At 42.5% G+C, this 72,089-nt stretch overlaps 1 protein-coding gene across 1 annotated transcript; it reads left to right on the forward strand.

Moving 5' to 3' along the window:
• Positions 1-35,016: 35,016 nt before the first annotated feature.
• LOC126267413 (uncharacterized) lies at positions 35,017-54,363 on the forward strand. The gene is made up of 5 exons (XM_049972642.1): positions 35,017-35,094; positions 41,748-41,773; positions 45,518-45,590; positions 47,921-48,063; positions 54,077-54,363. Exons 1-5 carry the CDS (start codon positions 35,049-35,051, stop codon positions 54,221-54,223), a joined length of 435 nt encoding a protein of 144 aa, XP_049828599.1. The 5' UTR covers positions 35,017-35,048; the 3' UTR covers positions 54,224-54,363.
• The last annotated feature ends 17,726 nt before the right edge of the window (positions 54,364-72,089 follow it).

The following is a 72,089-nucleotide window of genomic DNA, read 5'->3' on the forward strand; positions in this document are numbered from 1 at the left end:
TACATTGTGGGCACCTCCACTCTCGTAACCCTCCATCAGCTTCCCTATGATTTCCTCTAAAGTCTCTTGTATCTATCGGCTGAATTTTTCTTAATCTTACCCGGCATTCCGCGTCTGTATGTCCTGGCTTGTCGCACCCGTAACAAAAATTCGTAAACTCTTTGCCCGTCATTATCCGTACTCTTCCATCTGGCCTATTCTTTCTACACTTGCTTGCCATGTGCTCTCTCAATCCACAATTGAAACATTTCAAATCTCTAATATCTCTGGTATTCTTCACCGTTTCCTTTCCCCGGCTGAAAGTTACTCTTGGGGCTAGTCCCCGCTCTTTCATTGACAGTATTGCACTTTCTTCTTGCAATGCTAGTTCCACGGCCGCTGCTAGCGTGATTTCATCGCCTCTACTTCTTACTATCGTCTGTATTCTATCATTGCTTAACCCTTGTATAAAGCATGCTCTTCCTAGTGAATCAACCAGTTCTATTGCGCCCTTTAAGTTCTCCCTAGCCGTAACTCTGCTTACTGCTTCCCTGAAATCCCTTTGCATTTCATCTATTCGGCTTGCCCATGTCGCAATTGGCTCTCCTTGTCCCTGTCTCGATTGAAATATCTTGCACGCGTAGTAGTCAATGGTACGCTTACTCGCATAATTTTCCTCTAGAACATGTTTTACTTCCTGCCATGTCCCCGTGCGTTCCCTTACTTGCAGCCTCGATCTGGCCTCTCCGGTTATTTTGGCTTTAACAGACTTCAGTAACGTTTCGTGTTCCTCCGGTTTCACAAGTTCAAATGCAGCGTCTACATTTTCAATAAACTCCCTAAGATCTCTCTTATTTCCTTCGAACACTTTTGGAACTATACACAAGGCTTCTTTCACTGATATCTTACCGCTACTGGAGGATGACGGAACTTCGTTAGTTTGGGCCATCTTACCAACTTAACTATGTTAGCATTTTACAATACAAGATACAAAATTCTTAATATAATTTTATATGTACCGCTTCTCTTGTGGTGCGCCGTCTGTTCCGCTGATCCGCGTTGTCCCGCGTTGTGCCGCGCTGCTCCGCGCTGTCTCTGTGCTCTCTATGCCCGCGCTGTTCCGCGCTGCCGCGATGCGTCGGCCGCCGCTCTGCTGGGCTGTGCCGACCCCGTCGCTCGCCTCGGCTTGCCGCTGCTACGGCTGCTGCCGCTGCTCGGCCCGGACCCCCGGTCTCGAACGCTGGCTGCTTAGGCACCTCTGTGCCTCGTCGCTCCGCGTCGTGCTGCCGCTATCCTGCGTTGCCCTGCACCCGCGAGGACTACTTCTCTGGACTCTGTCGTAGTGGGGCTACTAGTTGCGAGTCGCCACAACTTCCTGCTAATTGCCACAGTCGCTGTAGCAAAATCTACTGGCTCCTATCTCCTTTTTGCCTATATGCCTTTGTGGTACCCCACATCTGACACCAAAACTTTTATTTATGTCGCGTCCCAAGCGTGGGTTTTGCGAGGGATTGAGCGACACTGTTCGTAAACGGGAATTAGCCGGTTGACCTAATTGAGAGGGAGACTTTTGATCTGGCTAAGATGTTAAATTCCCTGGTGTGAAGGTACAAGGCTAGGATGTTGGTAGAAGTAAACTCGTATGGACGTTATAAAAGTTCTAATTTATTCATAAAGAATACAGATCACCCTAACTGCGTAGTGATTGTACCTACAGAATAGCCAAGCCCATTACAGAGACGGTGACTGACTTCCACCGTTCTGGCTGCCTGATAGAACTTTCCAGCACTTTGCTGCCCACACTAGCACCCTACGTCAGAGTCCCGCGGTCGCTGCCTAAACGCTCATCGGCGACTATCTCCAACTGTCTGCCTGCAGCCCGCCCTCAGCCCAAGTCGGCTCCTACTCACGCTGACTACCGTCGCTGCCTAAACCCGAGAGAGAGAGCGATCTCCGGAGCGGCGTGCCTCCGAGTTTTGTTAGCTCTTCCCCTTCGACCCCGCCAGCGCTTGGCATGACGTAGCGTCGAGTGCAACTTTTCCTTATTAGGGATTGTTTTAGTATTAACTTCAGTACTTTTCTTCAGAAGCTGGGTGGAGGGGTAGAGGGGCCTCTCCCTATATGGTCACGCACTGCGTCCTGAGCCCTTCATTGGCTCCTCATGACGTAGTGCGGTCCCCACCTAGGGCCCTCTTTCTTTCTCTCTCCGCTCCCAGACTTCTCCCTCTAGCCAAGAGTGTTGATACTGCAAGTTATTGTTTATTAAGGGACCTGCCCAGAGCGCCCTGTTTATCTTAATAGCTGAGTCTGCTTCCTTGCTTATCACGCGCAGCTGCCTGGCCGCTTGGACCGCCGCCTCGGCTATCTGGCTGCGTCGTTATCTTTTGTGACCCCTCTGACACGCCTGGCGTCCCCTGTTAACTCTATCTCCCCGTATGATTTCTGGTGTATCGTTTGAGAACAACTGCATTTAGACTTGGCTTTTCTGTGGTTACAACAAAATGCGAAAATATTTTGTTTACGCCGACAGAGTTCTCACGGAAAGATGTAGGTGTTCGTATTTTCCATGCGCTGTTCAAGAGTGGAAGAACAGAGAATTATTGTAAAGGTGGTTTGATGAACCCTCTGCCAAGCACTTTGTGATTTGAAGAGTTGCCATGGGCATGTAGATGTACGTGAAAGGTGCATTGGTGGTAGCAGAAACTTTCTGCAATCAACTTTAAAATGCCCGTTTTCTAAAATTTCTCGACAGTGTTTCGCCTTTCCTCGAGGAATTCCCATTTGTCTTCTCCAAGTATCACCGTAACACTCGCGTATTGATAGAACGTACCGGTAAGAAATGTAGTTGCACTTGTCTGAATTGCTTCGATGTCTTCCATTAATGATTTGCGTTTAATCCAACCTAGCTGTGATCCCAGCCACTAGAGCAGTGCTATACGGAATCTCCTTTCTTGATGAGTTATGCTTTTCTAAACCTCTCCCAATAAACCGAAGTCTGTCATTCGCCATCCGTACTACCGTGCTTGTTCCATTTTCTATCGCTTTGCATCGTAATTTCTAGATACCTAACTGACTAGGCTGTGTCAAGCTGCTCACCACTACTATTATATTAGAACACTACAGGATGGGTTTTTATTCTCATCTGCATTAACCTAGATTTTTTAGATTTAGATCAAGCAGCCATTGATTACACCTAACAGTAATCCCGTTTAAGCGATACTATATCTTTCTACAGTCACTCAATGTCAATACTTTCCCGCACACTACAAAGTCATCAGAAAATCGTTGCAGATTGCTGCTCACGCTCTCTTTCAGATTATTTATGTATACAGGAAATAATAGCGGCCCTATCACAAATTACTGGGGCACTCCTGACGATATATGGAATGCTGCCTTTCATCTACATCTACATCCGTACTCCGCAAGCCACCTGACGGTGTGTGGCGGAGGGTACCCTGAGTACCTCTATCGGTTCTCCCTTCTATTCCAGTCTCGTATTGTACGTGGAAAGAAGGATTGTCGGTATGCTTCTGTGTGGGCTCTAATCTCTCTGATTTTATCCTCATGGTCTCTTCGCGAGATATACGTAGGAGGGAGGAATATACTGCTTGACTCTTCGGTGAAGGTATGTTCTCGAAACTTTAACAAAAGCCCGTACCGAGCTACTGAGTCTTCCACTGGAGTTTATCTATCATCTCCGTAACGCTTTCGCGATTACTAAATGATCCTGTAACGAAGCGCGCTGTTCTCCGTTGGATCTTCTCTATCTCTTCTATCAACCCTACCTGGTGCGGATCCCACACTGATGAGCAGTATTCAAGCATTGGGCGAACAAGCGTACTGTAACCTACTTCCTTTGTTGTCGGATTGCATTTCCTTAGGATTCTTCCAATGAATCTCAGTCTGGCATCTGCTTTTTCACCCATGGTTCGCAAAATATCATGTGAGAAAAGGACAAGTTGAGTTTCGCACGAGAGATGCTTTTTATATTCGTTCTGAATTTTGATCCAAAGATTTTTTCTCTCAAGGAAATTTAATTATTCGGATTAGACCATGCTCATGAATTCCGCAACAAACCGGTGTTAAGAACTTGGTCTTTAATTTTGAGGGCCCGTTCTTCTACTGTTCTTGTATACAGGAGTCACCTGTGCTTTTTTCCAATGGGCAGGGACCTTGCGCTGTTTTCAGGCGGTTACACTCCTTAAGGTTTGGTGCCGGCGTGGCCACTAAACAGTCCCACTCTACCAGTCCACTGATTTGTGGCGTACAGGTGGTGTTGCTCATTTCTATTAAAGTGAACTGCAGCTCCATCGTTTTACAGCAACATTGCCTGGCAGCAGCACACCTATTAGGATAGGATGAACCTCTTGGAGAATAACGAGGTAGATCGTACCTGTTAGTCGGGTTCATGTTTATGGTCCGTTCACATCTCTGCCCATATGCTCACAGTAAACCTATGTTGGATACTTCCACCCAGTTGCCCACGAGGATTAGTGTTAAACAAGTTTACAGTGCTACCTTGAATGAATATACTTTCGTTGGAAAATAGCGTCCAAGTGAATCAGGTCCGTAATATTACCTCGATGAAATATGCGCTTAGTTGACAGATAGAGGCAAAGTCAGGAATTGTGATTGAAGAATGGAGCACTGTAAATATCATTGGATAAACTGTACTCGTTGCGGCTCGTTATTCGTTAATATTGTCTCTGTTTTATGTAGATGGTAAGAAAACAGACGCAGACATAACCACAGACACAGACAACACACTTGATATTAGGTGGATATGCACTCTACACTTCTGCCACTTGGCAAGTACTGGTGGACACTTCCCTTTCAAAGTGATGCAAGAAGTCCTGTTCAAAGGTAACTGACCGAACCACTGGCACACGTTTTCAATACCTAATTGTGGGCAGAAATGCAGAATAACTAATACATAATTCAGAAGGGCGACCATATGACCAGTAAAGTTCTCAAAACCACATTCTACCACTGTACCTACAGGAAAATGGAAAAGAATATAAATCTGTGTTCAGTCACAAAACATTATTTACTTCATTACACACTTCTCTGGTTAACAAACATCATCTTATATATGACACTATAGTTAAATTTTTACAGGTATATACACTATGTGATCAAAAGTATCCGGACACCCCCAAAAACATATGTTTTTCATATTAGGTTCATTGTGCTGCCACCCACCGCGAGGTACTCTATATCAGCGCCTTAGCAGGCATTAGACATCGTGAGAGAGCAGAATGGGGCGCTCCGCGGAACTCACGGACTAAAAACGTGGTCGTATGACTGGTGTCACTGGTGCCATACGTCTGTACGCGAGATTTCCACACTCCTAAACATCCCTAGGTCCACTATTTCCGGTGTGACAATGAAGTGGAAACGTGAAGGGACACGTACAGTACAAATGCGTGCAGGCCGACCTCGTCTGTTGGCTGACAGACCGCCGACAGCTGAAGAGGGTCGTAATGTGTACTAGGCAGACATCTATCCAGACCAGCACACAGGAATTCCAAACTGCATCAGGATTCACTGCAAGTACTATGACAGTTAGGCGGGATGTGAGAAAACTTGTATTTCATGGTCGAGCAGCTGCTCATAAGCCACACATCACGCCTGTAAATGCTAAACGACGCCTCCTTTGGTGTAAGGTGCCTAAACATCGGATGACTAAACAGTGGAAAAACGTTGTGTGGAGTGACGAATCATGGTACACAATGTGGCGATACGATGACAGGTTGTGGGTGTGGCGAATGCCCGCTGAACATCATCTGCCAACGTGTGTAGTGCCAACAGTAAATTTCGAAGGCGGTGGTGTTCTGGCGTGGTCGCGTTTTTTATGGAGGGGGCTTGCATCCCTTGTTGTTTTGCGTGGCACTATCACAGCACAGGCCTACATTGATGTTTTAAGCGCCTTCTTGCTTCCCACTGTTGAAGAGCAATTAGGGAGTGGCGATTGCATCTTTCGATTGATCACTTGTTCATAATGCACGGCCTGTAGCGGAGTGCTTACACGGCAATAACATCCCTGTAATGGAATTGCCTGCACAGAGTCCTGACCTGAATCCTATAGAACACCTTTTGGATGTTTTGGAACGCCAACTTTGTGCCAGGACTCACCAACCGACGTTGATACCTCTCCTCAGTGCAGCACTCCGTGAAGAATGGGCTGCCATTCCTTAAGAAACCTTCCAGCATTTGATTGAACATATGTCTGCGAGGCTAAGGGTGGGCCAACACAACACTAAATAGCAGCTTTATCGATGGAGGACGCCACGAACTCGCTAGTCATATTCAGTAAGCTGTCCGGATACTGTTGATCACATAGTGTATTTCTTGCTGTGGCAAGGCTGAACACCTGCAGTGTCGGCAACCAATATTACTCTAGTGTTTCGGAGATGCCTGACTCACAGGGGCAACCGTCCACCAGCAGGCATCCTAAGCGTTGCTAGAGGCCGTGGGCCACACGGACCTATTCTCTTCTGCAAGACAAGTGATCGCAAATAGGCCCAGCTGTATCCTAGCGCCAAGCAGTATTTAGGGCAGCTCTCAGGCCAAACCAGACTGCCAGCTGCAGACTGAGGAGAGTTCGTGGCTTCCTCCTATGTCGTCATTGCAGACTCGTGGAGCTGTAAATTTATTCTTGTTTAACTTTCAAATGGCTAGACGCCCGATTTAGAAAATCTTACTTCCTGTGGGACTTAAGCTTTGTTCATTCAGTTCGTATTTTAATAGTGAACTTCCTGCTATCTGGTAAAACTTTGTGTCGGTGTTGGCAGACATATCATTTGGCGACAAGGTTTTGTGTACACAACAGTCTCATGCATGTTCTTTGATTTAGGTATTCGGTGCTTGCGTGTGTTTTCCCCTTGACAGTACGCTCATTGTAATGTTGTTTACAACGTGATGGAACCGATGGATCCCTCGGCTCAGATATTGTTACTACTCCAGCAGATGCAGTGCACCCTTGGATTCCTGATCGAGCATCATCTCCAGAAATATCTCCGAGATCTACTCCACTGTCAGGGGTTTCCAGACGATGCCATCAGCTTTCCAACTGTCCGAAAAGAAGGTTGAACAGTGGTAAAACTAGATTACATGCATTTAGCGACATTTCCTGGCTCACACCCCTCACGTGATGACCAGCGGCTCGCTTTCCTTTTGGCATACGTTGATCTGGATATTTTTCACTTATTACGACAACTAAATCAGGAGGCGAAACCCAATGCTTGTCTATATGACAAGATGAAGACCAGTTTACGTCACTACTTTGACTCTCAAGTGCACGTGGCGGGAGTCCACCACTAGTAATTTAGTTGTCATAAACTCCAAGGACAGTCATGCAGGAATGGATTGTCTACCTACAGGGTTTATCTTACAGCTACCGTTTTCAGAATAGTAGTCCGCAAGTGCAAGTAATCATATGACGCTTCGTTCATTAGAGACATGCTCTTCATGCATGCTCCGGATGATAGACTTAGAACTGATTTCTTGAAACTCAAGGACTCATCTGTAGAAACTTATTGAACATTTGAACAATCCATTCTGTCCTCGCCTCCATACAGAGTCCAAGTGTTTGCGACTCGGACAACACGTCGTCCTCAAACCCAATCACAGACACTGGCCTGATAAGACTTCAGGTAGATAAGATTTCAGGTAGAGGCACGGCAGTCCATCGCTGTTTCCAGCAACTTCCTTTCTGCAGTCAGTGTTCTATCAGTCGTCAGCGACACCAATGCCATTATGGGGAAGCAGAGAGCATCTCTTGTGGGAAGTCTGGACATATGGTCAACCAGCTATGAAGGTGTCGGTGGACGGATCCCACACTGACTCTTCTGATTGTAAGCAAGACAACGTGGATGAACTGTGGCAGACATAGCATATATTCAGTCAGCGTTACCACATTCTACAGAAAGTCTTCAATTAACCGCTAAAATCAGTAATGTACTCATATCCTTGCAGATACAGAGTCTGCCATGACCATTATCGATTACAGTGTCATCCCTGTCCATTCCTTTTGTACCCCCAATAAAAAGCTATAGCAATGACCTTGTTAAAGTTAACGGACAATTCATAGCCCAAGTACTGTACCGGTCACACATCGTGGCCAGGTTTTTAATGGTATATACCCCAAGAGCTGTCAGTTTCTTAGGCAGGGATCTTTGTAATGGACTTGGATTAGAAATTCACGAAGATTTTTCAAAATTCAGCTCCATATTTTTGCAGTCCTCTCTGGGTGTTAGAGACTTTGAAGCCCACGTGGCCTTCCTTCCATCAGCAATGCCGAAGTTTTTAAAAGCTATAAAATGTTCCTTCTGTGGTCAGGGATAAGCTTCAGGGAGAATTACATCGCCTAAAAGATGAGCGCATCCTTGCTACAGCGCCAAACAGTCAATAGGCCGTACACATTGTCATTGTTCGAAAAACAAAGGGTACCTTACGCGTTTGCGGAGATTTCAAGATGGCCATCAACGCCAAATTAGTCTTTTATGCCTACTTGATACCTAAGGTAGTAGACATCATGGCCCTTGTAGTGGGCAGGAAAGTCTTTCGAAAAATTGACCTGGGGGATACATGCCTCCAGATACCTTTGGACGAAGAACCCCTATGTATCCTGCTCATCAACATTCCCTTCAGGTTGTTTCAGTGCAACACAGTTCTCTTTCGTAGGCCCCTGGCGATATTTCAGTGATGTAATAAGGGTAGAAAATTACAGATATCTTTGGACGAAGAATCCCGATGTACCCTGGTCATCAACATTCTCTTTGGGTTGTTTCAGTGCAACAGATTTCTCTTTGGTAGGCCCCTGGCTATATTTCAGTGATGTAAAAAGGATAGCAAATTACTTAGACAACGTTCTCATTGCAGGCATATATGACCAGGACATGGTCAACAACAGGCTTCCAACCCCGCCTGCCTTTTCAGTGTTTCCGGCATCTGCCCCACACCTCAGTGAACCGAGGCAGTACACTAACGTCCGGCTCCTATCAATGCCAGTTTGATGAAATCAGCAGTGGTACAATTTAAATACCACCGAAAGTTTGTTCTCCATATGGCTGCCATTGCTGAACGACTACACCGCCTACTGCGGAGAAAACTTCCATTGGCAATGGACTCTGGCATGTGACAAAGATTTCGGAGAATTAAGCAGGCCAATCTCCACCCTTCGTTTCTCACAGCATGCAACCCTTCCACAGCTCTCATCTTAGCAGGAGATACATCAGATTGTGGGGTGAAAGCAGTCCTGTCTCAAATGATTGATGGGGTGGAAAGCCGAATCGATTTTGTGTCCAAAACCCTCACCGATGCTAAGCGGAATTGTAACCATATTTTGCATCACCTCGGTTCCGAGAGTTCCAGAACGTCTACAGAAAATTGATCAACATGAACATCATTTCTGCCCTTTTTATGGCTCATGAAAACCACACACTGCATGTTGTACCACCATACAGCGAGACATTCAGTGGTGGTGGTCCAGACTGCTGTACACACCGGTACCTCTAATACCCAGTAGCTCGTTATCTTGCGTTGATGCATGCCTGTATTCATCGTGGCGTACTATCCACAAGTTCATCAAGGCACTGTTGGTCCATATTGTCCCACTCCTCAATGGCGATTCGGCATAGATCCCTTAGAGTGGTTGGTGGGTCACGTCGTCAATAAATAGCCCTCTTCAATCTATCCCAGTCATGTTCGATAGGGGTCATGTCTGGAGAACATGCTGGCCACTCTAGTCGAGCGATATCGTTATCTTGAAGGAAGTGATCCACAAAATGTGCACAATGGGGACGCGAATTGTCGTGCATGAAGACGAATGCCTAGCAATATGCTGATAATACGGTTGCACTACGGTCGGAGGATGGCATTCACGAATCGTACAGCCGCTACGGCGCCTTCCATGACCGCCAGCAGCGTACGTTGGGCCCACATAATGCCACCCCAAAACCACAGGGAACTTCCACCTTGCTGCACTCGCTGGACAGCGTGTCTAAGGCGTTCAGCCTGACCGGGTTGCCTCCGAATACATCTCCGACGAAAGTCTAGTTGAAGGCATATGTAACACTCATTGGTGAAGAGAACGTGAAGCCAATCCTGAGCTCTCCATTCGGCATGTTGTTGGGCCCATCTGTATCATGCTGCAGTGTGGATCCATGTGGAGAGGGGACTGCTGCAAGAAGATGGATTTCAGTACTATTTAACTTGGCATTGGAGGGAGTAATTCGGTGAATGTCGACAAACTCAGAGGGGACAATGTTTAACTAAGGGTCGAGGTAGTGGCATACGCTGATGACGTAGCATTAATTCCAAGGAATATCAGAGCTTTAAAAGATAACTGTGCTGCAATAGAAGGAGCAGTGCCGAAGTTAGCACTGGAAGTGACTGTAGATGAAACAGAATGTAAATGGGAGATCCTGGTGAGGATAAGGTATAAACCTACACAAAAATAAATGGGAAAGAGTACCAAAGATGGGAAAAGTTTAAATACCTATGTTCGATAGTAGCGGAAGACGATAGCAGCATAAATTCAACGAAGGATAGCAAGTGGAAGCCAATAATATTATTCCTTGCATAATATATTAATGTCCAGAAATATTAGTAGGAATACAAAAACTCAAACATGCTTGACAACTTAAGACCTAAAGCAATGGATTAGAAGACTGGTTGAAGACTACAAAGGTAGAAGGCTGTTACTGAGGTGGGGAAGAAAGATTTTGAGAAAGATATCTGGGGCAGTGAGAGAGAAAGGAAGCTGGGGAATAAGAACAAATGTAGAACAACAGCTACTTTTTTGACAGAAGAATATTTTAGTGAAAATCAAGCAAGTAAGAATAAGAAAGGCTCGTCACATATATAGAATGTCAGAAACTCGAAGTGTTGAGAGAATGTTTATAGGAAAGTCCGAACGCAGAAGGAAAAGAGGAAGACGCAGGTAGGAGTGGCTTGAAGATATGGAGGAGGATCTCAAAGCAATGGGAGACAGGGATTGTAGAAGGAAATCGAAGGACAGAGAAGAATGGAAGCAGGTTAGAAAGGAAGTCGAGACTATAGCGCTAATCAAAGGTAAGTACAGGGTGCTGCGGCGTTCATAGTAGGATGTTAAAAACACACCATCAGGCAGTAACTGTAATTTATTTATTACCTCATATGTCAATAAATAGTTAATGGTATGCCATTTCCTAATGTGTAAGTCATTGTCTATTGCTTGGATTACTTTTTGAATATGACTCCTGCCAAATGATGCCCCCTCTGCACAACAAATTCATCTAGGTGGCCTTTCATAACTCGGCGTAACGTATTCCCTGGCACACTGCCGACAGCAGTTCTGAAGCGATCCTTCAACTCAGGAATGGAGACAACGTGTTCGAAACACTTCTTGCTTCAGGTAGCCCCAAAGGCAAAATTCTGCTAATGAAATGTCAGGTGAGTGAGGCTGGTAGGAAATGTCACCAAAATGGGAAATTACTGTACCGGGAAATATATGTCGCAAGAAATCCATGCAAATTCTGACTGTATGCGAGATCGCTCCGTCTTGTTGAAACCATAATTGTTGCACATCACATCGACCATACATAGTTGGGGAAGAACGAAGTCTTGCAGCATCATCTTTAGGTAGCATTCACTGGTGACAGTTACAGCCACACCGCTGTCATCCTCAAAGAAATAAGGGCCAATAATCCCAAAGGAAGCAACTCCACACCACACTGCGACACGAGAACTGTGCAAGGGCTTGATGTGCAGTTCATGCGGGCTTACATCATCGAATAACGCATATTCTGTTTATTCACTGAACCACATAACTCGAAATGAGCTTCGCCTGACTTCAGGATGGTGTGCAACATTTGTGGATTTTGGCGAAGGAGGTCACGCATGGTTAAGCAGAATGTTTCGCGTGAAACCCAATCGGGAGGCCTAATTTTCTGAACAATCTGCAGGTTAAATGGGTGAAAATGAAGATCTTCGTGCAATATTCTCCTGAATGAGCGATCGGACATATGCACAGTTTGCGCATGACGACAAGCAGATCTTTTTGGGCTACGCGATAGTGCAGCACAAACATTTTCCACGTCTTCTGGTGTCCGCACAGTTCTTTCACTTCTTCCCGGTTTGCCATTGCAAACAGAACCTGTTGTCTGAAATGCACGTACCCACTACACAATGATCCGTCCATCTGAAACTTTCCCATGACGTCACAAGTTGAAATGTTGCCGAAATAGACGCTGGGTAGCAGTAACAGGGTCGTTATTCTTGAAATAATTTTCAACAGCAAAGGCATGATGCTGTGCTCTCCATCGCTTCATATCACTCTCACACTCGAAATAGCAGCTTATTAGTACACGAACGCGGCACGAGAAAGCGCGCATTCCTGCAGTATGCCACTGTACTACGCAAGTCAAATTACGCTATGAACGCTGCCGTACCCTGCACTAATTCAAGTAACTAATAAGGGTGTTTGTATGTACTTCATTTACGAAGTTTTATCATCCACTACACGTTTCAATTATTAACCATCATCATCAGGTAGAAGCTGTCTTTGAGGTGGCTGTTCTTATCGACAACCAATGGCAGCTTTATACAGCAGCCTAGAGGTGAGTCCGCAGCTCGTGGTCGTGCAGTAGCGTTCTCGTTCCCGCTACCGGGTTCCCGGGTTCGATTCCCGGCGGGGTCAGGGATTTTCTCTGCCTCGTGATGACTGCGTGTTGTGTGATGTCCTTAGGTTAGTTAGGTTTAAGTAGTTCTAAGTTCTAGGGGACTGATGAGCCATTTGAACCTAGAGATGACTGAAAGTTCACTTTGCACTTGCACTGTTAATAATTAAACGAATTAGCCACAGAACACAATAAGAAAAGGTAAGTAGCATCGAGCACACACTGCGCCGTGTGTACGCGTTAGAATTTTTTGAAACACCTTAGACAGCAAATAAAGTACCTCGTAGGCTCCTCGCGATTGTTGTGAACGTCGAATGATGCGGAATTTTCTATACAATCTTGCAGCAGCTCTATCATTGGCATTAATTTTTTTGCACGCAAAGTAGCAGATTGGTCATTTCGTTACTTGTGTACCGAAACATGTTCCAAGGCTGTCAGGAGTGTTACACTGGTACAGAACCTGACAGCTCAATTGCGTGGAGAACAAACGACAATAGGAAGATGAAGCACATCTCCCGGAAAGGTTTAAGCACAGTCCATGAGTCCACTTTACACTGTCGGCCAGTCAATTGCGTAACTCAAAGGGTATCAAACATAGTTCTAACACACATTGACGGTACCGTTCTCAAAATTCTAAGCCCCACGTGCAAAAAGTGCATATTACTGGACGGGAGTTCTCCCTTTAAAAATGATCTATACCATACAACAAACTAAGTGTAGTCCATGTACTTTTTAAACATCCTCTAGATCTTTAGAAGATACTGTTAAAAAGCTGTAATGGCAAAATTCCACCTATTTGCCATTGCAATTGCAGCCTTGTGCTTAGCACCACTGATTACTAATTCAGATTTCTCAGTGATTGGCTTCCAGTTTTACTAATACAGTTTCTTAAGTTAGCATTCAATTTGTCTTTCATCCGTCGAACTTAACGGGTAATCAATTCTCTTCACATCGGCAAAGACATTCTTGTTGGATAACTTCGGATGGGATTTATTCCTATACAACAGGGAGGGTAGGCCCATGGCGGCATAGATGTTGGAAGTGGAAAGCTTGGGATAGTGTGTCTCTGCCAAAAACGTTGTCTCCTTACACCGTAAACATGTCAAAAGTAAAAGCAAGAGAGTGTACGGAAGTGGAAAGCTAGTGTCTCAAAGGGATCTCAGGGTGCAGATTTATCCGGAATGGGTTAATGAGAGTGAATAAAACTGATGTGCGAATAGGGACGTGAGTGGTTAACATACTGCCAGAAAGCTGGATAATCTAACGGTCAGCCAAGAAAATTACAACCTTTAGTACCTTCATGTACCATTTGCATAATTCTCTAAACTTTATAAACGTTTGTGAGTTCCGTTACTGTTTCAAGGAATAAAATAGGATTAGAGCTTCATACCTCAACAGTAATTAACAATCACATACCTTTCATTACCACGTAAAGATACTCTCAAATGACTTAAATTTAAGGCAGGAAAGCCTAAGTGACTCAAATTACACAAGGAAAGAGAACTAACTGGACTTTCAAACAACATTGATTGGTTGAAACTGTAAATCTTATCTATGTCTTGTTTTGCGAAGTCCTATTACCACTGACACTAACTGCCTCCATGGTCAAGCGTCGTGGCCTAATGTCGTGGATATCCTAGTTTCTACTCCCTTACTTCTCTGCCATTCTGCGGAGGAATAACTGGAAAAATGATTATTCAAGCTTATGGGGCTAAATAAAAAGCTATCTTAACAAAATAAACATTAAGACAGAAGTTACTGAAGTGCTTATGGGATTCTGTTTCAGTCACGAACTATTTATTACTTCTTTACTTTCGGCATGTTTCACAGAGTATTTATCATCCATTCTGTGAGAGGTTACTTTCGTACTCTTCGATAGTACGAAACAGCGAGAATGTTGCAGGAGACTCGGGTAAAGACTAACTGCTTGGCATTCTGGATGCTTAGCTATGAGCTTACCGTCTATTGGTGGGAAAGAATGGTTATCCTAGTTCTTCCTCCTAGCGGTGGACAAATATGCTAAGAAAACACCACAGTAAATATAAAATATTATTTCTTAACGGTTAACATGTTAATGAAGTGCTTTTAATACAACAATTTTCGGATGAGAGAATAACGATGTTGATTCGGGCTTTTCGACGTTCTGTGAGAGTAGCGTATTGTATGGCGTTTGGCGTTAACAATCTTATACAGTCATCAGTAGGGAGCGGTTGCCGTAACATTTTTAACTGGCCACTAACGGAAAGTAGGCGTTTTGGGCAGTATGTGTTTCTTTTAGTTTGTGGTTTTAATTTGGTGAATGAAAACAGCTGAAGTTAATTTATGAAGTCATGTTTTCCTGTTAGCAGAAATTCTGACCTTTACATACATTTTATTCTGTTTTTAACGGGCTCGACTGTCACTGAAGTTAGGGAAGCAGACTCAGACAGTGAACACTCGGGAAGCTTGGTCAACGTGACCCGAGCACTTTATAGCAGTTCTGAGGGGTACTCGACACTCACTGTGTCATATCAAATGACTAAAACTAGGCTGGGACTTCTAGTATGGTAATCTAATAGTTGAATTGGGAGTGTGATGAAAGGGCGTATTATTACCCCAACTTAATCAGGAAGTGAACCTGAATATAGGTACCGGAATGGTTTGTCACAAAATGTGTATATGGGTATTGAGAAAAGTGGATAAAATTACGCTGAAGTTATTCGAAATAGGATGCTACAAAAGCAAGTTAAAAATTAAATTGATGGAAATAGAATTAAGTCGAGAAGTATTAGATAGAACAGCCGAGGAAGAAGTCTACACCAACGCTGACGAGAAGAATGTATGGTAAATTCTACGTATTTCTGACATCTCTTTATCTCTGCAGCATAATAATGTTTGTTGTATGACTTTTCTTTTGCTTATCGTACACGATGCGTAGTGAAAGCAAGGAAATTGTAAACATATTTGAAGTGCCCATTTTTACTCTTCAAAGCAAGGAAATTGTAATCATATTTGAAGTGCCTATTTTTACTCTTCAAAGTAAGAACTCATGGTGCTTATATTTTGTCTAAAATAAACCAGTCATAAATTATTTTGTTTTCTATTGTCACCACTGGCCACTAGCAAGAAGTGTAGTCCATGGCAAGATAACACAACATGCACAGTAAACTCTTTGAAGAACCTTGATAAGGTAAGCTTTTATTACCTACGCTACTAACATGAACAATAGTAAAAACTATGGACAAAAGATATGTTCAAAAGCTTGCAAATGGTGACATAGAAGTAGTCTAGTTAAAATATTCTCTGATCCCCTCTTATGAAAGCAGTAAAATCCAATATTCATTGAGCGCTATGTATCCACAATGAAGATCTCTTATAATAAATCTGCATACGAGATTAATCCTGGAAACCTTATGGCTGTCTTTTTTATTTCTAATGTCCATTTGAGATATCTACTATTTTTCGCAAAATTTCATAGCGTTTTCTGATTGAAGAGTCACATTTAATGAAAACCTTTATGATTGCCAATGCGTGTTATAGTTTAGTCTGTAAATCGTAAACACGAGAATAATAATAAAAAATGCACAGAGAACGAGGGTTCGTAGTGAAGTATCACATTTCCTGTACTACTCATAATAGTTTTCATCCAGTAGTGACTCATATCATGTATATTCATTGGCACTCGTACCTATTTTAACACATTCAATGTTTCGTAGATTTCAGAATCGATGGAAACTTTGTTATGGGTCAAATTAACAAAATAGTAGTAAATTAACAAAAGGCCTTTTGGTAAATATACATTTATACATAGTGGAGCTCTATAAGGAGTAGCCACATTAATAGAACAAAAGTGAAAGAAAGCATTAGAAAGTAATTCCAACATAAATGAGAGAATGGTAACAGCACGGCCTAAAGAAGGGAAAAACACGAAACAAAACAGACCTATAAAATATAGCAATCCATAATAGATAAATGAATCAAGAGTAACCGAGTGGTTGTCAGTGGAAATTTAAATGCTAGAGTAGGCAAAATACCTGTTCCAATTGTTGTGGGAATTTCCGGAGAGAGTGAATGAAAATAGATAGGGGCTTTGGCAATTTGCAACCTTCAACCAGTTGAAGTTAACAAATACCTACTTTCGCGAGAAAGATATTTTTAAGCTTACATGAAGTAGTCGAAATCAGAACGGTTGGTTGTAATTAAACTTTCGCTATTTCAGCCAGCGTAGACAGAAAACTATTTGCCGTATGGGTATCCTATCTTACACGAACGACCAGACCTTGCGCGTTGTTGTAGTATTAGTGTCACGACTTGCCTTAAGATGCCGGTACTGGCGCAGCGATGTAGGGGAGAACTCTTGAATCCAAAGACAAAGGACATGCAGCGTCAACAGCACACGTTACTATGATCTGCTCCTCCAACTTGTGATCCATGCTCTATGGAGAGAAGTGCTTTGGACTCAACTCTTTTGACGCGCAATGGAGCTCCACCTCACATTGCTCGAGGTCACTCGGCTACTTCGTAACATATTTGGAGGAAAACGCACCATTGTCCAATCGCTCCAAACAGCGTGGCAACCAAAATCATCGGATTTGAACCCATGTGATTAGGAGAGGTTTTATCAACGGGGCATCAACGCACATTGGAGGTTGGAGACGAGCGTAGTGAGAGAGACTGCCAACATTCCACCTTACATATTTCGGGCAGCTGTAGAGCAATCTCCATTACAGTTCTGGCATGTTGTCGATGCAGATTGTCATCAACCTGAGCTACGTTTGTAATTTGACACGTAAAGATGGCACGTAATTAACAAATGTTACCCGTTTATGTACATATTAAAAGCTGTTTTACGTTTGTGTGGCCATCTTCCGCAGCAGCTGTTAACATCTGTTTGTATTTGTTATCTGTCTAGAGCTGATCGCAATCTAATTAAAAAGAATTACAGCAGACGCGTTTCGCTTTTACACTCCTGGAAATGGAAAAAAGAACACATTGACACCGGTGTGTCAGACCCACCATACTTGCTCCGGACACTGCGAGAGGGCTGTACGAGCAATGATCACAAGCACGGCACAGCGGACACACCAGGAACCGCGGTGTTGGCCGTCGAATGGCGCTAGCTGCGCAGCATTTGTGCACCGCCGCCGTCAGTGTCAGCCAGTTTGCCGTGGAATACGGAGCTCCATCGCAGTCTTTAACACTGGTAGCATGCCGCGACAGCGTGGACGTGAACCGTATGTGCAGTTGACGGACTTTGAGCGAGGGCGTATAGTGAGCATGCAGGAGGCCGGATGGACGTACTCCCGAATTGCTCAACACGTGGGGCGTGAGGTCTCCACAGTACATCGATGTTGTCGCCAGTGGTCGGCGGAAGGTGCACGTGTCCGTCGACCTGGGACCAGACCGCAGCGACGCACGGATGGACGCCAAGACCGTAGGATCCTACGCAGTGCCGTAGGGGACTGCACCGGCACTTCCCAGCAAATTAGGGACACTGTCGCTCCTGGGGTATCGGCGAGGACCATTCGCAACCGTCTCCATGAAGCTGGGCTACGGTCCCGCACACCGTTAGGCCGTCTTCCGCTCACGCCCCAACATCGTGCAGCCCGCCTCCAGTGGTGTCGCGACAGGCGTGAATGGAGGGACGAATGGAGACGTGTCGTCTTCAGCGATGAGAGTCGCTTCTGCCTTGGTGCCAATGACGGTCGTATGCGTGTTTGGCGCCGTGCAGGTGAGCGCCACAATCAGGACTGCATACGACCGAGGCACACAGAGCCAACACCCGGCATCATGGTGTGGGTAGCGCTCTCCTACACTGGCCGTACACCTCTGGTGATCGTCGAGGGGACACTGAATAGTGCACGGTACATCCAAACCGTCATCGAACCCATCGTTCTACCATTCCTAGACCGGCAAGGGAACTTGCTGTTCCAACAGGACAATGCACGTCCGCATGTATCCCGTGCCACCCAACGTGCTCTAGAGGGTGTAAGTCAATTACCCTGGCCAGCAAGATCTCCGGATCTGTCCCCCATTGAGCATGTTTGGGACTGGATGAAGCGTCGTCTCACGCGGTCTGCACGTCCAGCACGAACGCTGGTCCAACTGAGGCGCCAGGTGGAAATGGCATGGCAAGCCGTTCCACAGAACTACATACAGCATCTCTACGATCGTCTCCATGGGAGAATAACATCCCGCATTGCTGCGAAAGGTGGATATACACTGTACTAGTGCCGACATTGTGCATGCTCTGTTGCCTGTGTCTATGTGCCTGTGGTTCTGTCAGTGTGATCATGTGATGTATCTGACCCCAGGAATGTGTCAATAAAGTTTCCCCTTCCTGGGACAATGAATTCACGGTGTTCTTATTTCAATTTCCAGGAGTGTATTTACAAAGCATCTTGTGTGGTATTGATGTTCCTTTTCAAAGTCTGCTCCTTCCCTTCTTGCTAGCAATGGTTAGTGTCGACAGGCTTCACTTCACATCTCCACTGGCAGTTTTTGGCATTTTACCTCATTTCCTGCGGTGCACTATATACAAAGGACTTTATTAACTGTTTTTCATTCATCACTGCCAAAGTGTTTATGCGACAACGTGAACTAAAACAAAAGAATATGCATACACACTGCTAGCAAAAATGGAAGGAGCAGGTTATGTAAAGAAACACCAATGCCACACAAGATGCTTTGTAAATAAAAGGAGAAACGCGCCTGCTGTAATTCTTTTTAATTAGACTGCAGTCAACCGAAGACAGATAACCTATAATAACAGATAAAATCTGTTTGTTTCATGGTCCTACGTTCACTCGCTTTTCATGTGGGTCGTCTCAAGTAGCTAAAGTTTACATATAACTGCCCTGTAGATCATTGGTCGATTATGTAATAATCAATAATAAGTTCCGTGGTACAAGATGTTACAGTACATAAAGACAATGACATGTCCTATATTCGGAACACTATCTCATAATTTAAAAATCTTGTTGTTGTTGTGGTCTTCAGTCCAGAGACTGGTTTGATGCAGCTCTCCATGCTACTCTATCCTGTGCAAGCTTCTTCATCTCCCAGTACCTACTGCAACCTACATCCTTTTGAATCTGTTTAGTGTATTCATCTCTTGGTCTCCCTCTACGATTTTTACTCTCCACGCTGCCCTCCAATACTAAACTAGCGATCCCTTGATGCCTGAGAATATGCCCTACCAGCCAATCCCTTCTTCTGGTCAAGTTGTGGCACAAACTTCTCTTCTCCCCAATCCTATTTAATACCTCCTCATTAGTTATGTGATGTATCCATCTAAGCTTCAGCATTCTTCTGTAGCACCACATTTAGAAAGCTTTTATTCTCTTCTTGTTCAAACTATTTATCGTCCATGTTTCACTTCCATACATGGCTACACTCGATACAAATACTTTCAGAAACGACTTCCTGACACTTAAATCAACACTCGATGTTAACAAATTTGTCTTCTTCAGAAACGCTTTCCTTGCCATTGCCAGTCAAGATTTTATATCCTCTCTACTTCGACTACTCCTATGAATCGCAAAATAGGGGAAAAATAATCCCAAATACAAACAAGGAAATAAATAAATGTGTAAAGCGTACGTCCTAGAAACAGGAAGTTTAAGTACTCTGTATCCATAAAGAATTACAAAACATCTAAAGAAAAGTAACTGATAAAGATCCAAGTTAAGAGTGGGAAAATACAGCATAATGTAGGCAATCTATGAAACTCCAACTGAAGGTCGGTAGCCGCGTGGTCTAGGGCGCTTGCCCCCCCCCCCCCCCCCTCCCCATTACCGGAGACGCGGCGACTCCTGCCCCGGGCATGGATGTTAAGGACCGATGAACTTACCATTTTGGCCCTATAAGACCTTCCCACAAATTCCAAATTCTATTGCAGATTGTCTGTTAAGATAAGGGGAGAGTGGATTCAGAAAAGAGAAATCATGCGTCGATTATGTCGTCATCATTATAGTAATAGAACAAAGAAAAGAAAATAATTTAGAAACACCTCCCTCTTTTATAGATTTTGATAAGGCGTTTGAGAGGGCAAATCGAATAAAATAGTGGCAAATGCTAGAAAATGAGGGCTATGCAACGTACCTAGTTTTGGTAAAGGCGTCTGTACAGAAATATGAATTTCATCATAGACATGGGAAGAAAACTGAGATTCCAGTAAATACAGGGCTGAGACAATGGTGTAGCTCGCCATCCACTTTTTTTTATGTAGGAGTATACCTATTGAAGACAGTTTTAAAAATGTAAATTGCTAGCACATCTAAATACTCTTCTAGTGCAGACATCAAATAATGGTTCAAGTGAATGAGACACAGAAACCCATGTATCTACTAAATAATGTGTGTGAACACTAAAATCTTAGTTAATAAAACGAAAACTATTTCTTTTAGAGGAAAGAGCCCAGTCAGATCAAAGATTGTGTTGGAAAACAACATTTTAGAACAAATATTGAATTTTAAATATGCTGGCTATAGTGTACGCTTACATAATGACAAGGACAAGCTGCATATGTGGTCCTTCCAGGAAATCTAAAAATAAAATAATAAAGTTAGGGAAGAAACGAAAATGAAATTTTATAAAGTAAAATCTGTACCCGAAATGATTTGTGGCAGCGAAGCCTGGTTTCCCACCCAAAAGCGGCTGAATAAAATACGACCGGAAGAAACGGGATTTAAAAAAAATGTACTAATGGATGCACAGTTATGGATAGGATACGAACTTATGATGTCAAGTACAGAAGCAGTTCATAATAAAATATTAAATAATAGAAGTGGACCAATCACTTAAAAGGAACCGAAAAGACATCACAAGGCAGAACTGGGTTACATACCGAAGGGAAGAAGAAATCGAGGACGATCCGAGAAACGCTGGGGATAGGCAAATCTTAAGCCGGAATGGGCAAAATCGTAGTGCAAAACAGAGGAAGAATTGTGTAATGGCCAAGGATAAAAGTGTGTGCCTATTTATGCTGACGATCCTCAATGAAGATTGTTCTTTTTATCTTTTTATGTGTTTTTTGTCAAAAAATATTTCTCTTTTTCAGGGAATGTGAAGAATATGAAGCGAACAAGCGTGTTAAGTAATTATTACTTGAATATCTTTGGCCTTGTCATTGTCTCTGATTCTCTCTTCATATGTCTTGAATGCTCATTTAACGTGTTCCTTTTGAGTGACGAACTTTAATCGTCACATAACTTAGGGAAAGCGGAAATTCTCTGCACCAAGCACGCTAAACGAAAGACATTTCTCTGCACTCTCACATATTCTGCCCTATATGGGACGGAAAACGAATTTATTTTACGTTGATAAAGATACTTGGAATGTTGAAAATTAGGTGGACTGATAAGGTAAGGAATGAGGAGATTCTACGCAGAATCGGAGAGGAAAGGAATATGTGGAAAACATAAGGAGAAGGGACAGGATGATAGGACATCTGCTATGACATGAGGGAATGACTTTCATGGTACTAGACGGAGCTGTAGAGGGCAAAAACTGTAGAGGAAGACAGAGATTGGAAATTGGAATACGTCAAGCAAATAATTGAGGACGTAGGTTGCAAGTGCTACTCTGAAATGAAGAGGTTAGCACAGGAAAGGAATTCGTGGCGGGACGCATCAAACCAGTCAGTAGACTGATGACCAAAAAAAAAAAAAAAAGGGTACTTGTATTGTAAGTTTATTTCGACGCGTCGGAAGCACTTATTTACAAGGTTAACGATATTTATAGCATCTGCTCGATAACGCTGTATTCGAAATTCTATGTTAAGATTGATTCTTCGATTAGTGCCTTAAATTTGTGTTAATAGTCATAGTGTCTTTATTTGTTACAAGCCTTTAAATAAACTACAGCAACGAAAGTGTCTTCTTTTCCTTTTTCGTGGCCCTACCCAGTTTCTTCACGTGGTCGGTATGTTTCTTCTGAATTGAATAACATCAGTGGTAGGGGCTGGTCATCACTCTTTACACTTCCCTCACGGATTTTGTATGCCGAGTCTGTCTGCACCTAGTGTTATCATATGTGAAAGTGTGCGAAAGTTTTTTGCAATGTTTGTGAATCGTGTAACTGAGACTGGGCTTGGGCACCATCTCGATATTCACTTGGTCGGATATGGGAAACAGCCTAAGAACCACATCCACTGCACTGTGGGCCAACTCGCTTCGAAACCTGGACATGATAGAAAAACGGATATAAAATCCAACAAAATAGTGTTCGTTTTAGATTATTTGGGTCGCTGATTAGGAATCTAATGTCAGAAATAATAAATTCAAAATGGTAGATCAAGTATGGCGGATGAAAAATTATAAATGAAGCGGATTCGAGTAAAAACTCGGATATAAAGTATTCTATATTTTACAGTTTTCAGTCAATATCAGAGTCACATTTGTCGCTTATATCATTATTTCTTTCAGAAGGGTCGCTGTCAGGTTGCTCACTGGAAGTGGTTCGAAAAGCAGATCTTGTACCTCAGGTGGTATCTTCTTCGATTGTCATTTTCTTGACTGTCCAGATGAATAGATCCACAGATGGAAAGCGACATGCAGCATTTCCTCACGGGAATATTTGCGTGTAAAATCTTCTCGGTAACGCCGGGTATCCGTATTTGGAGCTTCCTGCGCATCTTCAGATAACAGACCAATCGGTAACAGAGTAGCTTCGATTATGGGACATCCGTGCATCAAAACTATGTAGACTGATGTTGGCATCGGGGATCATTGCGGAATGTTCTAAGTTCGATGAAACTGGCACCGGATTTTCTAGAAATATTAATTTTTCTGAGTTATTGATGGATATGTTTTAGTTCTAGAGTTCTCTGTACAAAATTTGAATATTTCTGCAGAATTTCGTAGGGGAAAAAACAAATCAGTATTATTCGGGGAAATTATAGTTTTGTAAAATAATTATTTGCGTTTGTGAAAAAGAATTTGATCACAATCACCCCAAGAATTCTGCAGAAACTCTAATGACATTTTTTGAGCAGATAATAGTTTATGGAATAATTGCAATTATGAGGGACCGATCTCTACCGTGTGGCACTGACGCACGGTACAAAAATGATCGTACATAAAAAAGTGCCTATATGTCCCCACAGATATATTTGGACTCGTTAACTATACTATTAATGTAATAGGAGGGCTATTTACAAAAGAGAAGCCACGCAGAGGAAATTTTGTAGCCAACTATTTCGGATAAAGTCCATAAACGCCATTACACCGGTTAAAAATGCCATAAAAGTGCCTTTTGGAGTGTTATCCATCCTGTGTTATCTTAACAACTGAGGGGGATCAATGTCCTACATTAAACAGACCACACAAACAATACCTAAAACTGTGTCATTGTCCTATTCAGTGTTTACCGTCAACTGTCACGACACGTGTGACGTCGACTTGAGATTGAAATGATACCGCAGCGCTGGACACGCATGCACCAGTGTAATCTATGCAAGATTCCGCGGTACTTGAGTAGGAACACGCACCCCCCCCCCCCCCCCCCCCCTCTTCGGTCCAGAATTTGAAGCGAGTTGGTTCACTGTGCACTGGGAGGATCCGATACGGAGGCGCCGCATGTCCACATTTCCCGGCAGCGCAGCGCTAGCGCTAGCTGTTAACCGAGTGGATGTTCGTATGTTCGTTCTATTTCTGACACGTCTCACAGAACTTGTGAAAAATATCCTGTAGTCAGAGAGAAAAAATGGTTCAAATGGCTCTAAGCACTATGGGACTTAACATCTGAGGTCATCAGTCCCCTAGACTTAGAACTACTTACACCTAACTAACCTAAAGTCATAACACACACCCATGCCTGAGGCAGGGTTCGAACCTGCGACCGTAGCAGCAGCGCGGTTCCGGACTGAAGCGCCTAGAACCGCTTAGTTAAAGAGAGAGAGAGAGAGAGAGAGAGAGAGAGAGAGAGAGAGAGAGGGAGAGAGAGAGGGAGAGAGAGGGGGGGGGGGGTCAGGGGAGAGGTACGCAATAACTGTAACATTTTTTGTCATTTTCTTCAAATAGGGATAACAATATCAGTGAGAAATAGAAAAGAAACAAACGGGATGCAAAGACCATCAAATATGTGCCGTCAACAGTCGTAGGCAAATGCACTGATCATTTTTATTTCCTTGTTCATAACAACATATTCTCTGTGGACACCCCATATATCTGTGGGGATTTGAAATCTTTATTTATTCGCATTTTATGAAAGTGTTCGGCTGGTATCTAAAAATTGTGAGACAGTTTTCTGTGGACACCCCATATATCTGTGGGGATTTGAAATCTTTATTTATTCGCATTTTATGAAAGTGTTCGGCTGGTATCTCAAAATTGTGAGAAAGTTTCCTTTATTTTTGATTCCTCCTTGTGATTTCTTGTTCCTAGAGGGCTTTGACCTTGAACTTTTCGAAAACAGGAGTATAGTGGCGTAAACCCTTACACAGGAGTTACTCTCTAGTGGCGGGTAAGCCGAAGCTTGTCGAATTCAATATGCAGCTGAGTCTGGCCTGTCTTTGTAAGCCTTAAACGACCGTTCGAGGCATCTTGACAATTGGGCAGTGAACGTAGGCCTCAGTGTCCCATTAACGATTGGAGACAGTTCGCTATACTGAATCCCACTGAGAATGCAGGTTTGCTTTTGTTTCCATTATACAGTTGGCTGTACGTAGCGTAGCACAAATTATGTAGGTCACGAAGGTGGTGCAAGATTTTTATTCAGCATAACACTGTTAAAATTTGCAGCCATTTTTCTTCTGTTTCTATTTCAATATTGCTTTATCAAATATGTAAGAAACAATCCTGTCTTTTGCAACTGAATATTTTATTTATGTGTACCAAAAGAGAGCCGTGCGGCATGGCTGCGCGGTTTGAGGCGCCACGCCACCTAACGGACTGCGCTGCCTCTCCCGCCTGAGATTCGAGTCCTCCCTCGGGCACGGGTGTGTGTGTGTTGTCCTTAGCATAAGTTAGTTTAAGTAGTGTATAAGTCTAGGGACCGATGACCTCAGCAGTTTGGTCCCTTAGGAATTCACACACATTTGACCGTTTTGAACATTTCGCCTATTCATGGTAGTTACGTTCAGCGGTCTGCCATATAAAGGAAATTATATAACTACACTTATTTTGGTAGGAGATCTGTTGAGATTCTTCGCAGCTCAGTTACATTACCTGACTATTCATCGCACCCGTGGTCTATGGCAATCATTGGTGTTCTTTGTACTTCTATTCCACGTTCCTCACAATTTTCTTGGTCCCTGGGCGGAGGAAACGGCACTAGGTGACAGGCCTTGGACTGCGATAACTGCCCAGTTTGCCCCCAGTCCTCGCTTTGGGCGTCAGAGAGATTCATTTAAAAAAATGTAGCGTGTTTGACAACCTGGGTCACAGGTTCCAACCTCGCCATTCCTTAAATTTTGAATATAAACCATCAGGAATGGCGACCGGAGACTTCCGACATAACAAGTCACCCTCGCTATGCCCTCGGTCTTGTCAAAGAGGGCGGAGTTGCGGACAGAGGTTTAGGGCACTCCTGCCCCTTGGGGTGGGAAACTGCCCTTAAAGGCAGAAGAATCAGCAATAAACAACATCATGATGCAAAAGGTAATGGAAACTACTGTGTTAAAGATACATGATATGTATCCACAGGACATGCAGCGTTTGATTGAAAAAAGTAAGGTGTCATGGTGTTCTTCCCATTGGTGAAAGATTCTAGGCTAGTTCCCCATTTTGGTCTCTAGGAGGGGACTGCAAAGGGGGAGACGACATTGAGAAAAAGACTGAATAATCGATGAAAAGATAAAGTTCTATGAGTCGGGACGTGAAATGGCAGAAATTTCAACTTGTTAGGGAAGCTAGAAAATCAGAGAAGCAAAATGCTGAGACATAGTCTAAATACAGTAGAGTGGTCAGTGAAGTGAAATGGAAGGAAGACAAGGATTTCATGTTATACGAGTATAGTGTAATATCAACAGGAGCAGAAAATGGTGTAACGGGAATACGATTTGTTATCAATAGGAATGTAAGACAGACAGTAATTTACTGTGAATAGTTCAGTGATAGGGTTGTTCTCATCAGAATCGACAGCAGACCAACACCAACAACAATAGTTTGGGTATGTACGCCAAAGTCGAAAGGAGAAGTTGAAGAGATGGAGAAGCTGTATGAGGATACGGAACGGGTAATTCAGTACGTGTCATGAGGGGAGATGAAAATCTAAAAGTCATAGGGGACTGGAATGCGATACCTAGGGAAGAAGAAAAGGTTACAGGAGAACAAGGGCTTGGGACAAGGAATGAGAGAGGAGGAAGAGAATCGAAGCATCTGAGGTGTGGTGCTTCAGAATAATGTTGAAAATTAAGTGTAATGATAAGATAAGAAATAAGGAGGCTCTCCACAGAATTGGTGAGGAAAGGAATATATGGAAAACACTGACCAGAGAAGGTTCAGGCTAACAGGACATTAGTTAACACATCAGGGAATAAATTGCATGTAGAGGGTGACAACTGTAGAGGAAGACAGAGATTGCAATACATCTAGCAGATATTAGGGAACATAAATTGCAACTGCTAGTCTGAAATGTAGGGGTGGCCACAGGAGAAGGAACGGTGCAGTTCGCAAAAAGGAAAAAAAAGGGTAATACCTTATCACACTGGACATTGTCTTTATGGTCTGCTCACATGCATTGGGGCTGACTGAGGTATCATGGGAGCCGTAGAGGATGAGAATGGATAGCCCTGAATGAATTTTTCAGCGAAGTGGTTCCTGTTTCGAATTTTCCAAGCGGTTTAAAATTATGTGCCAGACCGGGACACGAAGTCTGGACCTTCCTTTTCGCTTGTGAAGCTTGTAAGCGGCGTATTGTGTGGTAAAAATGAACTACTATCGCGAGCAGTTAAGTAAAGTCCTGAACTATTAAGCTATACTATAATATGTTAATGCCCCAGAAAACAAATTGGAAATACGATCTGATCAAAAACGCTTAACGAAATGGCCAGATATTCACTCACTTACTCAATGTAGGTGCAAAGGACATTAATTTTGCATTGCTAGATGGTTCAAATGGCTCTGAGCACTATGGGACTTAACATCTGAGGTCATCAGGCCCCTAGAACTTAGAACTACTTAAACCTAACTATCCTAATTACATCACACACATCCATGCCCGAGGCAGGATTCGAACCTTCGACCGTAGCGGTCGCGCGGTTCCAGGCTGAAACGCCTAGAACTGCTCGGCCATAGCGGCTGGTCAGTGCTAGATATTCAAGGATCGAGTAATAGGTAAGGATTCATTAACGACATACCAAAAAGTGATAATGTGTATGTTTCCAGCTTACAGCCAATGTCATGCTACGATGATGATGACTGAATTCAGACTTGAGAAGAATGATTACTCAACAATTTCACTAAACCGTGTAGATCACTTATGATTTAAGAATAAAATTTCGACGTACTATTGCAAATAGGAAGCCCCTCACTATCATTTGCCTCATAAAATATCTCACTAGTACACGGCAACGCTCTGTATTGTATTCACAAATCATCAGTCTTCCAGAATAGCAACCAGAGACTTCTTTCTCCACGTGTTACACGAGCCCATGCAAATAATGGGATACTACTAAAGATTCGCAGTGGTAGCACATGATTAATTCACTTAACTGTTTGTCCTACAAGTGAACTGCAGTAACAGCTGTGAACAAGATGGCAGCATGGCAGACTCTAACACCTATTTTCGATCTATTTCGTATCTGTATCGACATTTGTATGTCAATTTGTAGTGTTGCTTATGTAGAGTGTTGTATGTGTCATAGAAATTCTTCTGCTATGTATAAACATTTAAGTTACGTGTACTTTCTGAACGATGATGTCTAAATTGTGCCTGTGGATTTAAATAACTACTGGAATGATTGTTATATAATGCACTGCAAATGGCCTGGTCTGTGGTTAGGGAACGTAGATTTGAATGTAGAAGATGTGGGAAAGGACCGCAGCTACGGAAGTAGCCTGGAGGAGTGGAAAAGGTATGGTTCGCGCTAGTGGCAACTCGTCGTTTGTGACGGGTAAGGAGTCTGGGCTGAGCAGTGGTGCGGTTAACATCTCGCCAGCTGAAGCGGATCATTGTGGCTCATATTCTTGGAGTTTTGAGGCCAGAGGAGCTTAACAGCAGTATTTATGTGCCTCAGATGCTGCATTTGGTGATACTATTACCATGGCATGGTTTTTGGCCCTTTAAAAATATAATTACGACGCCAAGAAGATCTGTAGCAGGACGACGGCAACACTACTGCCATGACTAAATCGCCGCCCGTGTTATCAACCGCTGCAAATTATGCCATCAGTGCCACCAGCCTTCCACTAAATTGTTTATATTTGGCACTCTGTAAATGGACCAGTGAAATATGGTTGATTTTAATAATAATCGTGGTGTTACTAAAAACTGTATCTTACACCCATTATTATTCCAAATCACAAAACCGGACAGGAATCCTATCCTAGTGAATTTAATTCCTAGTTTCCTAATTTTTTATGGAAAGACTTATTCGGCAGCTGTAAAAATAGTTGGGATTGCTTTCTGATGTGTTGAGTTATAGTGTTCAAAGTTCAGTTTCATAGTTTGAGAAATCCATCTGCATTCATTTTCTTAAATAATTTGCCTTACTTGAAAATCTGCCTGAAAATAGTAAAGTTCTTCGTTAAAAGAACAATAACACTGATTTGAAACGAAAAAGATTATTAAATGTCGCATTTATGTTTTATCAGTGTTCATTTCATAGGAAAGTGTTTGAACTTGAATTTAATGTTGTGTTGGCATTTGTACAGCCAACTGTATTTTGGGTAGGTTAAAAGACTGCTTATCAAAGCACATTTGTTATCTAAAGAGTTATAGTTTGTTGTGCTTTACTTAATTAGTATTTATTGACGAGAGTATTACTATTTCTCATACATACTTGTGTAGTTTTATTAATGAGCATAGTTCTTCAAGCCATTAAAGTTTAAGGGCCCCCATGTGCTAGGCTAGTTAGTCAATGAAGGAAAGCAAAGGCTCCTTCAGAGCCAGTGTAATTATATTTGCGTTCTGTTTACTTGCTTCAAACTGAGCTTAAGACAGAAATATTTACTGTGTTAGCTATTCTACTGCAAGTTGGTTAATACACAATCATAGAAGCCCTGTACTAAGCAGTATGATCATTAATAGACTCCCTGATGTAAGTCGGAATCATTTCATACTCTTCTTTGTTTAGCTATTAGTTTATGGGTGTTGGTGGTTGGTTCTATGAACTGCTGCATCCAGTTCATTTAAGGTACCTGTTGTTTGTTATCTCAATGGCCATTTTTGTCTGATTCCCAAATTAGTTGTACATTTATCTGCAAGGTTAGTTTACAGTTTTTTTAGTGAGAACAGATATAAAGAAATAGTTTAGTGTGTGAATGTTAAGGAAGGTTAGCTTAGCCTTAGCACTGGCATCTGTTTTATTATATTGCTTGACACAAGAATGCCTAATTAGGCTCGCGAACAATATTACGTAATATTACAACCTGCTATTGCGCTGGGAGAAAGTCTGTTACTAACCCATCTGCTTAGTACTGGTTATGCTCAGCTGGAGTGTTTCGGAAACGAATCCCAGTCTGATTATTGTGTTCCGATTAGATTATCTCATTGTCACAACGTTCTCAAAAATTCCTCACAGAAATTTAACGTTAGCATCGATCACAGTTTAAGGTGGTCGGTGTTATCATTACATGCATATAATTAAATTACATGAGAAAAAAAAAAAGAAAATGGCTTGGGCTGAACGAAATAATTCAGGGATGTGTAGGATATATCTCAAAACAGTGCTGAGGTTCACAAAGCCCACATGGGTTCTCAGCATAGCTAACACAAAGCAAGTTTCTCAAAAACGACGAAATTACATATTCTCAGTACACGACTTCTAGCAAAACAATGAACCATTTATAATGCAGGAGAGGATGAGAAATTTGAATCGATAACATAATGGATTAAAAAGATATTACTTGATCCTATAATCAGCTTCCACGCCGAAGTATAACAGTGCAAGTTCGGAACGCCGAGTGGTTCCTAGATAGCTGTGCGATTTATTACACTACTGGCCATTAAAATTGCTACATCAAGAATAAATGCAGATGATAAACGGGTATTAATTGGACAAATATATTATACTAGAACTGACATGTGAATACATTTTCACGCAATTTGGGTGCATAGATCCTGAGAAATCAGTACCCATAACAACCGCCTTTGGCCATAGTAACGGCCTTGATACGCCTGGGCATTGAGTCAAACAGAGCTTGGATGGCTGTCCACGCAGCTTCAACACGATACCACAGTTCATCAAGAGTAGTGACTGGCGTACTGTGACGAGCTAGTTGCTCGGGCACCATTGACCAGTCGTTTTCAATTGGTGAGAGATCTGGAGAATGTGCTGGCCAGGGCAGCAGTCGAACATTTTCTGTATCCAGAAAAGCCCGTACAGGACTTGCAACAAATGCGGTCGTGCATTATCCTGCTGAAATGTAGGGTTTCGCAGGGATCGAATTAAGGGTAGAGCCACGGGTCGTAACACATCTGAAATGTAACGTCCACTGATCAAAGTGCCGTCAATGCAAATAAGAGGTGTCCGAGACTTGTAACCAGTGACACCCCATACCATCACGCTGGGTGATACGCCAGTATGGCGATGACGAATACACGCTTCCATTGTGCGTTCACCGAGATATCGCCAAACACGGAGGCGACCATCATGTTTCTGTAAACAGAACCTCGATTCACCCGAAAAAATGACATTTTGCCATTCGTGCACCCAGGTTCGCCGTTGAGTACACCATCACAGGTGCTCCTGTCTGTGATGCAGCGTCAAGGGCAACCGCAGCTGTGGTCTCCGACCTGATAGTCCATGCTGCTGCAAACGTCGTCGAACTGTTCGCGCAGCTGATTGTTGTCTTGCGAACGTCGCCATCTGCTGACTCAGGGATCGAGACGTGGCTGAACGATCCGTTACAGTCATGCGGATAAGATGCCTGTCATCTCGACTGCTAGTGATACGAGGCCGTTGGGATCCAGCACGGCGTTCCGTATTACCCTCCTGAACTCACCGATTCCATATTCTGCTAACAGTCATAGGATCTCAACCAACGCTAGCAGCAATGTCGCGATTCGATAAACATACATTGCGATAGGCTACAATCCGACCTTTATCAAAGTCGGAAGCGCGATGGTACGAATTTCTCCTCCTTACACGAGGCATCACAACAACGTTTCACCAGGCAACGCCGGTCAACTGCTGTTTGTGTATGAGAAATCGGTTGGAAACTTTCGTCATGTCAGCACGTTGTAGGTGTCGCCACCGGCACTAACCTTGTGTGAATGCTCTGAAAAGCTAATCATTTGCATATCACAGCATCTTCTTCCTGTCGGTTGAATTTCGCGTCTGTAGCACGTCATCTTCGTGGTGTAGAAATTTTAATGGCCAGTAGTGTAGAATGCATTCTGAAATAACCTTTGCGTCGCCTATCAGGCAGCATGACAAGCAACTGGAAAGATCTCATCCATAATCATCATTGTAGAAAACCTGAACCAACTCGCATTGACACCAGACAAAGTAAAAAGCAGAATAGACTAGACTGCTTCCCAAACAGAAAACCAGAGCAGAACTGCGTAAACACATTCAAAATTATGTCACCTTGTGGTTCTGGATCCTTGAATGTTTCGCTTTGGCCGATGGTTCAGAGACCTCCAAAAATACGAAACATAACAGTGAAGAGGAAACTCAAAGAGCTTGTTTCGACTGATCTTTGCTGACCGTAGCAAAGATAAACTCGCAATATAAGAAAAGGAAAAATATTGCATCCAAAATCTGATAGATCAAATCGACCGTATCTTTAATCATCGCCTTCCCTGTTAACTGGAACGAATTTTCACTGTGGTCTGTAGGAGAGCACAAGACGATCTTTCACGTTGGTACAAAATATTCAACGATATTTATAAAATAAAAGGACTACATAATAATGACAAAACTAAAAATTAATTGAATTTTCCATCAGTGCTTGACAGAATATAATTATATGACTAAATTACATGAAGGCAGCATTCCAGTGCACCCGGTAGTGTCAGCCTTTTCTGCTCCCTCTTGCATACTAGCAAAAGATTTAGATTACATCATTAAAAAGAAAAGAAATTTTAAACTTAAGTTTAGTATGAAAAATTCTGTTGCTCTGGTTAATAATTTAAAAGATATGCAAGTATGCCAGTTTCTAGAGTGGTATCGTTTGATGTCACTAGCTTATTCATTAATGTTCCCACTGATGAGTGTATAAACATACTAACAAATCTTTTGCACAAATCAAAGTAAATGCTGTTGAATTACGTGACGTAACTTTTGATATTACAAAGTGTGTAAAACAAAAATATTTTTAGTCGAAGGACACATATTAAAGTCAGTTTGTGACATAGGTAATGAGTTCTGCTCCCAGTCCTGTCTGAAACTTTCATGGCCAGTTTTGAACAAAACTTCCTGCAGAAAGAGCCACTGAATCGCAAGTAAGGTATTGATTCAGATATGTGGACAAAGTGCTGTTTTTATGGTCTGGTACCACTGGACAGTTAGGCAAATACCACTCGCCTTCTGTTTACTTATTGTGTCCTTCAGACATCGCCGAAAGAAGAGACACCACGTGTTCATATAATTGCTATGCCTGTATGGGCAATCAACCCACAACCTTAAATATAAATGTATATTTACGTTTGACCTCCGGCAGGAATCTAAAATTTGCGAACTTGGAGAACTTGGTCAGGAAATGCGTATAGGTGTCGATAGGTGAAAAAAAAAAAAGGTTCAAATGGCTGTAAGCACTATGGGACTTAACATCTGAGGTCACCAGTCCCCTAGACTTAGAACTACTTAAACCTAACTAACGTAAAGACATCACACACATCCATGCCCGAGGCAGGATTCGAACCTGCGACGGTAGCAGCAGCATGGTTCCGGTCTCAAACGCCTAGAACCGCTCGGCCACAGCGGCCGGCAAGGCGATAGGTGAGAATAGCAGTCGGCCGGGAAGCATGCCTTGATAGTGCACGCATTTGCGACAACCGTTGTGTCTGCGTGGTGACTTGTTTACCGCAACTGCCTGGTAAGTAGGAGATCCTGGGTTCGAGTCCCAGTCCGGCACATGTTTTCACTCGTCTCGTCTGAATCCACACAAAGTCTCAGTGCAGATAGTATCATTAGTTCCTTCCCTTTCCCTTTATTTCTTCCCCGCTCCTTACAACTAACATATTACGTATCTCAGCTGCCTGATCCCTTCCGGCGTCAGTGATTCACCTCGATGGACAATGAATCGACAACCTACAGTGCGGATGTACATGTACATTCGACGTCAGTGGAAATCTAAAATTAGTGAGCGTGGAGGATATGGAAGGCGACTGCGGACAGGCGGTGAAGGTGGAAAGGTGAGTCGGCCAGGGAACTTTCCGAAATATCTCACGCGTTTGTAATAAACCCTGTGACCTGGTGGCAGAGTGATTAACACAACTGCCTAATAAGCAGGAGATCCTGGGTTCGAGTCCCAGTCTGGCATATATTTTCATTCGACGCTGCTGATTTCCCACAAAACCATATTGTCGCTGATACCACTAGTTTCTTCTCTTTCCTTTCATTTCTCCCCCTCCCCTCTTTAATTTACATACTATGAACCACAACTGCTTATCTCGCGTGGTGTATATTTTCTCGGACTTTTCGGAAAGAACGGACACCACGTATTCATGTAAGCAGTTGTTTTGACCACGTTCTCATTCGCTATTGAATGCGATTTGCGAGTAAATTTGCAACAAATATACGACTGTCTCTTAGTTTAAACACTCGTATAATGAACGTATTATTTTACGTGAAGTATTATACATTTTGGTGTAATAGAGGTTTTTATGTAGGAGTATGTGTGGTTTGATTGGGAGTCGGTTTTTAATGGCAAAATCGGGTCAGTCCCCCCAGACAGGGATACCTGACAACTCTGCACACGGCCCGCATTCACGGCTTTAAACGCCATGCCACACAATTTTAATCTTACTTGAAAGCTCAATAGATACACTTTTCACTTATTTAACTGTGTATTGTTCCATTCCTTATCGGATGATAAATGTCTGCAGTGATCAACAGCCCTGAAGAAGTGCAACATTAACCTGTAGTTCGTTAAATAGCTCATGAAAAAAAACACATAAATTTTCGTAGTTCGCTTTTTTCTATGTCAACACAAGTGGGCAATAATGATAACACTAAGTGCTGCTATCGGTGTTTTTATTGTGGTACTGCACTGTCCGAAACCCACGAATGAATTAGAGTATGCGCCAGCTCACTATGCCCTGGGACTATTTAAGCAAGAGAAAGAGCTGCGACACACCACTCTGCTGTCATTCGCGATGGAGTTCACATCCTCTTTACTTCTTCTGATCATCGCTGGATGCGGTAAGTAGGTGGGCTTTGATGTGGTATTTACGGTAAAGTACAGCATAGTTCAGAATTAACATGGCAATGGCGGTTGGTTACAACCGTTTCGTACATAGCGATACATCGATAAGAACTACAGATAATTTAAAAGGAAGTTCAATTTTTTTGCAAGTATTACTGGTGTTCTATATGACTCCCCTAGGTTATACGGACAACATCTAAGCACTAAAACATTTCACGAAACTCATTATCAAGCGCATGTGAAGTAATAGACGAAACCACTCTACAAACGAACATTCCGAGATCTGAAAGACACTCGAACGCCTTGAGTTTGGAGATTAGTAACATTTAAACCAACTTCTTACCCTCAACGAGACGACGCTATGCTCTGGCAGAGACTGATGGACTATTGTTGTTGGGCTTTGAGAAAGATCTTACGTATGCTTCCATTGCTGGACAGAATTTCAGAATTCAGAATGCGTATTTCTTATGCGCTCGTGTCGGCTACTCCCCATATGGTTCAGAATATGTGACATAAGATGGATTATCGGTTAGATGTTTTCAGTGTGGAGTCATATAAATCACCTATGAAGCATGTAAAAAATGAAACTTTCTTTTACATTATCTGTAATTCTTATCGATGTGTTGGTGTACATTAAATATTTTTGAATATCGTGAAATTCTGTTTCTATTAGCCCAGCATTACTTGATACTCGTATTCAAATACTCGGTTTCTGAAAAACATTGAGAATCAGTCAGCTCTAGTATAAGGAGAAATTACACTTCATTTTACGAGAAATATCCTCTATAATTATGACTTATATTAGGAAGAGAAAGCTCTTCATCCTCGTTAAGAAGAAACGTTCAACATCGTTTTATTGCTGTAAGGACAGTAGAGTCTATATATTATTCCGCTGGCTAATAATGCATTCAAACCTCCGTGTGAGGACTCTTCAGAAGGACGTTGTCATCAGGAAAGATGAAACTGGCATTCTACTGGTCGGAACTTGGAATGTTAGATTCCGTAAGGGTATAGGTGGGTTAGGGAATTTAAGGAGGGAAATGGATAGGTTGAAAATAGATATACTGGGAATGAGTGAAGTGCGGTGGTAGAAAGAACAGGACTTCTGGGCAAGTGCGTACAGTGATGAAAATACGAAATCAAACAGAAGTGATGCAAGACTAGGTCTAATAATGAATAAGAAATAGGAAGGCGTGTAAGCGACCATGAACAGCATAGTAAACGCATCATCGTAGCCAAGAGAGACACGAAGCCAACACTCACCACAGTAGGACCAATTTATATGTTAACTTGCTACGCAGATGATGAAGAGATTGAAAGAATGTATAATGAGATAAAAGAATTTATTCTCACAGTTAAGGGCGAAGAAAATTTAACTGTAGTCGGAAACTGACATTCGATAATAGGGAAAAGAAGAAAGGGAGAATAATTGGGGGAAGGTAGACTTTGGAAAACGAATAAAACAGGGAACCGCTTGGTAGAAATTTGTATAGAGAATAATTTTATAATCGATAACCTGATGTAGGAAGATGTATACATAGAAGAGACCTGTAGACGCTGAAAGATTTAGGATCGATTACATAATGGTAAGACAGAGATTTTGAAATCAGATTCTAAACAGTAAGATATTTCCAGAGAGGCAGATGTGGACTCTGACGCTAATTTATTGGTTATGCACTGCAGATTAAAACTGAAGAAACTGATAAAAGAGGAAACACCGGGGATGGGATTGCGTGATTACTCCTCAGTTGGTGGTTATAAAATTTTAATTTTTCAGACATGCAGTAAAAGCTTGTATCTTCATTGGATGATTCTAATGCTCTTTAACTATGGTACTGTGCTACCAAGTGCCTCTCGTATACAGAGATTGCGGGTGCAAGACAGTCCATATAAACTCCAAATGAATCTGATAAATTTTAAAGGAAACAGTGGGAGGCGGTAACAGCGTACTGTAAGCATGCTTCAGCTAGGGATATAACTACTGTCTGAGCCTGATGAGAATACTGCCTGTGACAATTACTACCAGTGAACATCTTTTATGCGGGCAGTAACTATTTTTAATTGCTTATTGTTGGTTATTTAGTGGATCTGGTTAAATGTGGGGTATCATTTTCGGTTACAACTTTATAATTTTGACTGTGATAGATTTGACATTCATTCTTTAAACAAAACAGTCGTTCATTTGATTCTACACACGTTTGACTCTACACACAAATCGAAATGATCTATGCAAATAGTCTCTCTCTAACCAGCCCGATAACTTAATTTAATACTTCCCCCCCCCCCCCCCCCACACACACACACAGATTTACTCACAGCATCCACATTCTATTGGCTACTCAAAGTGCAAATGCGAGAAACCATATAGGCTACGCAATAGCTGCAAGTTGAGAGTTCCACAAACAAAATCGAAGAACAGACCAAAGGAATTAGTTATCCAACTTATTAGTTAGTAAACCGAATTAACGTGCTTTTCTAGAGCAATTTCCGTGATCTGTGCCGTGGCTGCTCAGCTGATTCCAGCGCAAGTTGGTAGAAGCAAGCAAAGACGCGTCTCTCATCGGAAATATTACAGCAAAAGCTCTGGTTTTAACACGTCAGGAATGACTGAAGGCCTTGCTCATTCGAAATAGCCGGACGCGGTGGTCTCGCGGTCTCCGGAACTGTGCGGCTGCTACGGTCGCAGGTTCGAATCCTGCCTCGGGCATGGATGTGTCTGATGTCCTTAGGTTAGTTAGGTTTATGTAGTTCTAAGTTCTAGGGGACTGATGACCACAGCAGTTGAGTCCCATAGTGCTCAGAGCCATTTGAATCATTCGAAATAATTATGTACTGAGTATTTATCCAAATTGAGCACCAACTGAACACAAGGTCTGACCGTTCATTGCTGGGCTGGGACACAAAAATATCACAAAATTACCAAAAATTACGAGAGACTATAAAATAGTTACACCAAGAATTGCACTGATGATATCTCGGTGTGGTTAAGTATAGTGCCCATGTCTCTACTAAGTCAGTAGCCATCCTCACAAGCCACGTGGTGTGAGCAATAACCGGCAATATTCACACAAAGGAAACTACCTGGAAATTTACAAAATTTGCAGAAAACGCGCCGCTACCATTCCAGAAAATTTTTCTCAATGTTTTAACACGAAAGAACATTACAAAATCTAAATACTGTTACTACTGCTGCGCTCATTCCCTGTCTGCACGACACGTGGCGCGAACACAACACATAAAAAAACACATCAAAATACGCAAAATAATTAAGTAAAAGTTACGGCGAAACAATTCCTATCCTTAGTCTACACCACTTCCCATCCTTTTTTGCTCACAGAATGCATTCCTCTGGACACTGAGGTATCATGTGGAAAAGGGTGCCAACATGCGCACTGATGCACATCACACAGAAAATATCGTAAAATATTAATTTTTCCACACAAAATTTATACAACGAATTGAAATCATTTGCTGCTGTCTGCTACACGTTTTAATGACATAAGAGCTACTTGACTAGTACAAAGCCGTTATGACAATGAACTGGAAAAGCGCGCAGTCTGCCAAAATTAGAGCAGTTTGCTTCGTTCAGTATTTCTACATCTAGACTGCGACTAACTGCAAAGCCAAGAAACGTATTAAGTAGAATACCGCATTTTTACCACACCTTCCGACACCGCAGCCGCAGCGCCTCCTCGGCCTGTCCTCTCTCCAGTGCGTTCCCACTAACAGTCCTCCAAAGGGCCCCTGGCCGGACCCAACGTCCTTTGTTCGAATCTCTCGCTCTAGTTGGTTGAGGGCCGACCTGTGCCTTCTCTACTCTAACCAAACCGACCTATTTCCAGCAACGCGGGCCATTCCTGCTTTGAGCCTCGCTAGTTTTTGCATTGATAAGCCTACTGCCCTATTACGTATCTTTGGAGCTAAATACACCATTCTAGTTCTTATTTCTTTCACACGTCTTTACTCTCTCACACATTGTACGAGGGTCATGGAAAGGATCAGGAAGTGTGACGCTTACGGAAATCAAACACTGGTTTGTTCCATTCCTATGTCCAAGAGTTGGGGTACGCAAATAAAAATAATAAAAATAAATACTGATGTTATGTTAATAGTTATTTCTAATTAAGTAGATAATTCATTGTCTATCTGCAACTGTAATTCATCTTGCTCACAGTGAATTTCGTCAAAGAAGCGTACAACTAATACCGCTTCAGGATCGGAATCAGTTGAAAGAACCAGAAATAGCTAAGGCAAGTTTTAACTGAAACAGGAGAAAGCTATACAATAGAAGACGAATGAGAAGTTTTGTGAGATGAAATAGTGAAGGCAGCATAAGGTCGAATAGATAAAAAGACATGATCTAGTAAGAATCCTTGAATAACACAGAAAACATTGAAATTAATTGACGGACGGAAAAAATATAAAATGCATCAAATGTAGCAGGCGAGAGGGTTACGGATATCTAAAAGTGAAACTGAAAGGAAGTGCGAAATGGCTAAGCAGGAATAGTCAGTTGACAAATAGAAGGCTGTAGAAGAGTAGTGAGGAATGATGTCCAGTTTAGGTATGTAACAATTGATAATTATTCTAATATTTTTGTTCAATTGATGGTCGCGTTTGTCTTAATAATGATCACCCGTTTCTTTCGAATTTCGAAAATTTTCCGGATCTGTTAAAACGAAAAAGCTAACTATTTTTTTTTAGAGATTTGAAGGTGTTCAATCTTTGAATGAAACCGGTCATTATTTTTAATAAAAATTGCACAATACATCGCAATAAAAATATTAGCAATGAGAGAAAGATATATGCCGCCTACAGGAAAATTAAAAAGACCTGGAGTATAGAGAAACAACTGTATGCATATCAAGAACTCGGATGGCAAGACAATGCTAAGCAAAGAAGGGAAGTCTGAAAGATGGAAGGAATGTATAGAAGAGTTATACAAGGGAAATGAACTTGACGGCAATATTGAAGAAAGGGAACAGGAAGTAAATGAATATGAGATGGGAGGAACGACACTGCTAGAAATTTTGACGTATTAGGGAAAAACCTCGATGGAAACAAAGTCCCTAGAACAACTTGTACAGAAACTGAACTCCAGTAGAAAGGTATGAAAAGGAAGCAATAGCTGAGAAAGTTGTAGCCTTCCAATGATGTTATACAGTCTGTACATTGGCCAAGCTGTAAAGAAAACCAAAGAAGTATTCTGATAAGAATTGAAGTTTAAGAAGAAGAAGTAGAAACTTTGAGGTTTGCCGATGACTTCGTAATTCTATCAAAGACGTCAAAGGTACTGGAGGAACCGTTGAATGGAATGGATAGTGTCTTGAAAAGGGGTTATAAGATCAGCCCCAACAAAACTAAAACAAGGGTAATGCAGATGAATTAATCAGGAGATTAAAAGTAAAATATAATTTTTGTTACTAGGGGAAGAAAATAACTTGAGTATTGCCGGAACAGCGAGAAACGCTTTCGAAAAAAAAAAGAAATTTGTTAATATCCAATTTAAATTTAAGTGTTAGAAGTCTTAGTTCAGACAAGAAGAGGACAGACGCTTTTGGAATGTAGTCATATAGGATAATGCTGAAAATTAGATGAATAGATCGAATAATGAGTGAAGAGGTAATAAATCGAACTGAAGAAAAAAGAAATGTATGGTACAACTTGACTAAAAAGTGGGATGTGTTGATGGGAAACACCCTGTTGTATTAAGGAATAGTCGATTTGGTAATGGAGTGAAGTGTGGAGAGCAAAAAATTTGATAAGGAAACTTAAGCACAAATGCAGTAAGCAGGTTCAGACGGGTGTAGGTTGGAGTAGTTATTCAGAAAAAAAAGACTTGCCCAGGTCAGACTGGCATGGAGAGACGCATCAAACCAGTCTTCAGATTGAAGACCACGGCAACAACATAGATTCAAGAGAGCTAGGTAAGGATGAAATACGAGTATTTCGTGTAGTACATTGTTGAGTTGCAGAACCATCTTCCAGTTCGGTTAAAATATTCTGAAGCGTCCGGGAGAAGAATCTCGCCAGAGTGTATCTGCTCTGTGGAAGCCTTCTATGAAACATTAATTTATAAAGAAGAAAGTTACTGGGGAGCGTATCGACATAGGGACGCGAGACGTACAAGATCGTTAATGACAGGCTGTATACAAATGAGAGACTCGTATTAATTAACTAAAATATCTAACTAAGGTCTACCACTATTATTTCCACCTACTAAGCATTTTTTGTTAGTGACATATTTGTTGATGTTTCCAAAAATATGGTCTTCAGGCATCATCCATGCACCCATCCATCATCAACTGGAGTTCAATTTGAATTTAATCTATGAATTGTCAGCTAATGTGTTTAGAGGACACAGCCAATGAATTTCGAATCAACTGTATTCTATGAATTACTCTTAACGTACTTAGATTAAATGCACAGCAAACGAAACATTTAAAGTCACACCGACGATCGAGGGAAAGCTATAACACACGACGTCTCCATTTGTGATTTTGCCCGTCCTGAGAGCTAACAAAAACAATGAAACAGATTTGAACAATTCTGTATTTTGAAGGATACTGACTAAACAGCTGTTTTAGCCATTTAAATTAAATTTCATTCTCAGAGAGAAACTAATATTCTGATAAATCTTTCCTTTCAGGAGTCATCAATGCTGCAGATAACAAGGTGGGTACTCACTATTTGCAGTATTTCACTGTAATATATGCAGCTTAGGAAAGCCTTCTTCAGTCTACTGCTAAGAGTTTCCGTACTGTAATATTTTCATTTAGGAAACAAATAATTATCACTTGCCTCGTTTTTATTTTGTTTCTGCCTTTATATGGTACAGGATGCTTTTCTACATGTTTTCAAGATATTTCATTTTTCTTCATTTTTTATGTACTACTGTTTATTAGAAAATTTATGACAAACTTCCTCGAGCTTTAAAATATTTGTACAATATAAAACTTAGATTTGTTTAGAATCCTTGTTCTGGCTACCCATAAAGATGCACACCTTTTTCGAAATAATGTTGCGGTAATCAGAGGAGCATTTAAAGGCAGAACAAGTATTATCCAAAAAAGTTGCATTGAAGTCTGCCTGTCTACTCAGGGCATCATTACTGTTTGTTACCTCTTTGACATACATCTCCAACTTAGAAATTACAGGTTCACAAGACGAGTGAACAGGCACAGGTAAACATAGAGGGCCGTGACAATCACGAGAACTGGAAATTTTCTAGTCAGTGAAGTTAGACACGAAGCAACGAACCACCATGGTATGCAAAGATATGAAGAGGGTGAAAGAAATTTATGGTACATCATAAGAAATTATTCTGTATATTAAAACACATGAAAATTTAATTATGGTGGGGGTCTCGAATTCGATAGCAGGAAAAGGAAGGGAAGGGAAATAGCAGGAGAAAGTGTTCTTGGTTGAGGGGGGGGGGGGGTGGGGGGAGAAGTGAAAGGGAAGGAAACATGTTAAAATTTTACACAGGACACAGTTTAACCACTTCTGACACTTGGTTTAAGAATCAGGACAGAAGAGACACCAGATGGTTTCAAATACTTTTTGTGTAGGAAGGCCAGATATCAAACTACAAAATATTTACAGATGTACACGAGAACTCTAACCGTATTTTTTGGTTATGAATGCAGATTAAAATTGAAGAAATCACACATATGTATGAAATTAAGAAGACGAGACCTGGGTACGTTGAAATAACCAGACACTGCCGACAGCTTCAGAAAGAGCTGTAGGCAACGACTGACTAAAACAGAGGAAGCGGATAAAAAAGAAATAAAATGGAAAATGAATGGGTAGCTTCGAGAGGTGAAACAGTGAACGCAGAAGTGAAAGAACTGGGTTAAGAGGCAACCCCAGCGAAAAGTCTTAGATAACGCACAAGATGTGAAATGAAACTGATGAAGCCGGCCGGTGTGGCCGAGCGGTTCTAGGCACTTCAGTCTAGAACCGCGTGACCGCTACGGTCGCAGGTTCGAATCCTGCCTCGGCATGGATGTGTGTGATGTTCTTAGGTTAGTTAGGTTTAAGTAGTTCTAAGTTCTAGGGGACTGATGTTCTCGGATGTTAAGTCCCATAATGCTCAGAGCCATTTGAACCATTTTTTTGAAACTGATGAAATGAGAAAATACAAAAGTGCAGGAAAAAAATAGGCGAAAGATAGGCAGAAAGTGAAACTCTGAGATGAAAGGAATCAGGGAGCAGACATACGAAACTAAAAAGTATGCATGACTATAGGAAATATAGGTGTCGCTTCTAGAAGAATAAAAGAAACTTTTGGACAAAAGGGAAGCAACTGCGTCAACGTTAAGAGTTAGTGTAGTATATCACAGAAGAGGTATATTAGGAAAAGAAACATAATGACAATGTTATGAATCAGAGATTCGATTTTAAGACGAAAATTTGAAAGATTAGTAAAAGAGCGATTAGTAAAAGTCTAATAAGTCTCTTCAGAATTATTTAGATTTTTGGGGGAACCAACAATGGCGAAACTGTTCCATCTGGTATACACGATATATGTACTATGTGATCAAAAGTATCCGAACACCTGGCTGAAAATGACTTACAGCTACATGGCGCCCTCCATCGGTAATGCTAGAGTTCACTAAGGTGTTGGCCCAACCTTAGCCTTGAAGACAGCTTCCAGTCTTGCAGGGATACGTTCAACCAAGTGCTGGATGGTTTCTTGGGGAATGGCAGCCCATTATTCACGGAGTGGTTCACTGAGGAGAGGTATCGACGTCGGTCGGTGAGGCCCGGCACGAAGTCGGCGTTCCAAAATATCCCAAAGGTGTTCTATAGGGTTCAGGTCAGGACTCTGTGCAGGCCAGTCCATTACAGGGATGGTATTGTCATTTCACCATTCCGCCACAGGCAGTGCGTTATGAACAGGTGCTCGCTCGTGATGAAAGATGCAATTTACCATCCCCGAATTGCTCTTCAACAGTGGGAAGCAAGGAGGGGTTTAAAACATGAATGTAGGCCTCTGCTGTGATAGTGTCACGCAAAACAACAAGGGGTGCAAGCCCCCTCCACTAAAAACGCGACCGCACCATAACACCACCGCCTCCGAATTTTACTGTTGGCACTACACACGCTGACATGTGACGTTCACCGGGCATTCACCATACCCGCACCCTGCCATCGGATCGCCACATTGTGTACAGTGATTCGTCACTCTACACAATGTTTTTCCACTGTTCAACCGTCCAACGTTTACGCTCCTTGCACCAAGCGAGGCGTCGTTTGGCATTTACCGGTGTGATGTGTGGCTTATGAGCAGCTGCTCGACCATGAATTCCAAGTTTTCTCACCTTCCGCCTAACTGTCATAGTACTTGCTGTGGATGCTGATGCAGTTTGGAATTCTTGTGTGCTGGTCTGGATAGATGTATGCCTATTACACATTACGACCTTCTTCAACTGTCGGCGGTCTCTGTCAGTCAACAGATGAGGTCGGTCTGTATGCTTTTGTGCTGTACGTGTCCCTTCACGTTTCCACTTCACTATCACATCGGAAACAGTGGACCTAAGGATGTTTAGGAGTGTGGAAATCTCGCGTACAGACGTATGACACAAGTGACACCCAATCAGCTGACCACATTAGAAGTTCTGCGGAGCGCCCCATTCTGCTCTCTCACGATGTCCAATGACTACTGAGGTGGCTGACATGGAGTACCTGGCAGTAGGTGGCAGCACAATGCACCTAATATGAAAAACGTACGTTTTTGGGGTGTCCGGATACTTTTGATCATATAGTGTATCAGACTGATAGAAGACGTCAAGATGTCAAGAAAAATGTAAGAATCTTAATACCAAACAAGGTAATAAACTTTCAAAACTGTGTACTAGTCATTTAGGGTTCCAGTTATTCCATACATCTATTGTTCTCCAACTTGAACATAATTATCCAAGTATAAAGATGAATGTTAAAAATTAACCATTATTACGACAGCGTTGTTTGGGATTGTGTGCTGTAGTGCGAAGAGCTATTCACAAAGAGTATTTTCTTCTACAAGATTAACTGGCATATGAAAACCAAAAATCTGACTCAACGAATCTTAGCTGCAGTATTTCGTTTGGATTGTTTTGCTGTTTTCTTATCTAAAGTGTAGAACCGATGGAAGGCATACACTACATTTATGTTAATATATTTCCATGCACTAGTATATCCGTAGGTCGTTCGCCCTAACTTCTATTCTCTCAGGTTATAGTCTCAAAATCTGTCTTAAAAACAATTAACTTTACACTTCTTCTACTCATTTCGTGAATGCACAGCAGTCTAAGGAGAAAGAACTCCCTGATTATTATCGGATCTACAAACATAGAACATTCAATATATCTGATGTAAAAAGAATATTAATTACCTTCTTCAGACGGTTGACGTTTAACTTTCTTTGTGCAGGTGGATTCGTGCCTCCTGAAATGTCAAACAACCTTTAGATGGATACTGTCCCACGAGAAAACAACTACTACAGGTAATGACAATGAAACTGGTACTTTTTAATAATTAAAGTACGAGGGTTGGAACTTAAATAATGGCAATTATTTATTCATAACCGATACAAAACAGTTACATGTTTGCATCTTTTACTGTCGTTCAAAGTAGTCACCAGCGTTATGTAGAACTCGTTGCCAGCAATGTGGAAGGCGTAGTGTACCGTTAGCAGAGCCTGTTCTGTTGATGGTGTGAATGGAGCGATTTTAGTGCCTGTCCAATCTCTGGAACTGTTCTGAAGCGAATGCCACGAAGTGGTTTCTTCGTCTTCGGAATCAAATCAGAGTCACAAGGATTTAAGTCCGGGGTGTATGGTGGATGGTACAGTACTTCCCAGTCCCATCGACCGAACAGAGCAGCCACAGGTTGCGCTGTATGCGCCCGCGTATTGTCTTGCAAAATGAATGATGGGTTGCGCAGAAAGTGTCGCCGGTTCTTTCGCAGAGCTGTCGCAGGTGATGCTACAACAACGAAGAGTAATACGACTTAAGTCCTTGTGACTCTGATTTGATTCCGAAGATGAAGGAACCACTTCGTGGCATTCGCTTTAGAACTGTTCCAGAGATTCGACAGGCAGTAGACCGCTCCATTCGCACCAATAACAGAACAGGCTCTACTAATGGTATACTACACCTTCCACATCTTTGCAACGGGTACTACACAAAGCTGGTGGCTACTTTGCAGGACAGTAACAGGTGCAAACATGTAACTCTTTTGTATCGGTTGTGAACAAATAGTTGCCACTATTTAAGTTCCAACCCTCGTTGAACAAGGCGAGGACACATGAATCCAGTGTTCCTGCTAATTGTGGTGATGATAACATTAATTTTGTAATTGATTTAGTGTTTATGTAAAAAATAGATAGAATATCGGAGATCTTGGAAGGAGGGAAGGTTGAAGCTTAACTTCTTGTCCGCATCGTTGTAATTATAGATGATGGACGAGTCAAGAATTCTGTGTGTGTTTATTAAGGTATTTATATTTCCATTCGCCTGAAGTGCTGTACAGAAGATAGAGAAAACCCAAGTCGGGATGTACAAGTCCTTCAAAAATAAGATCGGAGCATCCAAAACCGAATTAAAAGATTCTCCGATGTATTACCGTGTTTTGCAAGGTTTTCTCAACAGGGTAAAGTTGCCTGTCAAGAGAGGTAGTAAGACTGGTGTAATGAGACCGATGACGAAGACTCAATAATTGGTGAAAGTTAATATGAGCCTTGATTTATGCAGTTCTATTGGAAAGTGTCCACTCAGTGAAAAGATGGATAGGATAACTATATGTAGTGATAACCGTATCATAGCCGAAAACCAATTTGTAAAAGTAATAAACAGTGTAGAATATTACACCATTTTCGTTCATAACGTAAAATTAGAAACATTTTATGATAGGACAAAGTGGCATGGTGATCCCAAGCCTAACGAGAAAAGATGAAAAACTGCTGACTCTAATAGTTCGGTTTGTACGGATAAATCCCCCACATAAGAATGGGAGATGTGGACAAATAACTGAACACCGAGAAACAAATTACTTATCTTCCTTAATTTAATGGTTGATATAATGCGAAAGAAATAAAGGAAAACTTTTCTGTGTCTAGACGGGTAATAAAGGATAGAATTAAATGTCTACTCGCTATCGCATATGAAGATATCACACGCCAAATGATATCAAACCTGTCCGCATCTTATAAATAGTTGACTTTTCTAGTTCTTAAAAGTTTCACAGGAATTCATATCATATTCTGTGTTGTGAGTCATTTTTTGGCGACTGGATTGTTTAGAATTGCGTTGAAAACTCGCGGCAACTACTATCTAGCAGTAGCAGGAATAGAGAAGGATTCATACTGAACACTATGACACTGTTTCCTACGTTATCAATTTACTGAAACTAAGTTTTTGCACATTAGTGTACGTAACATAGCTGCGACATGAAGTCACGAAGGAGACATAAGATCATTTTGACAAATATGTGAAGTCTGCAAACTGCTGAATAATCATTGACTGGAGTTGAGCTGCAATCTGCTTACGTCGTTACTACTACCACATGTACCGTTTGTATCTATGAGCAACACGTTGTTCCAAGGTATCTGATGATGGCAATGTCCAAAACACCTAGTACTGGAGTAATAAACGTAACTTGTGTCCAGTCAATGACATTTTCCTCAGCGACCCATACAGCATTTTGCAGATGCACATCCTTGTGTATGTTCTTTACTAATGAAAGATTTTTTCTAGTGAATCATTATTAGTGAGTCTCTAAAGATTCTGCAAATCACGTACAACAACGTAATCATTAACTCCTCTGATTTTTCAGCGACGACGACTACTGAGGAAACAGACGACGCTATCAGAATAACTAATCCTAGGGCCCAAGCCAACAGCAGCAAAGAACCAGTGAAAAGTATCAATTTTCAACTTTTCTGTGGAGGATTCTGCAACGAAATGTATGGCCAGAAGGTAAGTGTTGATGTTTAAAGTGCGACATTTCTACCATTGAAGGTCTAAAAGTCATTGGATGTAGATGTTTTGCATTTACATGCCACTAAAGAAATTACTTTGTTGATAACAGGAGGCACAATATTGTACTTGGAAAATATATCTTTTCTGTTACATCAGTTCCGCTCTGCTCGCGAACACTAACCTTATACAGATCTGTCGATTAGAGGAATCACTGTGTGTGTGTGTTAGAGAAAGACAGAGAGAGAGAGAGAGAGAGAGAGAGAGAGAGAGAGAGAGAGAGAGTTTGTGTGTGTGTGTGTGTGTGTGTGTGTGTGTGTGTGTGTTATGTGTTAGAGAAAGACAGAGAGAGCGAGAGCGAGAGAGAGAGAGAGAGAGAGAGAGAGAGAGAGAGAGTGTGTGTGTGTGTGTGTGTGTGTGTGTTACAGAAAGACAGAGAGAGAGAGAGCGAGAGCGAGAGAGAGAGAGAGAGAGAGAGAGAGAGACAGCGATGTAGACGATGAAAGAATCATTTTTGCTTAAAATTACCTGATACATTCTTAGCTGTCTTCTTATATACTTGCTCGTCGATTTTTTTTTACCGAAAGGCCAATGTGAACTATTTTTTGGTAAAAACTTTCATTTCCATTTAAAGGGTCGTCGACAGAGTATTTGACAACTGACGAGAAAGGATTCAGTTGTGCCTATGTTCAGGTGTTGATCTTCTTCAGAGGATCCAGGTGAAATATGAGCCAGCATCATCAAACACTGTCATACATTTTGTTTTTCCATCACGACTTCGAAGTCTGTGTCACAGAAAGCTGGACTTCACATGGTGCTCTCACAACACACAGGACGGTTGGAATAAAAGACAGAGGTGAGGTGCTGTTTCTTATTGACAAAAGTGTGGAGGACATCGCAACAAATGGAAACTGGAAGAGTTTGCAGCATTGTCGAGCGTTTGCAAACAGGTTCCTGAAGGCAATGACTTGTACATTTAATATCATATTTCACAGGGACGGGGTATCAGATGTCTAGGTGTTCCTTTTCGAAGAGATCAAAAGCACTGATTCCTTACATTGCAGCCATCCCACGCGATCACTGTTTTGGTGCTGGCCATACCTGAAAGATGTTTCTCCCTTCAAGAATGTCTCCATCTTGAACAATTCCGAAGTTATCTCGAGACGACAGGTGGGTGAATTATCGCACAATCAGCCTAACAGTTCACGCATACAATTTGCAGACAGAATAACATACAGAAGAATGGGAAAGAGAACAGATGATCTGTTAGTTGACGATCATTTTGGCTTAAGGAAATATAAAGGCACCAGAGAGGCAATTCTGACTTTGTGTTTGATAATGGAAACAAGACTGAAGGAAACTCAAGACACGTTCATATGACTTGTCGATCTGGAAAAGTGTTTGCCAATGTAAAATGGTGCAAGGTGTTCTAAATTATGAGAAAAACAGGGGTAAGCTATAGGGAGAGACGTGTAATATACAATATGTACAAGAACCAAGAGGGAACAATAAGAGTAGAAGGCTAAGAACGTACTGCTTGGAATAAAAAGGGTGTAAGACAGGGATGTAGTCTTTCGAACCCTACTTTTCAATCTGTACATAGATGCAGTTAGGAAACTAAAAGAAAGGTTCAGGACTGGAATTAAAAATCAATGTGAAAAGATATCAGTGATAAGACTTGTTGACGACGTTACTACCCTCAGTGAAAAAGAATTGAGCGATGAACAGTCTAATGAGTACAAAATGTGGATGGTCGGCAAATCGAAGAAAGAAGTAAGTAATGAGAAGTAGCAGAAATGAGAACAGAGAGAAACTTAACGTCATAGATGAAATTAGGGTATTCTGCTACCTAGGCAGCAAAATAACACATGACGAACGGAGCAAGGATAACATAAAAAGCAGACCAGCACTGGCAAATATGGCATTCCTCGTCAAGAAAAGTCTAGTAGGATTAAACATAGGCCATAATTTGAGGAAGAAATTTCTCACAATGTGCGTATGGAGCACAGCATTCTATGGTAGTGAGACATGGACTGTGGGAAAATCAGCATTTGTGATGTGGTGTTACAGCAGAATTTTGAAACGTGGGTGTACTGACAAGGTGAAGAATGAGGAGGTTCTCCTGTGAATCGGCTAGGAAAGGAAGATATGGAAAGCCCTGAAAAGATGGAGAGGATGGTAACAATTGTGTTAAGACATCAGGGAATAACTTATATGGTACTAGAAGGGGCTGTAGGGGATAAAAACTGTAGAGAAAAGAGAGCCTGGAATACATTCAGAAAATAACTGAGGACCTATGTTGCGCATGCTACTCTGAGATGAAGAGGTTGACACAGGAGAGGAATTCGTAGCGGGCCGCATCAAACCAGTCAGAAGACTCACGACTCAAAAAAAAGTGAGCCCTTAATGAGAAATGCCTGACTCATACGAATTAAATTGCAACACCAGGAAGGATAAAAAAAATCTAAATTTTACTCGTTGTCCGTGTACAGTTTAATTGGGAGAGCACACGATTGAATTGGTAGACGATTTAGGTGCAGAAAATTGCCACCTGTAACAGCAACAACGGCTCTAACACAATTGGGCATCAAATCAAAGTAAACTTCGATGACGGATTCCATGCTGCTTTTGCTGTGCGGAAGAGTTCATCAATGACAGTGGAATGGCTGTGGCTGGCAAGTGATGGCATGCTACTGTCTGGATAACGGATAATCAGATCTTTCCAGTGGGTGAGAAACAGAAGAACGTGCTGCATGTGGTTTTTTCAAAAAGTGTACTGTCGTCTTGAATTCAGCGTTGTACTCTGAGGACAACATTCTAGATTGCTTGACTTAGAGCATCTCTTTCTTGTTGTGGGCATCAGTGTCCACGAAGCGACTTGGACTGTCCGTCTTCGTTCTGTATACATTAGACTTCCTCCCAATATACAAACATCTAACGGAGTTAGAAGCTGGCAGCCAAACTGTAATACCAGGATCTGTGCACTGATTAGGAAAAATACTTTTGTGATGATGCCTCTCGCAGACGACAGGCAGTAGAGAGGTACTGTTGAACAAGGTTGATGAGTGCATTCTACACTCCTGGAAATTGAAATAAGAACACCGTGAATTCATTGTCCCAGGAAGGGGAAACTTTATTGACACATTCCTGGGGTCAGATACATCACATGATCACACTGACAGAACCACAGGCACATAGACACAGGCAACAGAGCATGCACAATGTCGGCACTAGTACAGTGTATATCCACCTTTCGCAGCAATGCAGGCTGCTATTCTCCCATGGAGACGATCGTAGAGATGCTGGATGTAGTCCTGTGGAACGGCTTGCCATGCCATTTCCAACTGGCGCCTCAGTTGGACCAGCGTTCGTGCTGGACGTGCAGACCGCGTGAGACGACGCTTCATCCAGTCCAGAACATGCTCAATGGGGGACAGATCCGGAGATCTTGCTGGCCAGGGTAGTTGACTTACACCTTCTAGAGCACCTTGGGTGGCACGGGATACATGCGGACGTGCATTGTCCTGTTGGAACAGCAAGTTCCCTTGCCGGTCTAGGAATGGTAGAACGATGGGTTCGATGACGGTTTGGATATACCGTGCACTATTCAGTGTCCCCTCGACGATCACCAGAGGTGTACGGCCAGTGTAGGAGATCGCTCCCCACACCATGATGCCGGGTGTTGGCCCTGTGTGCCTCGGTCGTATGCAGTCCTGATTGTGGCGCTCACCTGCACGGCGCCAAACACGCATACGACCATCATTGGCACCAAGGCAGAAGCGACTCTCATTGCTGAAGACGACACGTCTCCATTCGTCCCTCCATTCACGCCTGTCGCGTCACCACTGGAGGTGGGCTGCACGATGTTGGGGCGTGAGCGGAAGACGGCCTAACGGTTTGCGGGACCGTATCCCAGCTTCATGGAGACGGTTGCGAATGGTCCTCGCCGATACCCCAGGAGCAACAGTGTCCCTAATTTGCTGGGAAGTGGCGGTGCGGTCCCCTACGGCACTGCGTAGGATCCTACGGTCATGGCGACAACATCGATGTACTGTGGAGACCTCATGCCCCACGTGTTGAGCAATTCGGCGGTACGTCCAGCCGGCCTCCCGCATACCCACTATACGCCCTCGCTCAAAGTCCGTCAACTGCACATACGGTTCACGTCCACGCTGTCGCGGCATGCTACCAGTGTTAAAGACTGCGATGGAGCTCCGTATGCCACGGCAAACTGGCTGACACTGACGGCGGCGGTGCACAAATGCTGCGCAGCTAGAGCCATTCGACGGCCAACACCGCGGTTCCTGGTGTGTCCGCTGTGCCGTGCGTGTGATCATTGCTTGTACAGCCCTCTCGCACTGTCCGGAGCAAGTATGGTGGGTCTGACACACCGGTGTCAATGTGTTCTTCTTTCCATTTCCAGGAGTGTAAAATCAAAGAAGCGTCTCCGACAACGGGAAATAGATACAGTCACAAAATATTTGAAACTGTCGCCTTACAAAGGATCAGTTTTCAGTGACATTTCAATATAAAAATGTATTCAACATGGCGAAAGAAATGAGAGCTTTTTTTCAGATAATGCATTTTCAATAAACTGCAAATAATTTTGTTTCATCTATCGTTCATTCCAAATACCAACGGAAAATGTAATAATATACGTGAAATGCGTCGTATCTTGGAAACCATTCGTTACGAGGCATATATTCATAGGACCTTTCTCCCAATACAATTTTTGTCACTTGCACTGAATATCGATCTCTGATGAAACTGTATACGTACATGACGCAATTCACAATTAAGTGCCTGGCAGAGGGTTCATCGTACCATATTTAACTACTTCTCTGAAGTTACACTCTCGAAGGGCCCGCGGGAAACATGAACACTTAAATTTTTCCATGCGATTTCTGATTTCTCTGTCTATTAGCGATCTCTGATTTCTCTTATTTCATTATGATGATCGTTTCTCCCTATGTATGATGGCGCCAATAAAACATTTTCATTCTCAGAGGAGAAATTTTCGATTGAAATTTCGTGAGAAGTTCCTTCCACATCGAAAAACGCTTTGTCTTAATTACTGTACCCCTAATTCGTGTATCATATCCCGTATTTCACGGTAATACAAAACCAGTTGTCCTTATTTGAACTTTTTCTATGTTATCCTTCAGTTCTACGTGATGCGGATCTCACACCGCACAGCAATATTGCAGGAGAGGGCGGACAAACGTAGTGTAGGCAATGTCTTTAGTAGACCTGTTACATTTTAAAAGTGTTCTCCCAATAAATAGCAGAACTCCCACAACATTATCTACGTGATCGTTCCAATTTAAGTTATTCGTAATCGTAATCCCTATGTATACAGTCGAGTTTACAGCCTTTACATTTTTGCGGTTTATCGTTTCACTGAAATTTAGCGGGTTCATTTTAGTGCTCATGTGAAAAACTTTACACTTCTCATGATTTAAGAGTCAATTTCCACTTTTTGCACCGTACAGATGTCTTGTCTAATCCATTTTGCAATTCGTTTTTATCATCAGATGACTTGACATGACGGTAAATGACAGTATTATCTGCGAACAATCTAAGAGGTCCGTTCATATTGTCTCCTAAACCATTTATGTAGATCAGGAACAGCAGAGGGGCCTAAACGCCTCCTTGGGGAACGCCAGTTATTACTTCTGTTTTATTCTATGACTTTCCATCAGTTATTATGAAATGTGACCTTTCTCACCGGAAATCACGAATCCATTCACACAACTGAGACAATACTCCAAAGGCACGCAGTTCGATTAGAAGTCGCTTTTGAGGAACGATGTCATGTGTTTCACAAGGACGATATTTTCTTAATCCGTGTTGGCTATTTGTCTAAATCGTTTTCTTCATAATTTTCCTCTACTACTACTGCAAACATCTCTGGAATGTAGTGTGACTTGCAAAAGCTTTCAGGATGATAAAAGTTCGTCTCTCTGTTCATTGGATGTTCCTTTTCTATACTTTGTGTTCCTTATTTTCGCAGGCGGACTCGACCCACTCATTCATTCCGGGAGGCCCACTCGTCCCGCCGTTCTTTGCGCCAGGACAGGCCGCGGCAGGGGCCCAAGGGGCGGCGGCTGGAGACGCGGTGTCCTCGCGTGGGGGGCGCGTCCAGCGACAAGCTCGCTGAAGCGCCACAGCCGGCCGAGCTGTACTGTGCGCTCACATGCATTTTCACTGTAGATGAACTCCTGCTCGATCTAAGACAAATCACAGATGTTTGTAACTGACACTGATCAGAAATAAATTTGGTTTTGTTTGGTACCTTAATCGTCGTATCTGTGTGACCAGATTAATACCTTTTGAATTAACACAAATAAAGGCAATGAGCGTCCTGTCCATGGTCTTTATTGTTAATCTGTATATTCAATGGAGAGAGAGAGAGAGAGAGAGAGAGAGAGAGAGAGAGAGAGAGAGAGAGGTGCGCGGAAGTAGTAAACACAATGGACGTAAAATTAGTCAGCGCCGAGAGACATCACACAAACACCCGGTATAACACCGCCTGCAGCCCTTGGTGAAGGCATACATTCGACTAGGAAGAGAGTCCATAGGTATCTTCATGTATCCTATATCCAACTAAAGCGTCTTTTTTTGGTTGTTTCGATGAAGGAGACCAGACAGCGAGGTCATCGATCTCATCGGATTAAGGAAGAACAGGGAAGGAAGTCGGCCGTGCCCTTTGAAAGGAACCATCCAGGCATTTCTCTGGAGCGATTTAGGGAAATCACGGAAAACCTAAATCAGGATGGCCGGACGCAGGATTGAACCGTCGTCCTCACGAATACGAGTCCAGTGTCAAACCACTGCGCCACCTCGCTCGGTTAAAGCGTCTTAACGATAATCACATCCCGTGAAGCTACCAGATTGCAGTGATGATGATTTCACGTTTCACCTGCTATTCAGAATAATCTCAGACATTTTATATGAGACTAGCAGAGAAACCAGGCATTGATTAGCTATTTATTTATAGCTTGCCTTGGGCTTAACGTTTGTGGCGTCACATTTCCTGAACTATGTGTCGTACAACGACATAATTTTGTAGGTACATTCAGTGGCATATTTAAATACTTCCCGCAAAAGGCTTCGGGAATGAAGTTGGTGACAACGAAGTAATAAACTTAAACGTCATGCATAACGTGGCAGTTTTTCACATATCTTACTGTTTATGAGGTCGTATCTCTTGACCTACGTATGGTACAATGACATAATTTTGCAGTTACATTCAGTGTTATATGTGCATACTGTCTGCAAAATGTGTCGCGAGTACAGTTAACAATAAAGAAGTATTAAATTTAAATGTCATTCCTCATGAGGTACTTTTTGGCTGTATAAACAACGGAAAACTAGTAAGCTGTAAAGTGTTTTTTCCCTTCATTATTTTGTAGGGCTTGTCAGCGATGAAAAAGTTTTGAAGGTTTGAAATTACATGTAAAGTTTGTTGTAAGTCGTTAAGTGATCTTATTCTCAAATATTGGGTGAATAAAGTCTGGGAATTCACGCATAGAAGGTACGCTTCTGTTTCACACCTACCGCCACCAACCTCTTTGATAGGTAGGTAGTTCCTAACCTCCCCCCCCCCCCCCCTCCTCGCCTCTCCCGAAGCAAATGTTGCCTGACGGTAAGGTGTATGTGACCAAATTTGACTGAAACAGGTCCATAGTTTGGAAGGAGATGCGGAACATACATACTCACCAGCAAGCACACATACGTACGTTCATTTTTTATAACATGTGTCGATCGAGACCAGAAGATTTAGGGGGCCAGTCGAGGTGCAGTAGGGTAGGGTGCCTGAGTGTTCATTCAACCAGAAACACATGTGTGCATACTTGAAGACGGCATCGCACACAGCATACTGGTAATGAAGATGTGGAATAAGCGACAACACTTTTTCACCGAGAATGTTGGAATGAAGATCCCACTTCGTTTTTACGAAAACCCCAATGTATGGGGGCAGCTCATTGTACGAGAAACGCCCAGAAAACATCACAGTCTGCGACCGGAGGTACACTCTCCATAGATTAGCGCCTGATCTTAAACAAGGCAAAATCGCGTCAGGCGACGCTACTAGCATCCTGTTAGCTACTGTGCAGGTTTTGCGATTTTTCTCCCGTTTATCGCAACAGCACATAAATATGCTAGTCTTCTGTGGCCTTTCGTGAGGTACTCAAGTCCAAATGTCCCTTGTATGCAGTGTTCTTTGCGTTCGTCACTGGCTGAGGCCACGGTTCACTGACAGCACCAATTTATATTCTGTAGGAAACTGATCGTCATTGTCAATGCGTGCCGCACATCTGTCTTCCCCGTCATGATCTCTCTACGACCACTAATCTTTCTCCTGGTTACGTTACTACGATCGGTACGTCATTCATTATACAAACGTCGGATGGTCCGCTTCGATACACTAACAAACTGGGCAATTTCATTCGTAATATCGTCGTGGACACGTCCAAATATGAGAACACCTTTCTACCATTCGGTCTGATCTCAATGTCGACCCACCTTACTGTCTTGATTCTATACAAACGACTGATTCATGCACTTCACTTCACTGCCATGTCTTACTTAGTAACGGGGGTCACATGACAGCCTGGCAGTGTAGCGGGCGCGTATGCAGTGACCACTACTGTGTGAGGGCGTATTCTCTGTGTTTATGTCAGGAAGCATTAGACTCCTACCTGAGACAGCCTGGGATCGCGTGATGCTTGAGTGACGGGTGTCGGATAGACATGAGTGTGAACATAGCCATTCTTTATTATTGCATTAGGTCTAAATAGTAATTTTTTCAAACCTTTGATCCGGGCACTGCTTGGCGTAGTTTCGTAATATTCCAGTGTCGGTATGGCAGAGGTGAAGAGCGTACTCGACGTTGCTAACACGACGGGCACTGAGTCGACAGCGATAGTCACAGCTCCGTGTGCGGCCGACAGCAGTGTCCTTGTGTCTCAGAGATGTGGAAGGTGACGGTGCTATCCCGAGTCAAACCCTTGACCACGGGCTGGAGAGTTGTGTGTGGCGGCAGGTGGATCCTGGCAGGAAGAAGCCAGGTGGTCGACCTATCATGCCTCGGACCATGAGGCGGCAGCAGGCTGCTAGGCAGGCAGTCTCACAAAGGCGGCAGTGGAATTTAGGTGGCATCAGAAGTACACAGTCGTCTTGCCCAGCGAAGCCCAGTTGTAGCGATATTCGCCTCAGCAACTGCTGGATTAGCATGCTGGATTAGCATGGCTGGATGCCGACAGAAGGGGTCCGGATCGATTCCCGACCAGGTCGGTGATTTTCTCCACTCGGGAACTGTGTGCTGGAGACAGTTTTAGAGACTATGACTGCGTCAGTAGGAAGTTTTTGGTCTCGCACTGGGACCTGCAACACTGTAAGCAAAATAACTCCCCCCTGCCGTGACGTTAACCCGCTTGACTGGCCAGTGGTTTAAATACATCTATCTGGAGCTGACCATTTTGAAGACGCACCTCGGCCGCAGTCCTATGTGTCGATGAAACCTCTGACTAGCACAGAATCTTTCTGGAGGAGTGGGCTGCGTCTTGGATGGTCGTTGCCTTGCGGAAGAGGACCGGTGTGCAAGTGGCTGCTTCTTCTGGTGTGCTGCAGGTGAGTGCCCAGAATACAGAATTGGGCACTGGCTGAAGTCTACGCTGCTAAATTCCCTTACTCTACGCAAAATCTGGACCACCAGGCTCCTATCTGAGAAGCGTCTGAAATGATAACACTAATATCTTACACAGTTGTCCATCTTGAGTCCATAGCAAACACTAATGGATAGCTGTCGCCTCATGGGTGTTTCCTCTACGCTCAGATCGCTGTCTCTCAAACACATGCTTTCTTTGCGATTGCTTAGATGAGTGGTAACATTTGTCTACCCGAGTTCGATTCCCGGCCGGGTTCGAGATTTCTCCGTTCTTGGACTGGGTTTTTCGTTATCATCATTATCATTATTATCATCATCATCAGCGACACGTAAGTCGCCCAATGGGACGTAACTTGAAATAAGACTTTCAACACGGTGGCCGAACTTCCCCGGATGGGACCTCCCGGCTATCACTGCCACACATAGGTCCTCAATTGCGCTTTTCTCCCTCAACTCTCATTTTTTATTCCGGTTAGCAGCCGTGTTGTTTCACCTTGTGGTAAGGGACTGGGTATCAGGGAAGCACACTATCAGTGTAACCTCGCTAGTCTTCCTACTTCTCTATTAACTCTTTTCTATTAGTTCATTGGGACTGGCGATCTAAAATCTCCCTAAAAATGGATCACATGCTAAAACTCGAATCTCACGTGTTCTGATGATATGTTGACTAGGATGATGAAAGTCATTGGGTAGCGATGTGCACACATACAGATGGCAGTAGTATCGGACAAGCAAGGTATACATACAGAGGCAATGCATTCGCGTAGCTGTCATTTGTACTCAGGTGATTCATGTAAAAGGGAGTCCGACGTGATTATGGCCGCGCGACGGGAATTAACAGAATTGAATTCAGAATGGCAGTTGCAGATAGACGCTTGAGACATTCCAATTCGGAAATCGTTGGGGAACTCAGTACTCCGAAATCCACAGTGTCACGAGTGTGCCGAGAATACCAAATTTCAGGCATTACCACACTTTAGTCAACACGTGTCCAACTGCCTCCACTTAACTACCGAGAGCAGGGATATTTCCGTAGGACAAGTAATACTGCGTGAAATAACTGCATAAATCAATGTGGCACGTACGACGTACGTATGCCTTACGACAGTGCGGCGAAATCTGGCGTTAACGGGCTACGGCAGCAGAGTACCTTTGTAGCAGCGCCTCACCTGTGCTCATGGCCATATCGGTTGGAAGCTAGACGACTGGAAAACCGTGACCTGTTCAGATGAGCCCTAGTTTCAGTTGTAAGAGCTGGTGGTAGGCTTCGAGTCAGACGAGGACCCTACGAAACCACGGATCCAAGTTGCTAACAAGGCAGTGTGCAAGCTGGTGGTGGCTCCATAATGTTCTGGGGTCCTCTTTATATGGAATGGGTTGGGTCCTCTGATCCCACTGAATCGATCATTGACTGGAAATGGTTATTCGTCTACCTTAAGACCATTTGCAGCCATTCTAGACTTCCAGTTCCCAAACAACGACGGGATTTTTGTGGATGACAGTGCGCCATGTCACTGGCCCACAGCTGTTCGCGATTGGTTTGAGGAACATTCTGGGTAGTCGGACCAAATGATTTGTCCACCCAGATCGCACTATGTGAATTCCATAGAACACTTATGGGAGGTCAGTTCCCGCACGAAATCGTGTACCGGCAACATTTTCATAGTTATGGAGCATGGCTCAGTATTTCTGCAGGGGACTTCCAACGAATTGTTGAGTCCATGCCACTTTGAGTTGCTGCACTACACCGAGCAAAAGAAGGTCAGACACGATATCAGGAGGTATTCCACGACTTTTGTCACTTCGGTGTATACACCACATACCTCTAATAACTAATAAGGAAAAGCCAAATAAAAATTCTCATGTACATCGTTAACTCACGCCTCGCATTAATCTACACAAATAAATATCATCCACTCTCTGATGCTCGTACTAAAAATCAAGCACTTTTAAACTCTGAGAATTCATTTACGTTTATCTACTCTGTTGTCTTGTCACTATGACACGGCAAATAAGGAAAACTATCTACAAAATCTAGTAGATTAAAACTGAAGAAACTGCCTAAAGATGGGAATTTAAGGAGATGGGACCTGGATAAACTGAAAGAACCAGTGGTTGTACAGAGTTTCAGGGAGAGCATAAGGGAACAATTGACAGCAATGGGGGAAAAAAATACAGTAGAGGAAGAATGGGTAGCTTTGAGGCATGAAGTAGTGAAGGCAGCAGAGGATCAAGTAGGTAAAACGGCGAGGGCTAGTAGAAATCCTTGGGTAACAGAAGAAGTATTGAATTTAATTGATGAAAGGAGAAAATATAAAACTGCAGTGAATGAAGCAGGCAAAAAGGAACACAAACGTCTGAAAAATGAGATCGACAGAAAGTGCAAAATGGCTAAGCAGGGATGGCTGGAGGACAAATGTAAGGATGTAGAGGCTTATCTCACTAGGGGTAAGATAGATACTGCCTACAGGAAAATTAAAGAGACCTTTGGAGAAAATGGAACCACTTGTATGAATATCAGGAGCTCAGATGGAAACCCAGTTATAACCACAGAAGGGAAAGCAGAAAGGTGGAATGGGTATATAGGGGGTGTATACAGGGGCAATGTACTTGAGGACAATATTATGGAAATGGAAGAGGATGTAGATGAAGATGAAATGGGAGATACGATACTGCGTGAAGAGTTTGACAGAGCACTGAAAGACCTGAGTCGAAACAAGGCCCCTGGAGTAGACAACATTCCATTAGAACTACTGACGGCCTTGGGAGAGCCAGTCCTGACAAAACTCTACCATCTGGTGAGCAAGATGTATGAAACAGGCGAAATACCCTCAGACTTCAAGAAGAATATAATAATTCCAATCCCAAAGAAAGCAGGTGTTGACAGATGTGAAAATTACCGAACCATCAGTTTAATAAGCCACAGCTGCAAAATAATAAAGTGAATTCTTTACAGACGAATGGAAAAAACTAGTAGAAGCCGACCTCGGGGAAGATCAGTTGGGATTCCGTTGAAATACAGGAACACGTGAGGCAATACTGACCTTACGACTTATCTTAGATGCTGGATTAAGGAAAGGCAAACCTACGTTTCTAGCATTTGTAGACTTAGAGAAAGCTTTTGAAAATGTTGACTGGAATACTCTCTTTCAAATTCTAGTGGCAGGGGTAAAATACAGGGAGCGAAAGGCTACTTACAATTTGTACAGAAACCAGATGGCAGTTATAAGAGTCGAGGGACATGAAAGAGAAGCAGTGGTTGGGAAGGGAGTAAGACAGGGTTGTAGTCTCTCCCCGATGTTATTCAATCTGTATATTGAGCAAGCAGTAAAGGAAACAAAAGAAAAATTCGGAGTAGGTATTAAAATCCATGGTGAAGAAATAAAAACTTTGAGGTTTGTCGATGATATTGTAATTCTGTCAGAGACAGTAAAGGACTTGGAAGAGCAATTGAATGGAATGGACAGTGCCTTGTGAGGGGTATATAAGATGAAAATCAACAAAAGCAAAACGAGGATAATGGAATGTAGTCGAATTAAGTCGGGTGATGCTGAGGGAATTAGATTAGGAAACGAGACACTTAAAGTAGTAAAGGAGTTTTGCTATTTGGGGAGCAAAAGAACTGATGATGGTCGAAGTAGAGAGGATATAAAATGTAGACTGGCAATGGCAAGGAAAGCGTTTCTGAAGAAGAGAAATTTCTTAACATCGAGTATAGATTTAGGTGTCAGGAAGTCATTTGTGAAAGTATTTGTATGGAGTGTAGCCATGTATGGAAGTGAAACATGGACGATAAATAGTTTAGACAAGAAGAGAATAGAATCTTTCGAAATGTGGTGCTACAGAAGAATGCTGTAGATTAGATGGGTAGATCACATAACTAATGAGGAAGTATTGAATAGGATTGGGGAGAAGAGAAGCTTTTGGCACAACTTGACCAGAAGAAGGGATCGGTTGGTAGGACATGTTCTGTTCTGAGGCATCAAGGGATCACCAGTTTAGTATTGGAGGGCAGTGTGGAGGGTAAAAATCGTAGAGGGAGACCAAGAGATGAATACACAAAGCAGATTAAGAAGGATGTAGGTTGCAGTAGGTACTGGGAGATGAAGAAGCTTGCACAGGATAGAGTAGCTTGGAGAGCTGCATCAAACCAGTCTCAGGACTGAAGACCACAACAACAACAACATCTACAAAATAAGGGAGTCAATAATTGCATTTCTATGGTTGCATTCTCTTGAGCGTGTAGAACACCATTGTTCTTTGGCATAAAGAATCCATTACATCTTCGTGACAAAACTTTCATCCTCATAATACTTCAGTACTGCACATAATACTTCATCTTCCACTTTCATATCTCTGACTCATCATCATAACAGCATCTCCGTATAAGAAATTCTCAGTTCATATTAATACTCACAGTTACCTCTCACCCTCAGAGACTAGTCCAATGGCCCCGCGATACTTCCTCGGTCACAACTGCATTTCAGCTACAATTCTGTGCCCTTAGTATACCCCTGATAATTGATAATATTTCTCAGTACTGAGTCATTCTCCTGTGATATCAAATATCTAGGCGAATTTTGCTGCTGACGTGCTCACTGTATCCCGAGGGACCAGGATCGGTTAAATTGACACCGTCAGGGCTAAAGACTTGTCTCACATTGACTGGGTGGCCCCCGCGTATGCTACTTTTAGTCACTGTCTCATGATGCAAAGACAGGAAATACTGTGTCCATTACTATTGCGACTCTTAAGCCATATTCTACTTTATCAGCACTGTAACGTTGTTTACATCTATCTTATCGTCTAGAAGGTAAGTAAAGGGAGGTTCAAAAAGAGCGCCGGTTTTGAAACGGTTGGTAAATTTTTATTTGTCGATTGTTGACATTGTTTTGATTAGTTTCTATTTCCGAGAACAATACGGTTTTTGACTTGGTTTGAATTTCTCGCATTCGGTATCTAACGATGGAGCAGTTTTGTGCACAAAATGTGACAATCGCAAAAACGATTTTTCAGAAGGGAGAAAGTTATGCAACAACTGTCAGGTGACTTCGCGTGATTCTAAAGCGTAATGAGGCACCGAACAGCTCAACAGTTCGCAGAATTACGAAAACGTTCTTTGAGACGGGTGCAACAGTGAACCTTAAAAAGTCCTTGACGTCGTCCTTTGCCCGAAATGAGAAAAACATTACGGTAATTCGTGACAGTGTGGCTGTTAGCTGAATGAAATCAATTCGTCACCGTTCCCAACAATTGGGCTTAAGCCGTTCTTAGACACATCTCCATAAACACCCGTATAAAAGTTAGTTGACGCAGCAGCAGGAAGTGACGGATTATCAGAAGAGACAACAGGTTATTCTGAGAGGTCGACAGAAGGACGGCAGTTTCGCAAACAAAATCATCTTCAGTGATGAAGCACAGTTCCACTTAAATGGTTTTGTGAAAAGGCAGAACTGCCACATCTGGGTGTCTGAAAATCCTTGCATTACCCAATAAAGGGAATGGACATGGAAGAGCCGTGATGTCAGCAGGATCGTGCCACTTGCCATACTTCCCGCGAAACATTCCAGTTGCTCCATGAGCGGTTCTCGGATCGTCTTATTTCGCGCAGTGCTGGTCATCAGTGGACACTAAGATCATAAGACTTAACTCCTTGTGACATTTTCCTTTGGGGTCGTCTTAGGTCGATGGAGTATGCCAATAAACCCCGAAACATCCATGACTTGAAGGAGGAAATTCGACGAATTGTCAGCGAAATGGATGTGGAAACTTGTCGTGTAGTCATAGTGAATTTCATGGACAGAGTTCGTGCATGCCAAAGAAGTAGAGGTGGTTATATGCCGCACATTTTTCGTAAATGAAATGGGAAGGTTAGATGAACATGTTTATAAATTTTGTCTGCGTTTTTTGTAGAAATAAACTTCTCGGTTTGATTTATCAAAATCTGCGCTCTCTTTGAACCACACTGTAATATTCACTAACTATCGCCCTGGTGGTCGTCAATACGAGATTATTCTCTTTTCTGGTACAGATTTTACTAAATATCCAAAAACACCATGCTACAAGATAACCATGTTTGATTATTCACATTGCAGCAGCACACATTCCATTTAATAGAAACGACATCTAAAAGTACCTTTAATCTATTACCTAAACACATACTAAAATTATACCAATTAATAACTCTACTTTGATAAATTCCTATTTACAAAAACATTATCTATCCCATTCCTGAGCCATGCGACTTGGTGTGCGGAACGGAATGTATTCGTAAATTGCGTGGGGGCGCATATTACAGGAATTAACGGTTCGGCCTTTGGGCCTTTACCAGATAGTGCCGCAGTATCTACACTGACGGAAAAAAGAATCCCAACACCACGACGGAGTTTTGCGACATAAAAGAAAATGGTTAGGCGTGTTTCTACATCTGAAGGATTATGTCTGTTCAAATTTGGCGCTATTCGCATGAGAGTGGCGCTAGTGGCACCACTTTTTTTTCTTCTTTTGATCAGTCTTAAGACTGGTTTGATGCGGTCCGTCACGAATTCCTCCCCTAGTCACCCCAGAGTAGCATTTGCTCGCTACGTCCTCAATCATTTGCTGTATGTGTTCGAATCTCCGTCTTCCTCTACAGTTTTTGCCTTCTACAGCTCCTTCTAGTACCACGGAAGTCATTCCCTCATGTCTTAACTTAACGAATGTTTTATCATACTGTTCCTTCTCCTTGTCAGTGTTTTCCACATATTCCCTTCCTCTCGGATTCTGCGCACAACCTCCTTACTCCCCACATTATTCCACCTAATTTTCAACAATATTCTGTAGCACCACACCTAATATGCTTCGATTCTCTTCTATTCCGGTTTTCCTACAGTCCATGTTTCACTGTCATACAATGTTGTGCTCCAAACCTACATTCTCAGAAAGTTTATCCTCACATTAAGGCTTACGTTTCGTACTAGTAGACTTCTTTAAGCCAGGAATCCTCTTTTGCCATTGCTAGTCGGCTTTTGATGTCCTCCTTGCTCAGTCCGTCATTGGTTATTTTACTTCCTATTTACTTCGTAACCATCAATAGTGATGTAAGGTTCCTCGCTGTTCTCATTTCTGTTACTTCACGTTACTTTCGTCTTTCTTCGATTTACTCTCAATCCACATTGTGTACTTATTAGATTGTTCATTCCATTTAGCACATCATGTAATTCTTCTTCTCTTTCAATTAGGAAAGTAATGTCATCACGAATCATATCATTGATATCCTTTCGTCTTGAATTTTAATTCCACTCCTAAACCTTTCTTTTATTTCTATCATTGCTTCTTCAATGAACAGACTGAACAGTAGAGGCGAAAGATTACATCCCTGTCTTATGCACTTTTTAATACGAGCACTTCGTTCTTGGTTGTCCACTCTTATTATTCCCTCTTGGCTCTTGTACGTATTGTATATTACCCATCCCTCACTATAGATTACTCTTATTTCCCTCAGAATTTCGAACGTTTTGCACCATTTTACATTGTCGAATGCTATTTTGAGGTCGAAAAATCCTATCAACGTGTCTTGATTTTCCTTTAGTCTTGCTTCCATTATCAACCGCAAGGACAGAATTGCCTCTTTGGTGCCTCTACCTTTTCTAAAGCCAAAGTGATCGTCAACTGGCACATTCTCAATTTTCTTTTCCATTGTTCAGTACATTATCCTTGTCAGCAAGTTGGACGCATGAGCTGTTCAGCTGATTGTGCGATAATTCTTGCAGTTGTCAGCTCTTGCAGTCTTGAGAAATGAGTGGGTGATTTTTTCCGAAAGTCAGATGGAGTGTCGCCAGACTCATACGTTCCACACACCAAAGTGAATAGTCGTTTCGTTGCCACTTTCCCCAAATATGGAATCTTCCCTATCCATTCTAACTTATTTTCTCTTACGTCCTCCAAAGCCCTTTTAAATTCTGATTCTAATACTGGATTCTAATACCTCTTCTAAATCAACTCCTGTTTCTTCTTCTATCAGACAAATCTTCCCCCTCATAGAGGCCTTCAATGTACTCTTTCCACCTATCTGCCCTCTCCTCTGCATTTCGCAGTGGAATTCTCCTTTGCACTCTTAATGATATAGTTTTTGAGTTGTATTGCGATTTTATGCCGTCCTTGTGCAGCGCTATCCATATAGTTGTGTAATTAGGACCAGTTCTTGTGACTAATTACGTAATTAGGATCGATCTTTGCGTCAGTTTTCCAAACAAAATAAATAAAGTACGCTAACCTCTCCTTCCTCTCCCACACCTAGTCACTTTCCATGTGTTAGGGGTGCACTTGGGCTTTCTGTCCAGGAGCATCAGGGTTCGATTCCTGAAAAGTGGCACCTCCATTTTTAATTTACCGTCATTTCCAAGCGCCTTTGGTTGTTTAATTGTGTTAGCGGGTGCACTTGGGCTTTCCACCAAGGAGGACCAGGGTTAGAGTCCCAGAAAGGGTACTGTCAATTTTTAATTTACCGCCAATACCCGGATGAGGGGTAGGGAGGGATGTCAGTACAGCCCTGGCACTAAAAAATTCCAGCCAAAATTGATAATTCCCTCCAAAATTGGAAGTATCCGCCAAAATTCTAAATTCCCAGCAACTAGGTAGGTTGAGGAGAGGGATGGTGGTGGGGGAGGGGGATGAGAAGGCTGGGGCACATGTGCAGCTGGTCGGTGGTGGGGTTGGGCGGGGGTGAGGTTAATTAATTGATCAATTTAATTAATTTGCATATTAATTTCATATCAAAATTGCGCTACAAATCCCATTATAGTACCATTCTTGTTGTTATTGTACAGGAAGGCTTTTTGCTTGAACTACACGGCATGTTTTATACTTTACTCTACGTACTTTTTTTCTGAAACGTAATTTGTATTGAATTTTACAGTGCGTACAAGCACTTGATTCATTGGTTTTTCCATACCAAATAATAAACCTGTAAGCTTCATTCGACCGTAGTAAGAGCTTTTTTTCTTGTTCATTTTTTTATAAGGTCGCTGCACAATAAATTTCTAGCTTCCTTGAATGAATATACTGGTCGGTTTTTAGTGCAGTAAGTAGCGTATAATTGTTACTGTAATGATACTGATCTCAGCCAACGCCCAGGACCGAATTCCGGCTTCTGATCATCGCAGCAAACTACATGCCTACACAGCACCCCACCAGAAGCAGGCACACGCAGCCGCATTCTGTGTTCCTCGCCATCACACGAACTCAGGACGCCGCAGGTGGGAGTCGATCGCCTCTTGACATACTGGTACACGACAAACGGCCCCCACCACACTGTAGAAGTCACTGCACACCCGCCCTGATGGCAGAAGCCTATGAAGATTTTCTAACATTCTGCGTGGTGTCTGTTCTATATCATGTCTCCCTACCACTTTCGCGCAACGACACCCTGAGTGCGTTTTTTAGGGAATTAACTAGTTTGAACCTGGGACCTGTTGCTAGTAAGGAGACGCCAGACCACACATGACATGTAGAATTCAGAAGAGTTCAGTGAGACTAGCGATGATATAACCAAGTACGTAATGATTTCAGCGTCAGCTCCACTGCACTCCCTGTAAAAGAATCTTAATACTAACTAAATGTAGTGGAAGGGGTTCAAAGATTTCCTATTTTTAGTTAGCTGGTAAAATAACGTCGAAAAAGCAGTTAAGTTTACCATTGGAAATTTTATTCTACTCATAAAACATTGTTTATAAATTGCACTATTGATAAAAGGAAATGTTTTAATACAGGATGGTAAAAACCAACTGCGTTCAACAAAAATGTGAACGAATATTCCCTGAATGGGTTTCCAAGTTCTACAATGGATCGAAGGATGACCTATGCCATATCACATCTATAATCTAGGTTTAAATTAAGTTTCACAAAAGAGAAAACTATCAAAATGGTCTACAGTGACCCTCAGTTATCTTTAATTACTTATATAACTTGTCGAAAATTACAGTGGTTGATATGGTTTCTCAATAACTATATCACACAAAAATCATCGCGTTTCACACTTTTACTTCAAGTGGCAAATGTGGACACCATGAGCTTTAATTAACGATCGACACTAGTACTACCTTACAACTGGTGTTATTATACTGAGCAAAAATTTCGCGATACCACTTGAAACTGGCGACGAAACACTACCCTTTACCTACAAGCTGGCGTGAAAAAGGCTGGGGTGTAATGTACTATCTTTATACTTTTTGGTGGAAAAGTCATTCAACTGATGAGATGCTGGTGTTGGACAGAAGGCAGTTAAAAATGTAGTACCTGCAAGCATACAGGATCTGTTTACTAAAAATCACCCTACAGCCCAAGTAATCGAAGCCAATACACGCTATCACAGGTGATGGAAAGATGTGTCAGTTATACTGTAATTACACTTCGAAATGGTCATGAAACAACCAGCACTCATAATGAATGGGCCATAATGCAGCACATATACTGGGGAAAAATGTCGTCCTAAAAGAAGGCATAGTGGGTGGTAATTGAAGGTATGTTCTCCTTGATGTACTATCACAAACTGCCGAAAATCGAGGCCCTCTTCCCTCACTCCCTCAATCCACCTACAGTGCAGAAGAATGGAGCGAGGGTGCTACTCCACCAACAGCCTCATGGCACGTGATGGCCATACCAACACAAAAGCACGTATTGTTAACTAAACAGTAGGAGATACAAGAACGGCTGTCCTGAATGCATCTTGTTCGTCTAAGGTATGGTGGCACAGCGACCCCTAATGGTTAGGGGGCACACCTGCGGTGATGACCTGACACAGACTAGGTTGCTCCCCAACACCTCCAGTAGCCTCTCATTCTGCGATGGGAAACAATTTCGTTTAACGTCCAGAACTCTTTCTTACAATCTGTTAAAAGTATTTCTTTGAATGACAGTAGCCATTGGGAACAACAATGAAATTCCAGAGAACGGTCTCGTAAGGAAATCGCCCGCCATTCTGCACTGGACTATTTCACATCACCTCGACGCGTTTAATAAAGCAACTATTAAAAAAAACGGACTGTAATAAATGTCTTCTTTGCATGTAAAAGACAAAGCCCATTTTCATATAGTTTTATGAGCAAAACTGGTATAGTCATTTTACGTTCGACAGCACTTGCATCTAATTATTTTGTGACGTACAGCGAAGTGTACCGCCACCAATGACAAATGACCAGTAGAGACAAACCCACCCTGCGTAAAATCAGGAAAAAACCTTCGACTATTTTAATGAGAAAACTACCGATCACCGCAGAATGTCTTCGTTATTTCTAAATTAAATTTATCATGAGAGTCACTTTGAATGTCGAATAATTATATTTTTTCTATTGTAGGTTTACACTCACCAGGTAGGTCAAATGGGAATCTGCAGAGAGAATACGCCGTTCTTTTTGACGAACACTATTGATAAATGACAGCTGAAGCTGACCACAGAGGGATTCTACAGCCCACGACATACATTTCGCATAAGGACCGTGCTATTAAGAACGCGATCGTCGCGACTACGTTACCATCACCCGGCATAAAAAGCGCTCTTGAGTCTACAGGTACGCAAACGAGCTGCTAATAGTGTTACGCCTTCTGGTAGAAATGCTGTCCGTGATTTGGAATCAAGTCTATCCATTCAACCACTTACTTGCGTTGGATACCGTAGAGACATCTTTTAATGAATACAGCCAGGGGCGAATAATATTTGTGGCACTCTCATATCTCGAAATGAGTCACCTTTTTCGAACCTATCTGCTAAGGAACCCGTACGGCAGACACTACATCGCTGTTTTTTAGACAGTCCCTATGCATATTGTAACTGCACCTAACTCTATGCCCCCACCATCTAGGCAGCTTTGTGTGATCGCCCCAATTTAAGTCATACCATCAACTATTCCATCACTGTGACAGATGCATTTAAATGTAGAGGTCATCAATCACCTTCCGACAGCAGTTTGGAAACTCTCCACAACGCCGCCAAATTCTTACAGTTTCCTTACGTTGTAACTGTCTTTTATTTAAAATCATCCAGTGTGTGTGGTGTGTTATGGTAGTAGCACTAGCAACATGATTTATACCATGCAATATTTAGTTTTCTGCGAGAAGCAATGGATCAGAACGTGATAATGTCAGTTTAGAACCTGACACAGACCTCCAAGTCGTCGCGGGAAAAAACAAACATTTATGGCAGTGTACAAAGAGTGTTACAGTAGAAAAACCAATGTTTCAGACAACGACATAGGGTCACAGGGAGCGTGGCTTATTGTATAGTTTGTGGGATATGGTCACCCTCCTACAGTACAGGCGATGCAACTTTACGCTGGTCTGAGCAATGGATCAATACATGGATATTTACAAGTAATAGGATCGGTAAAGGATCGATGCAGGCACAGAGATAATTCGTAATTTTGCTCTGCTGGATGGTACAGAATAAAAACAAAAATTACTCACCATGAAAAGTGATTCTCATGACCATTTTTATTTCGAAATAACGAGGACATTCTGTGGTGATCGGTAGTTTTCACATCAAAATAGTCGAAGTTTTTTTTTTTTTTTTTTACTGATTTAACGCAGGGTGGGTTTGTCTCTGCTGATCTTTTGTGGCGGTACACTTCGCTGGACGTCACAAAATAATTAGATGCGGGAGCAGTCGAACGTAAAATAACTATATCCATTTTGCTCATAAAACTAAATAAAAATGGACTTCGTCTATTTCCATTGAAAGAAGACATTTATTACAGTACCTTTTTTTTAACAGTTGCTTTATTATAGGTGTCTAGGTGATGTGAAATAGTCCAGTGGAAAATGGCGGGCAATTTCCTTATGAGACGTGGCTCTCCCACCGTCGCAGCTGTACTGTTCTCCAGAATTTCGTTCTGATTCCAAAGGGCTCCTGTCATTCAAAGAAATACATTTAACTGATTGCAAGAAAGAGTTGTTGACGTTAAATAAGAGTGTTTTCCATCACACAAAGAGAGGCTATTGGAGGTGTTGAGGACCTGGCTAGTCTGTGTCAGGTCGTCGCTGTAGGTACATCAGGGGTGGCTATGTCTCTATAATTTAGACGAACAAGATGTATTCGGGACAGCCGTTCTTTTATCTCATATTGTTTAGTTAACTATACCTGCTTTTGTGTCGGTGAAGGACCATCGTCTCAAGGCAGGCAGTCACCATCACATGCCGTGGGGCTGCCGGCGGAGTAGCTCCATCGCTCTGTCCATCCGCCCTGTAGGTGGAAGGAGGGAATGAGGGGAGAGGGCCTCGGTTTTCGGCAGTTTGTGATTGTACATAGTGAAGAACGCACGTTCAAATACCACACACTTTGCAGTCTTTTAGGATGACGATTTTCCCCAGTACGTGTGTTGCTTTATGACCGATTGATTTTGAGTACTGGTTTTTTATTGACCATTTCGAAGTGTAATTATAACTGTGACACATTTTTCCATCAGCTGTGATAGCGTGTACTGGCTTGAATTACCTTGGCTGTTTCGTGATACTTAGTAGACGTGTGTAGCGAACAATGACGTTAAACGACAGATACTGTAAGTTTGCAGGTAATACATTTTTTAAACTTCTCTCTGTCCAACACCAGCATCTCTTCAGTTGAACGTATTTCTCGCCAAAAAGAATAAAGGTAGTACCTAACACCCCAGCCTTTCTCCCGCCTACTTGAAGGTGTAGGGTAGTGTTTCAGTGTTTCTGTCGCTGGTTTCGAGTGGTGTTGCGAAATTTTTTCTAGTAGGATAACACCATTTGTATGGCATCGTCATTTTTTGCAGCGTATTTCGCCTTCTTGCTGTCCTTGTGTAGCGCTGTGCATATTGTTGTGTAATTAGGTCCGATCTTTGTGATTAATTACGTAATTAGGATCGATATTTGCGTCAGTTTCGAGTGGTACTGCGATCTTTTTTTCCAACAGGATACCACCAGTTGTATGGTATCGTTAGTTTTTGAATTGTATTGCGATTTTGTGCCGCCCTTTGTAGTGCTATGACCATAGTTGTGTAATTAGGACCGATCATTGTGATTAATTACGTAATTAGTATCGATCTTTGTATTAGTATCCCAACCAAAATAAATAAAGTACACTAACCTAACCTTCATCTCCAGCATCTAGACAGTTTCCGTGTGTTGGGGGTGCACTTGGCCTTTCCGCCCAGGAGGACCAGGATTCGAGTCCCAGAAAGGGTGCTGCCAATTTTTCATTTTCCGCCAATTCCCGTTTGCGGGGGCGGGCTGGTGGGTGGGAGGGGGGAAAGAGATGTCAGAGCAGCCCTGGGACAAAGAAATTCCCGCCAAATTCGAAAGTCCAGCCGATAGGTAGGTTGGGAGGAGGAGTGGTGACGGGGAAGGGGGGAGGGATTGG

Source organism: Schistocerca gregaria, chromosome 4 (assembly GCF_023897955.1).
Source record: "Schistocerca gregaria isolate iqSchGreg1 chromosome 4, iqSchGreg1.2, whole genome shotgun sequence".
Taxonomy (NCBI): Eukaryota; Metazoa; Arthropoda; class Insecta; order Orthoptera; family Acrididae; genus Schistocerca; species Schistocerca gregaria.

What these genes read in the sequence shown, in the direction of transcription:
- LOC126267413 (XM_049972642.1), top strand. Translation starts at nt 35,049, where the DNA reads ATGGAGTTCACATCCTCTTTACTTCTTCTGATCATCGCTGGATGCG. An exon ending in TCAATGCTGCAGATAACAAG is followed by an intron (nt 41,774 to 45,517) that starts GTGGGTACTCAC and finishes TTCTTTGTGCAG; the next exon opens with GTGGATTCGTGCCTCCTGAA. An exon ending in CGAGAAAACAACTACTACAG is followed by an intron (nt 45,591 to 47,920) that starts GTAATGACAATG and finishes CTGATTTTTCAG; the next exon opens with CGACGACGACTACTGAGGAA.